At 41.2% G+C, this 72089-nt stretch overlaps 1 protein-coding gene and 1 pseudogene across 10 annotated transcripts; one reads left to right on the forward strand and one right to left on the reverse strand.

Annotated features, from left to right (window-relative positions):
• Positions 1–5520: 5520 nt before the first annotated feature.
• Daw1 (dynein assembly factor with WDR repeat domains 1) lies at positions 5521–56356 on the forward strand. 10 transcript variants are annotated; one of them, XR_373545.3, is made up of 14 exons: positions 5521–5617; positions 25072–25144; positions 26085–26268; positions 28029–28087; positions 29035–29157; positions 33685–33784; positions 37123–37230; positions 38396–38502; positions 43000–43102; positions 43865–43979; positions 51668–51744; positions 54985–55147; positions 55934–56036; positions 56230–56356. XR_373545.3 is itself a non-coding variant. In NM_001372243.1 (13 exons), the coding sequence occupies exons 1-13, from the start codon at positions 5578–5580 to the stop codon at positions 55966–55968; spliced, it is 1287 nt and encodes a 428-aa protein (NP_001359172.1). In that variant the 5' UTR covers positions 5534–5577; the 3' UTR covers positions 55969–56353. The 10 variants fall into 10 exon arrangements, 6 of the variants coding, with proteins under 6 accessions (NP_001359172.1, NP_001359173.1, NP_001359174.1 ...); NR_164165.1 differs by lacking the exon at positions 37123–37230 and having other exon boundaries at positions 5534–5617; positions 56230–56353; NM_001372243.1 differs by having other exon boundaries at positions 5534–5617; positions 55934–56353.
• Gm6244 (predicted gene 6244) lies at positions 57826–58663 on the reverse strand (annotated as a pseudogene).

A 72089-nucleotide genomic window follows, 5' to 3' on the forward strand; every position in this document is an offset into this window, starting at 1 on the left:
GTGGAATGTGTCACATCTCTCTGCACCATGAAAGCTAGCCAGTAGAGAGGCGACCCCTCGGTCAGAAACAGCTTGATGTATCCATGGTCCGGGTCTCAAGTGTGTGGTGTCTTCAGCAATAGGGGATTTGATTGCTATCAGGTTCTGGACGGTAACCAATAATTTTTGTAATAGCCTGTAATGTTCAAGGGTCTATGGTACCTCAGTGGCCAACAACTCTGAAAAAGGTAATCCATTCCTGGCACTAGAGTATGTATGTATATATGTATGTATGTATGTATGTATGTATGTATGTATGTATTTATTTATTTATCTTGTAGTGTCTAGTAGGAGCATCATTGTCCTAATATGGGGGCAACTCCATTTTAACTCTTTTCATCTATGTTTATACATACAGACAATGCAAATTTTAATGGACAAAACTAGTTTGGATCATGATTTTGTAAACTTAAATCCAGAAAAGATTGTTTCTCTTGTGATAGCACAGCACAGTGGGGAGTGTGTGGTAGAGCCAAGTGTTCACTTCATGGCTGATATTCAGAAGAGAGAAAGGAAAGAATTGGACCCTTCTATCTGTGTTCAGAACATACCCCTAACCTAAGTGTGACTCAACCTAAGTGTGACTCATTTCAAATCCACCTGAACACTGATTCCTTGGCAGTGTTGTTCAGAATTAGGTACCAGTAACAGTAACATATCCAGCTTTACCAGATCCTTCATGCATATTGACTGACTGACTCAGTGGATCCTTACTGCCAATTTTCAAGCTCCAGGTAAGATCAGATGTTTCTGAGTTTTGCTTTCGGAGTGCAAGGAAGGACACTTGAGGAAGTGGTAAAATGTAACAAGATATCATGTACTCTGGGACTAAGCGGTCCCTCTACTCTGAGGCCCATTGAGCAAGACCACCTCTAGTTTCTGTGCATAGCTCACCTTCCCTGTGTGGCTTTTAATGTCCAATATTCTCTTCCTCTCCAACAGAAGATGGAGGCTGTCTTTTATCTACTGCTCTCAATGAAGGCCCAGTGGTGCAGACTCTTTGCTGATGCAGGTCTCTCTCAAGAAGGGTCCAAATGGATTCCACAAAACCTAACTGTAGATGAAGCTGTACTCCAACTTGGCTCTGTCTGTCCTCCATCAGTGCTGAGCTAGACCCTTGCTGCCTACCCTGACTTCTTGCCTTTGTCTCCTTGCCTTTCTCTCCCTCTATCACTTTTAGGAATGACCCTCTCCCCCACTTTTACCATCCTGGTGACCTTATCACTCTCCCAGCTTGTGTCCACTGGGAGAGTGTCCAATTTGTCAGTTACTGGGATATCTAGAGCACAGCTATGTAATGAATTCCAATTTTTTCCTATGTATTTTTGGGGGGGGGCTCATTCAGATATGAAGATAAGGTCTCTCTCTCTCTCTCTCTCTCTCTCTCTCTCTCTCTCTCTCTGGTGGTTTGAAGAAGAGATTATACTCCATCATCTACAGCATTTGCACACTTGGTTCCCAGTTGCTGGTGCTGTTTGGGGAGGCCTACCAGGTGTGGCCTTGCTGGCACTGGGGGTGGGGATTGGAGAGTTTAAAGAATCCTAGAGTTTTTAGTTCTCTCTCTCTCCCTCCCTCCCTCCCTCCCTCCCTCTCTCTCTCTCTCTCTCTCTCTCTCTCTCTCTCTCTCTCTCTCTCTCTCCCTCCCTCCCTCCCTATCTCTCTCTCCCTCTCTCTCTCTCTCTCTCTCCTTCCTCTATTTTTCTCTTCATGCTTGTGATTTAAGATGTGAGCTTCTAGCTTGTTGCTTCTGCCACCATGTTTGCCTACTGCCACCCTTTCACACCATGATGGTGAGGGACTCCCTCTGGAATCATAAGCCAAGTGAACCCTTCCTTCTGTAAGTTGCCTTGGTCACAGAAACAGAAAAGTAACTATACTCTGACCTGTTATGAATATAGTACAGAAAAGGGCTGACAGTGGAAGATAGGACCCAGCTTGAATCATTCAGTTTGGGTTACTTCAGTCAAACTTATTAAACCAATGCAATCTCAAACTTCATTCTTTGTGATTATTACCAACAAATTTGCTCAGCAAGTGTAGGAAGATAGGAAATGAGCATAGAACAAAATTTTCTGAAGGATTCCCAGATAATTTTGTTGCTTCTATGCCTGGACTATATTGTGAGAACTGAAGGCCACAGTACCTTCACTTGTCTAGCTTGATTGGTTTAGAGGAGTGAAACTAAGGCTACTGACTGCTCAAGGCTGGTCCCCACAAGAACATCTCAGTTCAGACTGCTGCAATAAAGTGTCACGGACCATAGAAATGGATTCCATATGATTCAGGAGGCAGGAAGTCTGAGGGCAGGGTGACCCTCTAGTCAGTTCTGGTGAGTCTCTCTTGTGGGTTTTAGGTTGTTAACAGCCCACTGTATCCTTACATAGAAAGAGGATTGCAGAGCCCATTGGGGGCATCCTTTATACCAGCCTTACCCTCAGGAACTAAGTAGTTCCCCAAGCCCCATTTCCTATACTATCCCTTTTGGGTAAGAATTTGAACATAGGATATTTGGAGAGAGTGGAACAGATAGTCAGCCCACTGCAGGGGACAGACCTAGAGTCAGACACTACATTCTGTAGAAGTCCTTGCCAATGCCGATTGCTCATCTATTGAGGAATTGCACAAAACCACTGAGGGTTCCATCCATGAAGGGTGGTAATGTCACCCTGTGAGAAAGCCACACTAAGCCACAGACTGTGATGCAGACCATCATCTGGGCAGTGTGTGCACGTGTGTGTGTGTGTGTGTGTGTGTGTGTGTGTGTGTGTGTGTGACTCATAGCTCAACACACTGGAGGTGAAAGAACTCTGCATACTTGCACACTGGTTGAGAGACTGGTCCTGTGGCTTCTGGTAATGAGTAAGCAGTAAGTCAACTTTAACCTCAATTTGAGCCACTGCCAAGAGAGATCTGAGTCCATTTGACACTCTACCTGCTTTTTATTTAATGACCTGTTTGTACACAACTAGAAGACAATAGTTTTCTAGGAAAATGGCATATGAGAACTTAGATTGGACATTTGTCAAGGGTTCTGGTTTGTTGAATTAGGACCCTAATGTCCCTAATATAAGAGGTCCTTGGAAGGACTACTATGGTTTTGGAAACTGAATAGAACTCAGTGTGCCATTTCTGAATAATTGTTCTCATACAGAGACCAAGGTAAAGGCCTGTTGACTTCTTGGGAGGTCTTGGCCCTGAAGAAATTGGGATTCAACTTGAAGGGTATGTTTAGTTTGGGTTTGAAGAGGTATGTATTGAGGGCTTGGGCCCCAAATGTAGTGGTGTTCAGAAACAGGGTCTTTTGGAGGTGACTGGGTGACTCTAACTTCATCAATAGATTGACCATTAAGGGAGTCACAGCTTAATTGTCTATTGGGAATTAGTAGCAGCTAAAGGAATTGGGGCCTACTTGGAAGAAGGAGAACATTTAGGGGTTCCCTTAATTTTCCCGTCCCCTCCCTCTGTTTGCTTCCTGGCCACAATGAGGTGGATAGCCTCCTGTAGAACATGCTGTGATGTTTCAAGGATAGACCCCCAAAGTGACCGAGTCAACCATAGACTCAAACCTCAAAAGCCATAATCCAAAATAAGCCCTTCATCATTTAAGTTGATTCCTTTCAGGTATTTTATTATAGTAACGGAAAGCTGACCCAGAGAGAATGGGGTGGGGGCAGTGCTGCCTTTTGGATTGGGTCAAATAATGCATTGTGGGCAGGACTTTCTGAATTGTATCCTCTCTTGTGGACTATGACAGCAGATACTGAAGTAACTTGCTATAGTTATGAAGGCAATGATGCTGTAAAAGAAGCCCTGAGGGCAGGTTTGAATTGTTCTACAGAAACCATGCCCATCAAGATTAATCTAATAGTTCTGCCCAGGTATGTGATGAAAAGAAGGACACTGGGGATGACATAGTCTCTCTGTCCTCAATCAGGCTATGGCAGTCATCAAAGAGAAGATTGAGGAGAAGAGGGGAGTGTTCACAAGAAACTCAAGAAGAGCGAAGACCAGAGTGTGGATACTTCATTCCTCCTTAGAATAGGGAACAAAACACCCATGGAAGGAGTTACAGTGACAAAGTTTGGAGCTAAGATGAAAGGATGGACCATCCAGAGACTACCCTACCCAGGGATCCATCCCATAATCAGCCACCAAACCCAGACACTATTGCATATGCCAGCAAGATTTTGCAGAAAGGACCCTGATATAGCTGTCTCGAGTGAGGCTATGCCAGTGCCTGGCAAATACAGAAGTGGATGCTCACAGTCATTTATAGGATAGAACACAGGGCTTCCAAAGAAGGAGCTAGAGAAAGTACCCAAGGAGATGAAGGGGTCTGCAACCCTATAGGTGGAACAACAATATGAACTAACTAGTACCCCCAGAGCTCGTGTCTCTAGCTGCATAGTAGCAGAAGTTGGCCTAGTCGGCCATCATTAAGAAGAGAGGCCCCTTGGTCTTGCAAACTTTATATGCCCCAGTACAGGGGAATGCCAGGGCCAAGAAGTGGGAGTGGGTGGGTAGGGGAACAGGGAGCGGGGAAGGTATAAGGAACTTTCAGAATAGCATTTGAAATGTAAATAAAGAAAATATCTAATTAAAAAAAGAGGGAAGTGTTCAGTGTTCAGATGGAGCCCAAAGTGGTCACAGATACAGATGAGACTGAACGTGCAAGGCAGCTGGAACGGCTTGAAAGAGAAGATGCAGAAGTGGATGGAGATGACGATGCAGAAGAAATGGAAGCCAAAGCTGAAGATGACATTTTGGAAAACAGTCCAATTTACAGAGTACGAGGCAGCCCTTCCTGGCTGCAAACCCTAGACTTGAAAGTTTTCCAGTATTGGAAACTTGAAAGCTGAATATTTTTATTTCCAAGTATTTAAGTATTCAACAAGCCAGAATCTAAATGCCCTCCTTCATGTCAGCTGTTTTCACATAGTGGCTCTAACACCTCAAGTATTTTTCTAAGGGAGTGGCTTGATTTGACCAGAGACAAATCTTCAACAGCAGTCCTAATATTGGGCTTACAGTTTCCATTGCTCATGTCTCTGGAATGGCACCCTTATGGTTCAGAGATTTACCAGAGGCTCCAAACACAAACAATCAATCACAATCTTTCTATATAAAATGTATTCAAGCGAACATCAAATAAATTTCTGGGATATTTAAAAAAATTGCATAATTGTATTTGCTCTTTATTGAAAACTGTATGAACATTTTATTTTCCACAACTACTCTTTTTATCACACTCTAAAAGAAGCTAAGATAATCAGTCGATTTGGAGAAAATTTAAACAGTTAAAGAATTAACTCTTTTCTATGTGGTGGACCAATGTCAAAACTGGGACACACTGGCTGCTCCTCAGATAGCTTGCTACAGCAAGCTATGGCTGAGCGGCAAGCTGAGTTTACCCAGCTCTGGGCTGCCGCTGGGCTCCCCTGTACCCGCCCAGAAAAACTTGCGCACGCGCCTTAGCGTCCTACTGCTGTTTGTTAGTTTCCATGGCTACGAAGCCCCTCAGGGTAGGAAAGTAGGAAAATGAAGCTTAAGAGCCTCTTGCTTCGCTATTACCCACCAGGTACGGGGTTCCCACGAGTGGGCCCTGGCTTCCCTTTCTGGGATGGTCTGGGACGAAGGAGGGGGCGGGGACTCGAGGAAGGGCTCTGAGTAGCCGGGTCTCAGTGACCAATTGGGACAGGTAGTTAGAGCTCCCCAGTCTGGGTCACCCACCTTTTCATACGCTGCCGACCACTGTTCCTTAAAGTCCTTTATGTGACTCTTTGAGAAAGTCTTTAAACTTTTAAATGCTTTCTAGTAAATTATGAGTCTGAGGAGGGAGGGGCCGAGGGGTAGTGAACAGTGACACCCTGGGACAGTGTTTTCTGGAACAACAGAGATGAATCTACTGTTATTTTAAAGTCTTAATGATCAAGTTAAAGCGAAGGACACATGAAAAGAAAAACTCATACTCCACTGAGCGCGCCACCTTTGTCACACTCTCCAGTTTGCTGCAGTAGGAAATCAGTTTATGATATGAACGTCCAAGGTAACCTGCTTTGTGCGCCTCGCCATGTGCCTTTAAAGAAGGCCAGAATCCTTGATTCCAACGTGGTGATTGTGAATAAGCCCACGAAATGCTGCTGTTTTAGAGTAGGGTATGCTTTTCTGGTGGTCATAAGTTATGTGTTGGGGAGGGGGGTGGGGTTTGCTCACCATGAGAGAATAACTGAAATACAACTTGTTGAGGACAAAATAGGAGGAGAACTCTCAGCTTCTCGAAACTCAAATTAAAAATAAAAGGGTCAGGGGTGGGGTGGGGAGGGCCGCAGTGAGGAAAGTTATTTTCTGACCTCTGCACACATGTTCTGTGGCTCTCATGTGTGCGTGTGCACATACACATAACATAAATGAATAAATGTAATTGACAACAAAGCCCTTAAAACTTGGCTCAGGGTAACGGCTGACTACAACGGCTCAATGAAACATTTGGGTAAAGAAACTGCAGAGATTTCAGAGTAGAGTAAGTGAATTCACTTTGTCCTGGTTTCAGCATGACAGTTTTAAGGGTGTGAACTTGAGGAATCTCAGGGCACGTGTCTCGTTTGCCTCAGCAAAGCAGCCAACATTTTTTAGCCAAAATGTCTAATAGTCAAGGCTGTTATTTCTTTCTTTGAGGCCATCCTGATTTTGTTCCTTTTGTGCTTTGTCCCCTGTCAGCAGGTCATAGGTTCAGCATTTTGTATTTATTTTCTTCAGAAGCTACACAGACAATCCTTTACTCGCCCTGACACCACTTACTGCTCCTCTCTGCTCAGTCTTTTCCATCTATCAATAAATTATATCAGCTCTACTTCCAAAACATTTGGTGAATCTCTCGGTTCAGCCCTCTTTCCCCTCCCAGTTCGACTCAGCATCCTTTCCGTTTGCTGACACACTCCAGCCCAGTCCGTCTCTTGTTGGGAAACTTCAGGGTCTGCTCAAGTGCTTTCTTGGCTTTGAGTCTCATCTACCGTTTGCCAGTAGAATCTGAACCCAACACCTCCAACAATCGCCTAGTATGCTCCTGTTAGGCTTAGAATAAGATCTACAGTCTGAAAGAAATGGCCCAGGCTGCTCTGTCGACTTCTAGAACTTTACTCTCTGCCATCTCTATAGTTTAGGTCTCTGACCTATTTTTCTAAAACTTACAAGAAGGCCTGTCATGCACTGTCTCCCTTCTGGACAGAGCTTCCCCTAAACCTCACAATGCCTAGCTTCTCTTTACTTTGTTTCAGCCAATGTAACTGACCCAGAGAAACCTACCTTTTCCACATCTCTTACTGACTTCCTGTATAGCATTTTTTTTTTTTTGCTTTTGTTATATTTATCATGACACTGTGATGGTTAGGTTTTTTTTTTTTTCCTCCCTTAACTGGACACAGCTAGAGTCATCTGGTAAGAGGGCATTTCAATTAATAATTGTCCCCCCACACCAGATTGGCCTATAAGCAATTCCATGGTCTTTTTCTTAATTAATGATTGATATGGGAGGACCTAGGCCATTATGGCTGGTGCTAACCCTGGGCAGTTGCTTGGACTGTATAAAAAAGCAGGCTGAGCAAGCCATGCGAAGCAAGCCGGTCAGCAGTGTTCTGCCCTGACTCCTGTCTCTGCTCCTGCTTGAGCTCCTGCCTGGACTCTCTGCACTGACAGACGGTTATAGGGGTGCATAAGCCAGAGAAATCCAACCCCCTCTCCCTCCAAAGTTGCTTCTAGTGATGGTGTTTGTCTAGGAGAGAGTCTGATAAATGATCACCTCACTTCCATCCCTCAGCTGTGGAGCTCAGGCTAGGAATGTAGTCTCTGAAGCCTGAGCAGCCAATTCCCAACACATTAGACATTTTCTTTGGGGTGAGTCGATTGGATACATCAAGTTGTCAGCCAACAGCACTTACCTCACACTTCTGCTGACCTTTCAGTTGCCACCTTTGTTGTCCCTTCCCTTCAGTGCAAGGCTGCTTTGAACTTCGCCAGGTCCTCTGACCTTCTCCTTTCTGTCTTTAGCTCCTTTCCTCTTTTCACTGTTACCGTGCTCTGGAGTCTGTACATTTTAGGATTCCCCACTGACCTCCATGTTTCTGAATCCACTCGTTATGTCTCAGGTTGGGGGACACAGAGGTCCTTGTACTCGAAGAGAAGCACCGAGAGATCCAGAAGTGTTAATCACACCGGGCTGTCTCCTCAGTGGAAGAGATAAAGTCAAATACCTGAACTCCATCCAGAAACCCGAAAGTGGATTTTGTTAACAACTTGGTGGCCTCTTTGCTATCTGTGGAAGCAAACCTCACTCAGAATCCCCTAAATGGTTATTTCAGACTCTCTGCTCCGAAGACCATTACTCATCTTTAGGGGAGACGTCTGTCACTCGCACTTTATGGCCTGCTGACTTCTGTGCTGTTGGTCAGAGACCACACTAGAGTCTAGGCTTTTCAGCTATAGACCTCACCCCCACGGCCACTTACATTTTGTAAGAGTTTTGACACACTCACACCTTAAGCTTTATTGTGCATCTGGAACTGGACTGATTGGTTTGACTGTTGCCTGGAAGTTGTGCTGTGTTTCAAATATGCTGACAACGAGCTGGCACCAGACTCCCCAAGGTCTGATCCAGGTTGATGAAGTCAGCCTGCACAGGGGTTTTCATTCTTTCCTCTTTGTGTGATTCACTTTCCTGTCTGGCGCCCACACGGAGCCCCTCAATCACAGTCATGAGCAGCAGACAGCGGGATGAACATGGCTACTCTTTGGTTTCTAAGATGAGCACTCTGCCACCCTTTCACTTCACTGTTACTCCTTGCTCTGTCCCATTGCCTCCTCTCTCTTAGTTTGGAATGTTCCAGACCTCTGACTTCTAACTTCTCTTACCCATTCACATTCATTTGCTGGACATCTTCACCTATTCTCAAGGCTGAGAAAGCACCCTGAGTGGTCCAGCGCACCTAGCTATCTATCTGACATCTTCATAGGCACGTCCAGTGTAAACATGGGGTAAGTTCCTCATGGTCTCTCCCACCTCAGCTGCAGCTTTGGATCTATACTAGCTCAGGACAAAGACTGGGACTCATTCCTATTTGTCCCCCACCCCACCCTATCATATCTTGTTTGATGAGTAATTCTGTCAGTTTATTTTTTTCTCTCTCTCTCTCTCCATCCATCCATCCATCCATCCATCCATCCATCCATCCATCCATCCATGCATCCATCCATCCATCCATCCATCCATCCATCCATCCATCCATCCATCCATCCATGCATCCATGCATCTATCCATCCCTGTCTCTGTCCCTGTCTTTCTCTCAATATCCATCTGATTTAATATTATCCCAATATTACACCGGTATTAATAGATATCAGAAACCTCATTCATTACATCAGTTTCTCTATTACTATAGCTTCCACCTTGCCCCATGTCAGCAGAGCGACCTGGTGACTGCTGAAGTGTCCATCTGAACAATTTCTTCTGCTGCTCCAGCTCCTCTCACACTTTTGTTTATTTTTAATCTCAAAGGCAAAGGGCCATGCGGTCCAGGCTCCTGCAGGACCTCATCCTTCTGCCTCTCTAGCGACAGCACTCCATTCTGTGTGCCTTGGTCCAGCTGGGCGTGGTCCTACTCAAGCGTCCCTGAGGCTGGTGCTACTTTTTACTGAAATATTTTTTTCTGTGATCATTTGCACAGCAGGTATTCCCAAGCTTTTAGCCCTGTCCTCAAAGGTGTATCAAGTGAAGCTTAAATAGCTTCTTTTTCTACAAAGTTCCATCTTCCCAAGGTAGTTTCCAGACGTTTGATTTTATCACTCACCCTACCACACCCCACCCCACCTCACCCCAGGGCGATATCAATCCAATATACTTACTTTTTACTGTTTTTTTTTTTTTTTTTCCTGCTTATCCTTCCCCACAAGATAAGGATTCCAGTAAGGACTTTGCCTACTCTGTTTATCATCTATTTTCAGCAGCTACATAGAGCTTGACGCATAAAATATCCAGTCACATGTGTGTTGAATAAGCTAGCTTGGTGAGGTGACATGCAAGGATGATGTTGGAACTTTAGCTGAAATGAGACTAGAACAGAGAAGTCTGATCTCTGCTTGACCCAGCTCTGACAGTCAATATTCTAGCAGGAGTCTCAGACTTATCGCAGGCTGCAGAATCTGGCCTGCAATGCTTGACTTAATGATTATTATTATTTTTATTTTTTTTAGTGAGGCCTCATGGTTGAGCACAATTAGATATTTATGACTTTTTAAATTCCAATCCTCGGGGTGGTATTTCATATGCAAGTTTTCCAGACTACTGAATAGCAAGTGGGCGTTTTAATAACATTACCATAAGGGATAAAAATGCGCGACACGGAATGCTTCCTGTACTCCATCAGGTCTATATAGAGAATCGCTTTTGTTTCGCCTTCTGCGGCTCTCGTTTCAGTTCTCCCACTTACAAGTCTGGGATAGCCTTCTGTTAGCATGTACTAAATCAAACCTGTCCCGACCTAAATACCTGATGACCAAGTGCACGCAGCAGGATGTGGCTGAGACGATGTAGATCGTTTCCTGCTGGTGCTAGTCACGTGCATTGGTTCACCAACTGATAAGATTTTGGATTTTTGAAATTTAGGTGCTGACTGAGCCTTCCCACCAATTATCTATCAGCCTTTGTCCCCTTTGTTTTGGTCAGGATTAAATACACAACAGTTAAAGTGGCCAAGGTTCCCATCACCTCCAAAGCTTCGGCTGTTCTGAGTAAAGACTACGACTATTTCTCGATGCATTGGTGATGTATGAGGGTAGAGGCTTCTTTCTGAAGTGTTTTCAGAATTATGCTTATTGCACAGTGACTGGCAACCAGGAGAAGATGAAGGCTACTGAGGTCTGGATACAAATCACTGAGGGGAGGTGTACACTATCAGCATCGTTTTCTGTGTTTTGTTTTTATATTCTCTGTAGCTCCGGTTGGAGCTCAGTAGCTGTGAGAAGGGCAAACACACCTGCCTTGACACTTTACCACGGTGACACAGCCAAATATGCTCATTTTAAATATGCTCATTTTGAAGGACTCAAGATAAGTAGTGAACAGAAATAGAAGCCAAGCAGATCTTTTGAAAAATTCATTTGCTAAGTTTAAAACTTCATTTTCTTAGGACTCTAGGTTGTATAATGTGGGGTGCCAACTTCTATTTTTCCCTAATCTTTAAGGCACAGATTATTGTATTACTTATCTATCCTTATAGCAGTGGTTCTCAACTTAGCTAATGCTGCGACCCTTTAACACAGCCCCACATGTTGTGGTGACCCTTGACCAAAAAATGATTTTTTGTTGCTACTTCATAACTGTACTTTTGCTACTGTTAGACACAGTAATGTAAATATTTGTGTTTTCAGATGGTTTGAGGCAACTTCTCTGAAAGGGTCATTCAACCCCCAAAGGGACTGAGACCCACAGATTGAGAACCTCTGCCTTATAACTCTTACTTGACAATCACCCCCCCTGCGCCCCGAATGCTTGCTTTCCTCAATAAAAATATACAACATACCAATTTATACATAATGTAAATCCTATGGTCACAGTAGAGGAAAATTGTTTTAATGATAGCAGTGCCTTGCATTCAAGTAGGTTTTACATAGTTCAAAATATTGTATCTTTTTTGGGTTTGATAATCAGCTGGAGCCCTCATTCCTTAAGAGTTTACACCTTAACAATGTTAACTTCTATTACCCTTTCACTCTTTTCTTTATTGTTTTTTTATCAGTCTTCTTATTCTTTTTAAAATTTATGGGCATATTTAATTAGACCCAAGTCTTAAAAAACACACTGAAGAAGAACTAAGAGTGCTCTTGTCCTTTGGAGGATGTGTGATCCCCTGATAAAGGCACTTCATACAGTTGTATGAGCCATTTTTAGGCCCATTACCACTGAGTGTCACTAACATCCACAATCTTTATTAATCTCTGAAAATTATATTTTTTATTTTCTCTCATTGATGAAGCAGAGACTTGTATTGTGTATATTCTCATCAATGAGGTAGGGACTCTTATTTTGTATATTTTTCTCATTAATGAGGCAGAGACTCTTATTTTGTATATTTTCCTCATTAATGAGGCAGAGACTCTAACTTTATATATTCTCAATAATGAGGAAGAGACTCTGAGTTTGTTAGTTACTCATCACTGTCTGTTGTATTTTCATTTTTCCAAATTAACCACTCATGCCTTCTTGTTTGCTTTTCTTCTTTATATCAGGCTAAGAGTTCTTCGTACGGAACTCCCTGAGTCTAAATCTTTCCACGGATCATTATTTGTTTTTTAATGTCATCCACTCTTTTACTGTGTGGGAGCTTAAAATTAATTGCAAAAGTCTCTTTCAAAATTTTCATTTTTAGCCCTTGAGTTTCATGTACTTCAAACTCTGGTTACAGATATTGAAATATGTTCCGTTATTCAAACTACTTCATTTTATTACAAACTTAACATCGTTAATCAACTTGCAGCATGTTTTTGTATGTGTGTAGCAGATAAATGTTTTAAAAAATTTAAGACAAGGGTTTTTTAAAATAATTATTTATTTATTTTATGTATATGAGTATACTGTAGCTGTCTTCAGACACACCAGAAGAGGGCACTGGATCCCATTACAGATGGTTGTGAGTCACCATGTGGTTACTAGGACTTGAACTCAGAACCTCTGGAAGAGCAGTCAGTGCTCTTAACTGCTGAGCCATCTCTCCAGACTTATATGTTTTAAAAATCCAGTGAATTTTTGCATCATTACTTGTTAAACAACACATTGTTTGGTTGTTAGTTCTGTATGATTCCTTCACCTTACTTCAACATGTCAATGTGTTGATAATTTCTATCATGGTGATTAATTTTGTATCAGAACAATACTTATTGTGCTGCATAGTAAGACAATATCCAAGTTTCAAACATAAAAATTTCATGGTAGCAGCTTCATACATTCCCTTGGCATCTTTACAATGCTGACGTGTCTTTCAGAATGCCGTCTCTGCATTTGTCACATTTTTCTGGTTTTTGCTAAATGGTTCAGATATATTGTGTGTTTCTCTTTGATTTTTACAGTCAGGCACCACGTAATTTCCTTTGCAATAGTAAATAGCACCTTTCTATTAATTGCATCTTCATTTGTTAATATGAACACATTTCTCATCAAATTTCAACCTTAGATCATTGAATTGTTCTTTTAAACTCCATTCAGTTTATTTCTATATCATAGTGCAATTAACTAAGGTCTTAAAAGATTTTAGAATGTGATGGATTTAATGAAAACCTAAGGATGCAAACTAGAGTGGGTAGGAAGACAAGGAGTGCATCAGGGAGAAGCTGGGAAATGGTGGAAGTATGGTCATAACACATCGTATGCACCTCTCAAAGGACTAATAAAATGAGAAAAATGTCAATATCCACATTTTGCTGAAAAGATTATCATGCCAAAGGCTGTAAGTTTTCACTCTAAACTAGAATTTTCTTTCCTTAGAGCATTTTATGTCTTTAAGTTTATTTTGCAACTATAGAACTAGAGTCAGACTCCAAATCTTTACTATAATTATCTCCTGTTGTGGTGGGAGAATGTCAAAACAAACTATGGTAAATAACCCCTTAACTTCAGTGTTCTCCTGTGCTAGAAGGCTCTGGGAAGTTCTATCAGTCACTGAAAGCATTCCAAATGTTTTATTTTGTTTTTTTTGTTTGTTTGTTTTTATTTTATTCTAAGGTACTTATAAGTTACACAACAGATACTTGGGTGAACTGTGTAGGTTTTGCCAAGTGTTGCAAGACTGTATTGAGACAAATTCCCTCCAAAGTTGTGATACCAAGAAGGAACCTTAAAGGAGGAGCAGGGCTGGGAGAAGAGCCTTGTTTGTTTAGCATGATGGCAAGTCACCTACATGTCTTTAACTTAAGAGGTCTACTTCAGAGAACTGTAATTGTTTATAATTACAAGAAATGGTTAATGTATTGATGACAAAGCCAAGTAGTGCCAATGAAAGATAGACAAATTGATTGATGATAGCTAGACAGACAGATAGATAATAATTAGATAAATAGATAGACAGACAGACAGATAGATAATAGAGTGAGAAAGAAGAAAATGTCCTTGGACAGGGACTCTAACAGCCATTAGTGTTTACCAATAAAAAAGAGTAAAGGAACAAAGTCATTGGAAGAGAAAGAGGGAAAACATTTGCAAAAGCCCAAGGAAGATGTATTTGAGGTAGATGGTGTGAGCTTTGTGACTGGGTACCTCTGAGGTTTGCGAGTAGAAAGGCAAGAAGCACAATTTAAATAAGGTGTCTGAAGGCACATATTCAACCATGTACCACGTTCATGTGTTTAGCAAGTATCATGGTGGTCCTTAGGAAAATATTTGTGGTTGTGAGCTGTAGAATGAGGCACCCCACCTAAATCTTACCCCTTGAAAGTCATTTTTACTTGAAAGACTGACAGTAACTGAAGCTTTTTAGATTTGAGGCATTTGGCAGACATTTTCTTGAAAAATAACAAGCATGAACCTTCAAGTTTCTACTGAAAGCCTACGTATTTCTTGCCAATGACAAGATTTGAGCTTTCAAAGAAAAAAAAAAGAGGTTCAGAAAGCTTGTACCCACCACCATGATCCTGACAGTTTGCCAGCAGAGAGTTTTCTGATGACAGATTGGAGGTGCTGCGAACAGATGTGGTTACTGGAAGCTCGATGTTAGAGTCTGTGAACACTTCGAGGCTATGCATAATCTGAAGAGTGTTTTTACAGGTATGCCTACACAAAAACCCATGAAAAATGTGGATTTTAATGTATCTGTGGAGCAAAGAACTCACCAAAGCATCTGTAACAGCACAGTGCAGCTATCACTTGATAGTTGAATGAACTTTTAACGGTTAAGTTTCAGTATCATACTGATGAGCAGTGAAGAACCACCATCATTCGAAAGTTAAAAAACTGTTACATATCTGCATATGACCATCTTTTTCTTGTATTTCATCCAAAAGAGCATATGTGCAGTAGGAAGTTGAATGCTGAAGTGGGAGTGACATCACATCTGGCTTTAATTAGGCTGCTAGTTGAAGCTGTGTCTAGGACTGCTCTGCTGCTGTTCCCATGAGTTTCTATGGGGAAATACATGGCTAGGTTTTTGTTTTGTTTTGTTTTGCTTTGTTTTGTTTTGTTTTGTTCTTTAAAGTATACTGTCATGCTGGTATGTGACGAATCTGCTATAAAAACCACTGAAATGTTTTAAAGTTCTCAACTCTAACATGAAAACTATTACACACTAAAAGCATATTTATTGCCCCAAGGTGTCTGGAAATTGTAAGTTGCTCTTATGGCCCATGCTTGAGTTTGGAGGCACTGAAGCTCCCAGGGAGGAAGTACAGCCAGGCGGGCAATGCATGTGACCGGGATGTGACGAGGTCTCTGCTCTAGTCTCCTTTCTGTTGGGTGGGTTGAGTATCTTTGATTTCTAGGTGTTCACAAACACAGATAATGCATTTAGTCATCTTTATGACCGAGACAAATCACAAATATATTTTCTTCAAGTTATCACCCTTTTTGTCTTTTAAACTTTTCATTTGATTCATTTTAAGAAGTTCTGTTTAATAAGTCGGAGATTTTTTTCCCCACTTTTTTAGTCTGATATGTTCCTTTATAGTAATGTCTTACCACATTTTCCCCAATAATTATTTATTCACTTTACATCCTGATTGTGGTGCCCCCAGCCCCCCTCATGCAGCCCCTCCCCCACCACACTCTTCTCTTTTCCTCTGAGAAGGGGGAGGTTCCCTCTGAGTACCAACCCACCCTGGCACATTAAGTCACTACAGGACTAGGCACATCCTCTGCCACTGAGGCCAGACAAGGCAGCCCAGTTAGGGGAACAGGATCCACAGGCAGGCATTAGAGTCAGGGACAGCTTCCATTCTAGTTGTTAGGGGGTCTGCATGAAGACCAAGCTGCACATTTGCAACATACATGTGTGTGGAGCTATGTCTCTTTGGTTGGTGGCTCAGTCTTTGGGAGCCTCCAAGGATCCAGCTTAGTTGACTCTGTTGGTCTTCTTGTGGAGTCCATATCCCTTCCAGGTCCCTCAATCCCTCCTCTAAGTCTTCCAGAAGACTAACCTTGCTCCTTCTAATGTCTGACTGTGGGTCTCTGCATCTGTTCCTATGTTGAGAATTCTCTGTTTAGCTCTTTATGCCAGTTTTAAATTGGGTTATTTGGTTTGCTGGTATCTAACTTTTGAGGTCTTTATATATTTTGGATATTAGCCCTCTGTTGGATGTAGCATTGGTGAAGACCTTTTTCCATTTCATAGGCTGTCATTTGTCCTATTGATGGTGTCTTTTGCCTTACAGAAGCTTTTCAGTTTCATGAAGTTCCATTTATTAATTGTTGATTTTAGAATTTGAGCTATAGATGTTTTGTTCAGGAAGTTATCTCCTTTGCCAATGAGTTTAAGGGTATTCCCCACTTTCTGTTCTATTAGATTTAGTGTATCTGGATTTACATTGAGGTCTTTGATCCATTTGGACTTTGAGTTTTGTGCAGGGTAATAAATATGGATCTATTTGCATTCTTCTGCATGCAGACAACCAGTTAGACCAGCACAATTTGTTGAAGATTCTTCCTTCCTTCCTTCCTTCCTTCCTTCCTTCCTTCCTTCCTTCCTTCCTTCCTTCCTTCCTTCCTTTCCTTCCTTCCTTCCTTTCCTTCCTTCCTTCCTTCCTTCCTTCCTTCCTTCCTTCCTTCCTTCCTTCCTTCCTTTCTTTTTTTCTTTCCATTTTATGGTTTTGGCTTCTTTGTAAAAAGTCAAGTGTCTATAGGTGTCTGGGTTTATTTCTTGGTCTTTGGTTTGATTCCATTGATTAACTTGTTTGTTTCTATATCATAGCTTTTATTTCCATTACTTTTTAGTACAGCTTGAGGTCAGGGATGATGATTCCCCTCGAAGTTCTTTTATTGTATAGGAATCTTTTAGCTATCTTGTTTTGTTTTGTTTTGTTTTGTTTTCCATATGAAGTTGAGAGTTAACTCAAGGTCTGTAAAGAATTGTGTTGGAATTTTCATGGGCAATTCACTGAATCTGTAGATTGCTTTTGGTAAGATGGACATTTTTATTGTGCTAATTCTACTGATCCATGCACATAGGAATGCTTTCTGTCTTCTGACATCTTTCTCAATTTCTTTCTTCAGAGACCTGAAGTTCTTGTCATACAGGTCTTTTACTTGCTTGGTTGGAGTTACCACAAGTTATTTTTATATTATTTATGGCTATTGTGAAGGATGTTGTTTTCCTGATTTCCTTTTCTGATAAATATTGTTTGTATAAAGGAGGGCTACTTTTGTTGTTGTTGTTTTTGAGTTAATTTTATATCCATCCACTTTGTTGAATGTGTTTATCAGCTGTATTAGTTGTTGGGTAGAATTTTTTTTCTTAAGACACTTATGTATACTATCATATCATCTGTGAATCTCAATACTTTGACTTCTTTTCCAATTTATATCCCCTTGATCTCCTTTAGTTGTCTTACTGATTTAGCTAGAACTTCAGCTACTATATGAAGAAATAGGGAGAGAGTGGACAGCTTTGTCTTGTACCTGATTTTAGTAGAATTGCTTTAAGTTTCTCTCCATTTAATTTGATGTTGGCTATTGTCTTGCTATATATTGCCTTTAAATGTTTAGGTATGTGCCTTGTATCCCTGATCTTACCAAGATTTCTAACATGAACAGGTGTTAGATATTGTCAAAGGTTTTTTGAATATCTATTGTGGTGATCATGTGGTTTTTTTCCTTCAGTTTGCTTGTATGGTGAGCTACATTGATGGATTTTCACATATTAAACCATGCCTGCTCTTGGATGAGCAATGAGTTTAAGGGTATGACTTGATCATGCTGTATGATGTTTTTGATGTGTTTTTGGATTTGGTTTGTAAGTATTTTATTGAGTATTTTTACATCATTGTTGATAAAAGATACTGGTCTGAAATTCTTTCGTGGTTGAGTCTTTGTGTGGTTTAGTTATCAGGGTGACTGTGGCCTCATAGAACAAGTTTGACAATGTTTGTATTTTGTGGAATAGTTTGAGTATTAGTATTAGCTCTTCTTTGAGAGTCTGGTAGAATTCTGCACTATAAACATCTGGCCCTGGGCTTTTTTTTTTTTCTTGGAGACTTTTAATGACTGCTTCTATTTCCTTAGGGGTTATAGGACTATTTAGCTTGTTTGCCTGATCATGATTTAACTTTGGTAAGTGGAGTCTATCCAGAAAATTGTCCATTTCATTTAGATTTTCCAATTTTGTGGAGTACAAACTTTTGAAGTAAGACCTAATGATTTTATTGGGATTTCCCCTGTCTGTTGTTATGTACCCATTTTTATTTCTGATATTGATAATTTGTATATTGTCTCTCTGACTTTTAGTTACTTTGGCTAAGGGTTTGTCTATGTTGTTTATTTTTTCAAAGAACTAACTCTTGCTTTCATTGATTCTTTGTATTGTTCTCTTCATTTCTAATTTATTGATTTCATCCCTGAGTTTGATTATTCCCTGTCATCTACTCCTCTTGGGAGTGTTTGCTTCTTTTTTTCTCTAGAGCTTTCAAGTGTGCTGTTAAGTTGCTAGTATGAGATCTCTTCAATTTCTTTATGAAGGCACTTAGTGCTATGAGCTTTCCTCTTAGCACTGTTTTCATTGTGTCCCATAAGTTTGGGTATGTATATGTTTTGCCTTTATTTTCATTAAATTTCAGAAAGTAATTTCTTTCTTTATTTTGTCTTTGATCCAGTTGTCACTGAGTAGAAAGTTGTCAAGTTTCCATGAGTTTGTTGGCTTTCTGTTGTTTCAGTCCAACTTTAATCCATGGTGATCTGATAAAATGCAAGGGTTTATTTCAATCATCTTGTATCCGTTGCAGCTTGCTTTGTGACTGAATAGATGCTCAATTTTGGAGAAGGCTCCATGAGGTACTGAGAAGGTATATTCTTTTGTGTTTGGGTGAAATGTTCTGAAGATATTTGTTAGGACCATTTGGTTCATAACATCTGTTAATTTCATTATTTCTTTGTTTAGTTTCTGTTGATGCCCTGTCCACAAGTGAGAGTAGGGTGTTGAAGTCTCCCACTATTAATGTGTGGGGGTCCAATATGTGATTTAAGCTTTAGTAATGTTTCTTTTACAAAGGTGGGTGCCCTTGCATTTGATTCATAGATGTTGAGAATTGAGAAGTCATCTTGGTGGGTTTTTCCATTGATGAGTATGAAATATTCTTCTCCATCTTTTTTGATTACTTTTGGTTGAAACTCAATTTTATTAGATATTAGAGTGGTTACTCCAGCTTGTTTCTTGGGTCCATTTGCTTGGAAAATCCTGTTTCAGCTATTCACTCTGAGATAATGTCTATCTTTGTTGTTGAGGTGTATTTCTTGTATGCAGCAGAATGATGGATCTTGTTTCTGTATCCACTCTGTTAGCCTGTGTCTTTTTATTGGAATAAAATTTTATATTGTGAATTGAGTCTGTTGATGTTGAGAAATAATAAATTGGTTAAAGTCCAATGAGTGAATACACACACACACACACACACACACACACACACACACACACACACACATACATGCACACACACACACACAGACACAGACACACACAGACACAGACACACCTATATATAACTGAGCTGATATCTGTGATCTCTTAGGATGCAAGATATATGTCAAGGCCCTTCTGGCTTTTTTTTTTCCTGAGACAGGGTTTCCAGAGACTGTATTTCACTGGCTGTCCTGGAACTCACTTTGTAGACCAGGCTGGCCTCGAATGCAGAAATCTGCCTGCCTCTGCCTCCCAAGTGCACCACCACGCCCAGCCCCTTCTGGTTTTATAATCTCTGTTGGGAAGTCAGGTGTAACTCTGATAAATCTGCCTTTATATATTATTTGGCCCTTTTACCTTGCAGCTTTTGTATTCTTTCTTTGTTCTGTACATTCAGGATTTTGATTATTTTGTGACAATAGGATTTTCTTTTCTGGTACAATCTGTTTGGTGTTCTGTAAAATTCTTATACACTTATAGGCATATCTTTCTTTTAGGTTAGGGATGTTTTCTATGATTTTTGTTGAAGATATTTTCTGTGTCTTTGAGCTGGGAATGTTTTCTTTCTTCTATTCTTATTATTCTTAGGTTTGGTATTTTCGTAGTGTCACAAATTTTCTGGATGTTTTGTGTCATGAACTTTTTAGATTTAGCATTTTCTTTTTTTTTTTTCTTATTAGGTATTTTCCTCATTTACATTTCCAATGCTATCCCAAAAGTCCCCCATACCCTTCCCCCCACTCCCCTACCCACCCACTCCCACTTTTTGGCCCTGGCGTTCTCCTGTACTGGGGCATATAATGTTTGCAGGTCCAATGGGCCTCTCTTTCCAGTGATGGCCGACTAGGCCATCTTTTGATACATATGCAGCTAGAGTCAAGAGCTCTGGGGTACTGGTTAGTTCATAATGTTTTTCCACCTATAGGGTTGCAGATCCCTTTAGCTCCTTGGGTATTTTCTCTAGCTCCTCCATTGGGGGCCCTGTGATCCATCCAATAGCTGACTGTGAGCATCCACTTATATGTTTGCTAGGCCCTGGCGTTTTCTCACAAGAGACAGCTATATCAGGGTCCTATCAGCAAAGTCTTGCTACTGTATGCAACGGTGTCAGCGTTTGGAGGCTGATTATGGGATGGATCCCTGGATATGGCAGTCTCTAGATTGTCCATCCTTTTGTCTCAGCTCCAAACTTTGTCTCTGTAACTCCTTCCATGGTTGTTTTGATCCAAATTTTAAGAAGGGGCAAAGTGTCCACACTTTGGTCTTCGTTCTTCTTGAGTTTCATGTGTTTTGCAAATTGTAACTTATATCTTTGGTATTCTAAGTTTCTGGGCTAACATCCACTTATCAGTGAGTACATATCATTTGAGTTCTTTTGTGATTGGGTTACCTCACTCAGGATAATGCCCTCCAGGTTCAAGCATTTGCCTAGGAATTTCATAAATTCATTTTTTAAATAGCTGAGTAGTACTCCATTGTGTAAATGTACCACATTTTTTGTATCCATTCCTCTGTTGAGGGGCATCTGGGTTTTTTCCAGCTTCTGGCTATTATAAATAAGGCTGCTATGAACATAGTGGAGCATGTTTCTTTCTTATGAGTTGGAACATCTTCTGGATATATGCCCAGGAGAGGTATTGCGGGATACTCTGGTAGTACCATGTCCAATTTTCTGAGAAACCACCAGACTGATTTCCAGAGTGGTTGTACAAGCTTGCAATCCCACCAACAGTGGAGGAGTGTTCCTCTTTCTCCACATCCTCGCCAGCATCTGCTGTCGCCTGAATTTTTTATCTTAGCCATTCTGACTGGTTAGATTTAGCATTTTCTCTGATCAATGTATCAATTTCTTCTATTGTATCTTCTATGCCTGAGATTCTCTGCTCCACCTCTTGTATTCTGTTGGTGATGTTCTCATCTGTAGTTCTTGTTCTTTTCCCTTGATTTTCATATCTACAGACTTGCCTCAATTTGTGTTTTCTTTATTGCTTCTACTTCTATTTTCAGTGTTGAACAGTATTATTAATTCCCTTCAGTGTATGATTGTATTTTTCTATATTTCTTTATATTTCTTTGTTTCCTCATTAAAGGCCTCTATCATCTTCATAAGATTAGATTTAAGGCCATTTTTTTATGATTCAGGTGTGCTAGTATATTCAGTTCTTGCTATATAGCAGGATAGTTGGGCTCTAGTTGTGCCTTATTGCTCTGGCTTCTGTTGATTGTGTTCTTATGCTGGCCTTTAGCCATCTGGCTGTCTCTGGTGTTGGCTGACCTGGTAGTCCCTGATGGCAGAAGGCCTCTGGAAGTGCAGCTAGAGTTGTCCCAGGTGTCAGCAGGCTTCCAGGGATGTAGGCAGAGCTGGTAGTCCCGGATGGCTTTAGGTCTCTGATTTATCCCAGGTGGCAGCAGGCCTCCTGGGATGCAGGCAGAACTGTGGTCTAGGAAATGGAGTGCAGATCTGTAATTGCAGGTAGAGGTGTGGTCTGGAGGATGGAGCGAAAAGGGTACATCACAGACCTCTTGGCTGCTGGGCTTGCTGGACTACCCAGTGGGCTGGGGTTTGGGGCATGGGGAATCTCACCTGGTTGTCTCAGGTGGCAGCAGGCAGAGCTGTATCGTGGGGAATGGAGTACAGAGAAAACAGGGCAGAACTCATCACAGCTGGATTTGCTTGGAGAGGCTGGCAGACAGGGATCAGAGTGGGAATCTCACTTGGTGGTTCCTGATGGCTGCAGCCCTCCAGAATTGCAGGAAAAGTCATAGACTGGAGGATGAAGTGCAGAGAAGACTGGACAACCTCATGTCTTCCTGGGCTTGTCTGGAGACGTGTCTTGGCAGGGCACTGGGATCTCACATGGTTGTCCTAGGGAGCAGCAGGCCTCTAGGGATATAGGCCGAGCTGTGACCTCTGGAATAGCTTGCAGAGAGGACTGGGTAGAACTTGGATTTTTTCCCATTCTTATAAAACATCACAGGTGGATTTGTGATTAAGTATTAAAACATGCAGTATTTTATTAATTCTTTGAAGATTTAATGCACACATACACTCACCACACACACATATAGTATTTTGATTGCATTCATTTTTCCATGCCTCCTCCAGTGCCTCTCACACTTACCCACCCCTCAACTTCTTGTCTGTTCATGTATCAGAATGAATATGGGGTCATCCACCAAAGCACAGTTTGCCTACCAGGGACCACACCCTTAAAGAAAAACCATTCTCTTTCTGCCAGAGTCATCAACTGTCCCTAGCTCCTCAGGCAGGGTTGGAAATTGTGTTTATTCCCCCCTCAGTGCTGGAACGTTGCCTACCTTGGGAAGTCTTATGCCAGCATATGCAACTGCTGTGAGTTGGTTGAAACATTTTTTTTTTGTTGTTGTTAAGATTTTACTTTTGTTTTTAAGTCTGATTCCTCTGAAGCTGGGTTTGCAGGTGGTTGTGGAAACTGGGGACAGAATCAGTGACCTCTGCACAAGCTGTATGCATGCTGAACTGCTGAGCCATCTTTCCATCCCATGCTGAGACACTCTTTAATGATACTTCCTTTAAAATGTATACCAGACAATTGAAAAGTACCATTCATCTCAGCATTGGCATTTGCTATTGGCCTTTGCAAGTTCTCAGCATGATAAATGACTTTTTAAAAATAATGTATCCTGGATATTGGTATTTGTTGACTGTTGCTTCCTGGTTTTAGCACCAAGGTGTTATTATTAAGATTCTATCTAGAACATTTGTTTTTTTTAAAATATTTTTTATTACGTATTTTCCTCAATTACATTTCCAATGCTATCCCAAAAGTCCCCCATACCCTCCCCTACCCACCCATTCCCACTTTTTGGCCCTGGCGTTTCCCTGTACTGGGGCATATAAAGTTTGCGTGTCCAATTTGTTTTATCGGCTCATCACCTTGTTACTTATAGTAACATCGGCTGGTCCCTAGCTGTGGGGTTTAGTGCTGAGACAGTTTGCTCTCATGACCCTCAACGCTATCTCTGCACTCTGCTTTGCATTTCTGATGCTTTTGCAACTTCAGTGACGGGCTCAAAAGTCCATGTCTGCTGTTTCCAAGTGACCCCTTAGGTTAACTGCAGGAAACTCACACTGCCGCTAGCTGGAGGACAAGGACACAAGGCTTCTTGGGCACTGCTTCAGCGTGTGGTTGTGGACAGGTTTGGCACACGCCGGACTTGACCCTTTCCCTCTTAGGATGGATGCTATGGGTTGTCCTCCAATGATCAGCTTGGAGAACATGCTAGGAGTCCTCCTGGCTGCTGCTGGATTCCAATTCTAGCTTGGGCCCTGTGGTAGGGTGGGAACTGAGGGGCTGGAACTCTGTTGTGGCTGTTTCTGTCCACTGGGATGGAGTGAATGAGGTAGGACAAGGATAGCTTGGGGCTTCCAGTATGGCTGTGCTGTGGATGGTCACAGGAAGCCAAGCAGGAACACGAAGTGGGACCCAGGTATAGCCTCCTCTGTCCTCTCAGGGATGCTCTTCCACCAAGGAGGTTCTGTGTGACCTTCCTAAACTGTACTACCCACTAAGGACCAAGTGTTCATACTTGGGAGCTGATGGGAGACAGTTCATACTCAGATCACAGTGCCACACAAAATTGAAGACCGGATACCAGATCGTCAGCATCCTAGCACTCAGGAGGCAGAGCCTGGCAAACCTCTGATACTCTTTGGCAAGGCATTCTAACAGAATTGATGAGCTTGAGAGACACTGCCTTGAAAAAATACGGTAGAGAATAATAGACCTGACCTTGACCACCCCGCCCTTCGATATATGTGCTTTTGCAAGTGTGTGCACACCTTCTTTTGCATGGGTATTGTCTTAGTCAGGGTTTCTATTCCTGCACAAACATCATGACCAAGAAGCAAGTTGGGGAGGAAAGGGTTTATTCGGCTTACACTTCAATGCTGCTGTTCATCACCAAAGGAAGTCAGGACTGGAACTCAAGCAGGTCAGTGAGCAGGAGCTGATGCAGAGGTCATGGAGGGATGTTCTTTACTGGCTTGCTTCTCCTGGCTTGCTCAGCCTGCTTTCTTATAAAACCCAAGACTACCAGCCCAGAGATGGTCCCAGCCACAAGGGGCCTTTCCCCCTTGATCACTAATTGAGAAGATGCCTTACAGTTGGATCTCATGGAGGCATTTCCTCAACTGAAGCTCCTTTCTCTGTGGTAACTCCAGCTGTGTCAAGTTGACTCAAAACTAGCCAATACAGGTATATAGCCACATGGACATGTGCATATACCACACACAAATATAGACACAAAAAACATTAAAAATCTGAAAAGTAAAGGTGAGAGAGAGAAAAAAAGAACTCTTAATTGCATTAGCCTTTCCTGGGTTTTCTTTCTATCATGCTTGCTTATTTTACAGGAATTATGCTGGAATATGAAAAAGGTGGAGAATTAAAGACGAAATCCATAGATTTACTTGAGCTCAGTCCTAGGTAAGTGAGCCGTGTACTGCAGTGCGTGCTTCATACCAAAATCTTTCAGGCGAACACCCCAGTAAGGATATTGGCTGGGAGGATGCAACTTTATTATTAAAAACATAAAGGTCCTCACTCTGCCCTTGCTTCCCTTTTTTCATTTTTCTGAAGCAAGACTATTTTGAAAGATGATCTGGCTAGTCTAGAATAGCTTTTAGAATATATTGAAGACAGCGCGGCCAGCTTTCCCTATTTGTGTAGAATAGTCACAGCCAGCACACCAGTATTGATACATTGCCATCGACGCATCAAGTCCATTCTGTACTCAGGCTCTCGGAGGTTTGCTCTACTTGCCTTCTGTGTTCCAGGACCACAGCCAGGATCCCGTAGGTCACCCAGTCTTCATGTCTCCGTAGTTCCTGCCATCTGTATGGGTTCCCCAGACTTTCCTATTTGTTGGTAGCCTTAGCACTTCTGAACAGTACTGGCTACTGAGTTTCAAAGATGCAATCTAGCCTGTTGTTTCCTCAGTAAAGAAGGATTTCACAAAGCTGATGGACCATCAGAGAATGGGCAGAGGTTTGAGACCAGAGATCCCCTCCAGCTGAAGCTCTATGTGAGCCCAGAGGAGTTCTCCATAGGTTAAAGTACCCCGGATTCACAGTGTAGGAAACCCTATGCAAACCTCCATTTGCACAGGCGGAGCCAGCATGTCACATGGACCAGTAACATACTGGATCAAAAAAGCTACAAGCTTTGCATGGTCTTGGATTTCATTCTACCAGAAATAAGTCTCCTTGTTGTGTGTTCTGCCTCTTGACAGGAGCCCAGCCATTACTGGCACTTGTACTGTTCTGGGGGTTCACTCTCAGGTCCTCCTGTCTGTACGTGGGCACCTTTACCCACCAAGCCACCTTCCTGGCTCAAAATAACGCAATTCTTCGTGTTGTAAACATAGATGCAAATTTGACATGCAAGTGTTTGGGGTGAATTTCAGTACTGATGTCAACACCCTAGTAGGAGAGATCCAGCAAGCAGAGCCTCTGATCACAGCGTCCCGGACAAAGCAAGTCAGACTCCTAGTGCAGAGGCTTCAGGAGAAACTCAGACAGCATAGCGACCACAACTTCTACCTGTTTAAGGTAAGGTGTGCTTAGGGACATCAGAACCATGGCTGCTACCTTATCTGTTAAAGGCATGTGTATGAATACCAGGAAGGACAAACGGGTGCTTTCTGATTGCTCTTAAAAGTAATATCTTTTCTTAAAATGTAGGGTTTTTGTTTTGTTTTCTTTTCTTTTCTTTTCTTTTTGAGACAGGGTTTCTCTGTGTAGCCCTGGCTGTCCTGGAACTCACTCTGTAGACCAGGCTGGCCTTGAACTTTGAGATCCACCTGCTTCTGTCTCCTGAGTCCTGGGATGAATTGTGTGTGCCACCACCGCCCCAGCTATCTTTACTTTTTTTTTTTTCCTAGAAAAATACTTGTTTGTGGTTTTAGTATTCCACGTGTGTGTATTTTGCCAAGACTAACCCTTCAATAGGTATTGCTGAAAGCATGAGTGACTCTCAGAATCCCGACTCTCGAGAACTTCAGGAAGGACTTAAAGTAAATTGACTTCTCCCTTTTCCAGATTATTAAAATTGTTTTCTTTTTTTTTTTTTAGACTTATTTATTCATTATATGTAGGTACACTGTAGCTGTCTTCAGACACTCCAGAAGAGGGCGTCAGATCTTGTTACAGATGGTTGTGAGCCACCATGTGGTTGCTGGGATTTGAACTCCGGACCTTCGGAAGAGCAGTCGGGTGCTCTTACCCACTGAGCCATCTCACCAGCCCTAAAATTATTTTCTAGTTAGAGTACTTCCAAGAAGTTGTATTTCGTGATATGTCAACATTTTCCATTTTCTGCTTCATTGTGAACTAAACTGCAAGCCAGTGAATTGTTGACCAAATATGGTAGAAGTATGCTTTTTCCTCTTTATGTTTCTGAAAAAACTAGAAATATAACAAATGCATCCATGAAATTACTTAAGAAGAGCTGTTGAAACTAATTTAAGAATGTTCTAAGATTCTTTTCCTGTTATACTGAATTACCATTTTGTTTTAGGTATCGTCATCATCATCATTATGAAAGTCACATTTCTTATTTAGCAATTTAGCATTCATTGGTTCTACCTGACATAAGTATCCAGGTTCTCCTTGGTCTCCATCTAGTCAAGTTCCTAGAATGTGAGGCGCTTCATTCTTCATTTTCTCCAGCGGGTGGCAATGTTTTATCAGAAATATAAGCTGCGTAGCTACAGTGACCTGTAGTTTCTCATTCAAGAGAACATATTTGATAGCAAAAAGGAAGCTATTAGTAGTGTAGTTTAGAAGGAGATCTATCTGATGTTGACCCCAGTTAACCACTCAACAAGTCAGCTATTCAATTACTATATTTATTCAATGGCCATCTAGTTAGCAACCACTAGCTGATAGATATCGGAGGGGTTCAAAGATAAATGAGGCATTTTAGGATTAAAATTAATTAATAGTGCAGTATAAAATATAATTGAAACATATTTAAGGTTTTTTCTTATGTACACTGTTCAAATTTCCGTAGAAAACCATATGTAGTGTGTGTAAAACAGTGTGCCACGTGGAATCCTCTTCAGTAAGCTCAATTCATCTTAATAGTAAATTTGTATTGATAGAATGTGAGTCAGTTACTTCTTGCAATTGTCTGTGGCTACTGAGAATACAGTTTATCTTGATTTCCTAGTTTGTTTGGCTATTGAGGATCTTGTCCATTTACTACATATGACTAAGAATACATCAAAATTCACTGCTTGTTTGAAATTAAAATAGATACACTTAATTTGGTATGAGTCAAAAATAAATGGTGTTTTCTTCTGTTGAAGGTTCTCAGAGCACACATATTGCCATTGACCAACGTGGCACTCAACAAAGCAGGCTCCTGGTAAAGTCCTCTTGTTCATTTTAACTTCTGGCAATTAGGATGAGCATTTCTGAGGGTTTCTCCAATAGTTCAGTTTGTTACAGGCCTAATGGGACCAGCCCTTGGATATCCTGATTCTGCTAACTGCGGAGGAGAAATGCAAGCACTTGTTCCCACTTGTCCGACCCAAGTTTTCTATGTGTTTATCTACTATTGTGTGACAGGCACCCAGAGTGCTACAGTCCAGGAGACCTGAGCAGACTATGTGGGTGCCGGGCTCGTTGCCTGGCTACAGGAGCTGTCAATCAGAGGCAGCACCATGGCTACCTGGGATGGGTTGGTTCAAAAAGGGCCTTTTCTATCTAGCTTTGTGGTTTGGTGTACAATGCCTAGAATCACCAATGCTGTGTTCAGAGAATGCTCTGCTCAGCTTCGGATCTGAAGGTCTGGTTAGGAAAGTTGAGAAAAAAGGATGGTTCTCAAATACGGGCATTCAAGTATGCGTTATCAGTTCACTGGGATTGCTATAATAAAATAGCCCAGGCCAAACAGCTGTCAAGCAGACATGCATTTTTATACTGCAGAATGTAATTACAGAGAGTGTAGAGTGTAGGGGAAGAGGGTGAACAATAGAGTCTGAAGTTATGATCCAACAACTGGAAGTATTGTCCTAATCACATTGCAGAATTTGAAGTTTCACAGAAGTCATTATAATGTACACTTTAATTGTATAAGAATATAATAGGAATAGATTTATGGTTTTTTTAGTAGGTTTTTAAGTCAAAGAATTTGAAACTGTTCATTGTACTGAATGTATGATTTCCAATATTAAAAGGAATATCAGGGGATAATAAAGGAGTTATCTTGTAGGAAAACAATAACAAACAGAAAACCAAAACCAAGGTATCTACGAGCACAATGCCTGCCATGCTCACCACGCCCTGCAATGTTGATGTTCCCCGTGTTAGCTTTATCACCGGAAGCTATGATCGGACCTGCAAGGTGTGGGACACGGCGTCTGGAGAGGAGCTGCACACCCTGGAGGGCCACAAGAATGTGGTGTATGCCATAGCCTTCAACAATCCTTACGGGTATGTCCATCCATCCCTTCATCTGCTCACCCCTCCATCACTCATTCCCCCCACCTACTGGTTGATTAAGGGAAAAAGGAGGATTGTAATTTACTGCTCTTCTGCAGTGGGAAGTGGTTCTTACTGAAGAGCGAACTGTTCTGGCTCTGGGGAGAGTGACACTCATCTGCCATGTAACTTGGCTTCTTTCATTTATAGATGAATATTTTGTTTTTCGGGGCAGAGGAAAAATATGCAAATAGTAATATGCTAAACAACAGTGCCAAGAAGAGTGGAGGCCCCCTTTAGGCCAACCTCTGGGTACCCGGCTCCGCACACTAACAGGGTCCTCTTGTCTTACTCACCACCCATTTCAGATGCCCATGACACCATGGGTGTCTGCAGTCACCAGGCACCCCATCACTGTGCCTGCCTCTTCTGTGGTGAGATTCTGAGCTCATCAACAGGTCCACAAGTCTGTGCTTTCAACAATCATGCTTGTGGAAATTACCAGTGAATTCAACTACACAAAGTATCTTTAGTAATTTAAAAAAAAAAGAAGTATTGCCTACACCAATGAGGTGCAAAAATGAGAAGAGAGGTCCTGTCTTCTAGGAAAGCAGATAAGGAAAGTGTTTGAGAAGTTCCCTCCCAAGTAAGGTTGTGGGTAAGACTCAGCGGATTCTGTCCTTCCAGTGGATTTAAATCCTTTAAGTTTCTCGTACTATTTAAAAATTTAAAATATATGTTCAATTTAGCTTTTTAATTTCAGTTTTTAAACCACACACAGACATAGACAGAGATAGACAGAGAGAGACAGAGAGAGTGGGGGAGGGGAGGGAAGAGGGAGGGAGGAAGGGAAGAGGAGAGAGAGGAAGAGAGGGAGGGAGGGAGGGAGGGAGGGAGAAGCCAAGGTGCTCATGTGTAGTTCAGAGGACATTTCCCGGGATTCACTTATCTTACCACGTGGGGGCCCAGAGACCAATCTCAGGCCATTGTGCTAGGCAGAAGGTCCCTTCACTCACATAAGACCCATCTCTCCAATTTTTCTCATCCCATTTCAAAGAAAACAAAGCTAAAGAGTGTGGGAATTCAGTCAGGTTTTCAGCACAGGTGATTAATTTACTGACCCAGGGTCAGTTTAATGACTTCAGAGTCCTTGGCTCTCTGTCACAAGAGTGCCACACTAGTGTATATATTTGAGAAAAATTTGAAGATTGTGGCTGTTGTTGTTGTTTTTGTTTCACAACTGATCCCTCCAAATTATTTTTTGCACTAATGAAGACAGTTTGAGGAATCTGGCTCAAACTTCAAATCTCAAATCTCTCTCTCATGTGTGTGTTATGTGTGCTTTAGAAATTGAAATAAAAAAAAGTAAGTTTGAGAAATCTACTATGTCTCTTTCTGGCAACTAGAACACAGCAGTAAGTACTTGAAGGCTAAGGGGAGGGGACCAGGGAGATTTCCCCTGGCTTGGGTGTCTTTAAAGGTAACTCACAGGATGCCTAGCCCTGCCTTCAGAAGCCTGATGACCATACCAGGATGAGGGAGCAGCACCAGCTTTGGCTTTTAAGCTGGTGATTCGCCCGCTTCCCCATAGCCAGTGTGTGTCTGCAGTGACTTTTTCCCCCAGCAGGGCGCAGGAATGGGGTCAGCAATGCTGTGGGGTCACACTCTCTCCTGCAGGACTGGACTGCTCACAGAGGCTTGTGAACACGAGAGTGGGACAGTGAATGTGCCTTCCACAAGGCTTGCTTTGGCAAACTGAAATGAGTCAGAAGCCCACCGAGGAGGCAGGGGACCCTTAGTCCTCACAAGGCATGGAGCCTTCTTTGACAGAGTGGCAGAGGGTGGCAATGGAGTCTGTGACATTGTTTGCACTTAGAGTTTTACATCCTAGTTAAAACAATAGATGTGGGTTTCTTCTGTCATTGTGTCTTTTGAATCACTCCCCAAACACCTTAAGTATGATATGATAGTACACTCAGCGTAAGTGGGCACGGTGAACACATTAACTAGTATAATTAAATAGCAGAGAATTGACTGTGATGCATACATTTTATAGTATAATGAAATTTTTATAGTACTTAATTAAACTAACTTGTAGAAATGAAAAAGTATTGAAATCACAAGTGATACTGTTTTAATACTGTGTAATGTCTCATTTTACCGCATGTTCTTACTGTCTATTTAACTGGCATGATAGTCTTGTGTTTGTGAACAACATTTTGTAGAGACAGGCATATATTCTGGTGGTTCTATTGAATTTTACCTATGCCTTGATGAAAATCCACATGTCAAATTATAAAAAGAGTTGTCTCTGCCTGATGATTTATTTATGAGCTAAAGTACGGTTTTCCTTAGCACATCATTACATTTGGGGTTCAGAGAATGCACCTGAGATATCTATCAAAGAATAAGGCGGAGTGTGTATGTGTTTGTACCCACACATTCGTGTCTAAGTTGGTGCAGTGTATGTGTGTGTGTGTGTGTGTGTGTGTGTGTGTGTGTGCATGAGTTATGTGTGTGTGTGCTCACTTAGTGTTTGTGTGCTTTATAAGGTTGAGGGTAATTTTTGACTCAATACTGTAATTCTTCAATCACTGAGCTATTATAACATAATTATCTTTTATGATATGATGTCGTAAAGATATATAGAACAGTTTGTCACTGAATACAAATTGGCCAGGAGATAAGGCACCTTGAGATTGGTGCATTTGAAGGGCAGAAAGGCTGGCAAAATGGACTGAGATACCTCTCAAGGCTTCGAGCTCATGTTGAGTGAGAGTTAAAAAGCAGCAGGAAGTGGAGGCAAAGTGTCTTGATGCCCTGGAGCCTGATTGGCCTAGAGTGCCAGGAAGCTATTGGGCATCCTGTGGCTGCTCACCAGGATGAGCCGCCATTGTGCACCTACAGAAAGGTCCTTGCTTCACCCTGTCAGAGTGATTGCAGATGCGGTGACTGGGTGGCCTGGGACCAGAGGAAAAAGGCAAGACATCAGCGTTAGTCTGGACAAATGTAAGTTCTGTGCCTGTCGTCCCGAACACTTATGACTTTCTTTAGTATGTGTGATTTGGGACCTATGACCTGGCCCTTACACTTTAAAAAGTGAGCTTATAGCAGGATAACGTGTGATGACAATGTAGGGCTGAGGATGTCATTCAGTGGTCGGACACTTGCTCAGCATAGGCGAGAGCCCAAGCTCGGAAAAGAAAAGTGAAAACACTGGAGAAAGAACAGAAAACAAATATTTAAGATTATAAAATAAAATGAAATAGAATGTCAAGCACAGTGGTGCATGTCTAGAGTCTCAACACTCTGGAGGCTGAGGCAAGAGAGTCCTGAGATTAAAGCCAGCCTAGACTGGCTTTACTCAAGTTACGTAGTTATGTCATGAGATTCTGTTTGAAGCAAACCAAAGCAAAGCAAACCAAAGAACCACAACAGATAATCCAACTAGTGGATTTTATGAAAGAGGTAAATGTGGATGGGGGTAAAATGAAAGATTTCAGTACCAAGATTAAGTGCTAAGATAATCAGGCTAACCTCTTTGTGGCCTTTGAGTAAGGGCAATACGGTACTAAAGTCAACACAATCTTTTGTTTGAAAGGGACTCAGGTCTTTGAGTGTGTATCCAAGATGTGTATTTCAGGTATGTTTTTTCATATAAAGTCTCTCATTAGCCTGGAGTTTGCTGAGTAGACTGGGCAGACTGGCCCAAAGCCCTAGGGATTGGCCCGTTCTTACCCCCTCAGAAACACCTCTTCCACCATGCCTGGATGTTTCTAAATTTTTTTTATTAGGTATTTTCCTCTGTTTCTAATTTTTTTTAATTTTAATTTTTAAATTATGGGTATAAGTTCGTGTGTGTGTGTGTGTATGTGTGTGTGTGTGTGTGTGTGTGTGTGTATCCACACACGCACATGTGGACATAGTATTTCTGGAAACCAGAAGAGTGCAGTGCATCTCCTAGAACTGAAGTTGTAGGCAGTTGTGAGCCACCTGGTGGTAGTGCTGGGAATTGAACTCAGGTCCTTTTCAAGAACAGGGCACACTCACTCTTAATTCCTGAGTCAACTCTCAAGCCCTAATATGTGACTTTCTCTTATGGGTTCTGGGCCTTGAACTTGGGCCTTCAAGTTAAATCTTATCAATCAGCTGCTTACCTAGGTTTATCTGTGTGACATTTCTCCCTTTTGTACACCAATAGCAGAGTTTATGTTTATGTCCATACAGCTAAGACTAGATATTATTGGTGTTCATGTAGCTAATTTTCTGAAGTTACATTGTTATTACATTAATTCAACAATTGAAATAATTACAAAGTATATCCATACCTATAATGCAACATGTTTAACATCCATACTTATTGACACCATTAATTATTAGACCTTGATTTTGTTACTTATTGGAGCAAACATGAAATTTCTTAATTGTTTTAACAGTGTAGTGTATGCCTAAGTAGGTTGGTAGCTGGGTATGTCTGGTCTGAGTTCATTGTGTCATGCAAGGTGGCTGAATTTGTTTCTAAACTTTGAAAATTTTCAGTGATAAAATTGCCACGGGGTCTTTTGACAAGACCTGTAAACTCTGGAGTGCTGAGACAGGAAAGTGTTACCATACCTTCAGGGGCCACACAGCAGAGATTGTGAGTACATTTGACATCCCAAAGCCTACTTCATGATGCTTTTCCTTTAAGGATCCCACCTCATATGAACTAACCAGTACCCCCAGAGCTCCTTGAGACTAAACCACCAATGAAAGAAAACACATGGTGGGACTTGTGGCTCTAGCTGCATATGTAGTGTAGGATGGCCTAGTCGGTCATCCATGGGAGGAGAGGCCCTTGTGAAGATTCTATGTTCCAGTATAGGAGAATGTCAGGGAATGGGAGTGGGTGGGCTGGGGAGCACGGGGAGAAGGGAGGGGATGGGGATTTTCGGAAGGGAACTAGGAAAGGGGATAACATTTGGAATAATTTGTTACAAATAAAAGTGATAAGTACCTGTAAAAAAAAGAGTGGAGGTCATTTTTATGTTGAATATTGAAGCTTTGACTCAGTACTTTGGGTCTGCATGCATCATCCATAGCAGAACAGATGTAATTCTCAGTACTGAAGATATGGTTACAGTAGAGCGTTCATTGACTCAGTAGCCATGCAACACGTGATTGGGATATAAGCTTGACGGGCAGCCATGCTCTCTGATTTTCATTAGTTTATTGTTAGAGAATTGTCTGAATGAGAGTTGATGAGGTCATCACAGTAGCACGGGGAATGTGTACGCTGATCATTTCGTGCATTTTGAGAGGATTCAGACTTGTACACATTGTCTAAAACTCAAAATAAGTATTTCTTCGTACGGGGATGCCCTTGTCTCCCGTCATCTGTATCCACCCTTATGACAGTGAGATAATGACACCTGTGGAACACATGATGACCCTGGAGAATAAACAGGCTGCTTGGATTAGGAACAAACTTGGTTGTCACCCTCCTTCAACTTCACAACACATTCATTCAACGAGAGCCTGCTGCGGGGTTTAAGGTTCTGTGTAGACTCTGGATGCTGTGGCTACTCCTCTGCAGTGCCTCTTCCTGATGCTCTCAAGCCCTTGATGTGTATTAGCTTACATTTGGTCCTAAAGAGCAAATTTGGTCTTGAGGCACAGCTAGGGAAAGTAAGTTGGCCAAAGTTGAAGAAAGACGCGATCTTTTCCTTTAGAGAACAGCTGTGTCACCACAGTCCCTTAGAATTTGGAAACCATTTTCTTTTGCATATGGTTTCTATTACGACAGTAATACAATTTCATACTCAACAACATCTATCAAATAGATACCGTTAACCTCATATGGAGAGCTAGTGAAATGGCTCAGTTGGTAAAGTGCTTGCTCAGCAGCATCACAATGGGTTGATTCTGAGCACTGCATAAGCTAGAAGTGGTAGGGCATCCCGTAATCCCAGAGCCTTGGAGATGGAGGCAGGAGAATCAGATCAAGGTCGTTCTTGGCTACACAGGGAGTTCTAAGCTAACTTGGGCTCAAAAGAAACAAAACCAAAACCAAAACCAAACATCTGTATACATCATCTGCTTGCCTGATAGAAGTGGATACATGGTTTTGTCATTCAGGACGTTTCAGTTCAGCAGAAGGAGGAGACTCATCATCAGATACATTCAAAGATGCATGGTTATTGTACCTGAAGTGTGTGTGGGACCTTACGTTATAGGAGTGGGGATGGTCAAGTATCCTTGGTCAGGGAAGGTGTCCAGAAAGAATGACAGCGAAGTGGCTCGTGCTTTCCAGACATAGGGATCAACATTCCTCTGCACCCGGAGCTGCACACCCAGGGTTCATTTCCTAGTATTCAGGTAGCTCTTTGTGACCAGAGACCTGACCCTACCTCTGAGATGACATGCATAGAATATGCAATATGGATGTACCACACACTGGCTGAGTTGCCTGCTACACCTGGTCCAGGGTGAAGGGCAATGGGCTCTTGGAATCCACAGCTTCCCCAGTTAATGACACCACGTCTCTGTACCAAAGCCAGAATATTAAGTGGAAGCGAAGGAGCAGAAGAGGCAGGCAAAAGTCATGTGGTGGATCTAAGGGGACTTACATGACATACTAGGGTCTCTGGACTTTATCTTGTGAATAATGAATGCTATGTCTTTGAGGCTTTCTAGCTGAGAGAGTTATGCCAGACTTGGTTCTTTGAGGTTATTATTATTATTGTAGTATTGTTATTTTAGAATTCTAAAGGAGAATTGGGAGACAGGTAAGACCTGAAGTAGTTGGGGATCTTACTGCTATCAAGTGATCCAATGATGAAGGCTGTCCTAAGGCAGATGGGGCAGGGAGAAGTGTTAATGAAGCAGAGAGAGAGGTACTTGGTTACCACATAGATTTGAGTAATGAAGAAGGGGGACTCCAAGGTGATTCCTTGTTTGGGAATTTATGTCATTGCCAGTGCCCTTCCTTAATTCTGTGCCTAAGAGGAGGTCACATGACTTTTGAGCATTAGAGAGACCGAGGAAAGGTACCGTGTAATAAGCATCTGCTTGTCACTGTTCTACCACATCACAAGGACAGGAAGGTGGTACATTAATAACATGGGTCCCCCAACTTAAGAAAGAAGGCCCTTAGAGTAACTTCGCCAGTCTCTAATAGACTGTTCCACAGGAGTGTGGTTGGTTGATGAGGCAGAGAGGGTAGATGACCGAAAGCTCTTGCTGGATAGAGTTAACATCTGCATGGAGAGTGCACTTGATAGATCAAGAGTAACAGTGTTGAACATACTGAAGGTGTTGATGCTTCCAGCACGATCAGTTGAATGGTAACGATAGACCAGGAGACAAGGCAGAGGATCAGGGAAATGGATGGTATACCTGGGTCAAGGAAGGGACGGCAATGGAGGAAGCCAATGAAAGTACTCAGGCATTTTAACTAGAGATGGACTACTTGGTGATGAAGATGTAGCCATAGGCACAGTTGCTAATGGGAAGATCAAGGGCATGAATCTGGAGGTACTGGAAGGACTGCCTCCAGGAAGGCCATCCAGAATACGAAATTGACAAGGTAAGCCAGAAGCCACAGAAAACTACCAGAAAGCATTCTCAGAAGGACCGTGATCACAGCTGCAAGGACACAGAGAGCTTGAGACCTGCAGGAGATGGGCTGTGCTTCGGCTCTCATTCTGTGTTCTCCAAACTGTGAAGGGAGCCCGTGTCAGAGCAGGTAGCACAGGAAGAATATGCCCCCCCCCCCCTTAGGAGGAGATTGCCCAGGCATCTACCTGGAGATAACAGGTTTCTCACAGTTGATGGCTTAGTGTGGTCGCACAGAACGTACTAAACCTGAATCTGCTAAATCTGCTACGGGAATCTCAAGAGTCTTCATGTATAATTAAGTGTCCAAAGAGTCAGGATTCCAAAGTTCCCTGTTTTGCTTGCTTGTTTGTTTGTTTTTGTTTTTGTTTTGTGTTGTAGGTATGTTTATCATTCAACCCCCAAAGTACAGTGGTTGCTACTGGAAGTATGGATACTACAGCCAAATTATGGGACATTCAGAATGGAGAGGAAGTGGTCACTCTAACCGTATGTCTGTATCACTGATAAGCCCATCGTTTGTGCTAATTATTAGTTAAGTTTTGCTATGAAATGAAGGCTGTGTGAGAAGAGGTTTTTGAGCCACTGGCTTTTAAACTGTGGGAGATGTTACTGCTGGCTTGCTGAACACTGGGACAAGAATCAGGTGAAAGTGCTGGAGAAACCAAAGAGGTTTTTGTATTTTTTAGTTATGCAAATCACATAATCTTAGCACCCCTCCTCTATCCGGCTGAAAGAGAATGGGTAGGAGCTGTGTTTGGAAGACGCAGAATTGCAAAGCCATTCCAGAAGATTCTTTCTGAGATTATCCATTCTCTTCCTTCCCTTTCATGCTCAGCTTAGAATTCTGGGCTACATTGAATAAGCAGGGTAAGGAACTGGGAGCACAAAGGCCACAGGGCATGACCCACAAAGAGGATGCTCGTGGGTTTCAGTCTTGCTTGTTACCATGATTTGTGAAGAGGGAGAGGCAGATCACTGACAGTCATGGTCACCGCCTACCATTGACCAGTTCCACATCGCACCATCACAGGAGTCTCTTCTTTTTTAAAGTCACTAGATTGTCCCATCTACTCTTGTCTCTTGCCCACCACTTATTATCATGTCTGTATGAAAATGGCTGTTTAACTCTTTCCAAGACAATGTAAAAGGCCCCTTCTAGTTTCCCCAAACCTGTTCTTTTTGTTTATAAAACAACCCAGTCCTGCCCTACATCTTTGTTCATTGTTCTGCAATGAACCTGATGGAAGTGTGCAAGGCAACGAGCTTTGCTGATTTACTCTGCAAATGTCACAGAATTCTGTTCTCTCAAACTTTCTTGTCACCTTGCAGAGAAAGTGGTGCATGTGTGCAGTCCCTCCCAACCCAGCCCCAGCCCCAGCCCCAGCCCCAGCTCCAGCTCCAGCTCGCTCCAGCTCCAGCTCCAGCTCCAGCTCCAGCTCCAGCTCCAGCTCCAGCTCCAGCTCCAGCTCCAGCTCCAGCTCCAGCTGAGCCAAGCCCAGCCGAGCCGAGCCGGATTTCCTGTTGCTCTCTGTAGCTCTCTCTTCTCTACCATCTTTTAGATGATACTATACTCTTATCTACTACATAAGTACTCTTCATTTATGTGCTCTTATCTACACATGTAGATGACTGTATCTGCTCTTTTTTCCAGGGTCATTTGGCAGAAATCATTTCCTTGTCGTTTGACACCTCAGGAGACAGAATCATCACAGGGTCCTTTGACCACACAGTTGTAGTATGGGATGCTAGTACTGGAAGGTAATTTTCTAGATACTTTCGACCTGTGACAGTGGTTAGGAAGGTTTTGTGTTATGTATTAGCTTATCCTTGCTCAAGCTGGTCATGGTTGAAATTCTGAAGGAGTATAACTCATGGTTTATTATTACTTCTTTAATGTGTTTTAGTAATTTGCCTGCATGTATGTATGAGCACCACAATTTGTCTGGTACTGTCATGGTTGAAAGCCAGCATGTAGGTCTGAGGAACCGAACTTGGGTTCTTGGCAAGAGCAGCAAGTGCTCTTACCCATGAACAATCTCTCCAGTTCCCATTGTTTGATTCTTTAGTGTATTTCTGATAAACAAAATAAGTGATTTCCCAATACAAGGCAGCAACATAGAGGAGAATGTTATAGAGATTATGGTTATGTAGCTGTTATTAGTCCCATGTATTTTATAATCAAGTTTCAGTGACATCTTATTATGCTAAGGCTGAATATCATGAATTTAAACTCATAGCTAATTTCCCAAACTTAATTTAGCCCAAGAACTTCAATTTCCTTTCTAATGTTTGTTGGCCTTACTTTGTTGACAAGTTAGCTAAATTAGCATATTTGCATTGGAAAACTTGCCTCTTGGACTCCGAATTTTGATAGAGGGATTCATTACCAGTGCTACCATCCAAGAGATATTGCACAAGGCATGAGGGGAGGATGGGGTTTTCAACCATTTGATGCACAGCTCCTGAGTGCCCATGGGCCTCTGGGACCCACTCATGTGTTTTCCTTCATCCATGGATTAGTTAGCTAATTAATTCCTTTTGGAGTCAGAGTCTCAAATAGCTCAGGCTGGCCTCCAAACCAACTCTCTCTGAGGCTGCAGGTGACCTTGAACGTCTGATCCTCCTTCCTCCACCTCCTGAGTGTTGGGAATCTAGTCTTGTGCTGCTGCACCTGACTCCAGCCTCTGGGGGTTAATCCTGGAGTGTTCTTCACACTATGGAAACCAGCACTCTGCCATTTGAGTTGCTTTCCTAGCTGTAATCATCGATTTTATGACCATTTCAAGAGTTTTAGAATGCCTTTATGAATCATTACCCATTCCTTTATAAAATGTTATTTTAAGTTATAGTTTCAATTTTTTATTTTTATTTTTTGAATTTTAAAATCTTTTTAAATTTTAAGTTTTTAGTTTTACCCTCCATATTTTATCACTGTTACATATCACATACCTCCTACTCATTCCCATGTCTCCACGTGGATGTTCCCACCCCCACCCTACCTGACCTCTAAATTCCCTGGGGCCTCCAGTCTCTTGAGGGTTAGGTGTATCATCTCTGAATAAACACAAACCTGGAAGTCCTCTACTGTATGTGTTTTGGGGGCCTCATATCAGCTGGTGTATGCTGCCTGTTTGGTGGTCCAGTGTTTGAGAGATCTTGGGGGTCCAGATTGAGGCTGCTGGCCCTCCTACAGAAAATCTCTTCTCAGCTTCTTTCAGCCTTCCATAATTCATCAATAGGGGTCAGCTGCTTCTGTCCATTGGTTTGGTAGAAATATCTGCATCTAGCTCTTTCAGCGGATTGTTGGGTGTTTTGGAGGGCAGTCATCATAGGTTTTTTTTGGTTGTTGTTGTTGTTTTTTTTTTTTTTTTTTGTGAGTGCTCCATAGCCTCAGAAATAGTGTCAGGCCTTGGGACCTCCCTTGAGCTGGATCTCACTTTGGGCTCACTGGACCTTCTTTTCCTCAGGCTTCTCTTCATTTCGATCCCTATAATTCTTTCAGACAGGAAAAATTATGGGTCAGAGTGACTATGGGATGGCAACCTCATCCCTCACTTGATGTCCTGTCTTCTTGCTGGAGGTGAGGTCTATAAGTTTCCTCTCCCTACTGTCAGGCATTTCATCTAAGATCCCTCCATTTGAGTCTTGAGAATCTCTCACCTCCCAGGTCTCTGATGCATTCTGGAGGATCAAGGACCTCAACATAAAACCAGATACACGGAATCTAATAGAAGAAAAAGTGGGAAAGAGCTTTGAACTCATTGGCACAGGGGGAAATTTCCTAAACAGAATTCCAGTGGCTCAGGCTCTAAGGTCAATAACTGATAAATGGGACTTCATGAAACTGGAAAGCTTCTCTAAGGCAAAAGACTTAGCCAATAAGACAAATCGGTAACCTACAGATTGGGGAAAAAAATCTTCACTAACCCCACATCCAATACAGGGCTAATATCCAAAATATATAAAGAACTCAAGAAGTGAATCACCAAAAAAAAAAAAAAAACCAAAACAAACAAACAAAAAAACAAAAACAAAACAAACAAACAAACAAAAAAAACCCAAACAACTCAATCAAAAAATGGGGTATAGAATTAAACTGAGAATCACAACTGAGGAATCTTGAATGGCTGAGAAGCACCTAAAGAATGTTCAAAGTCCTTAGTGCTCAGAGAAATGCAAATCAAAATGACCCTGAGATTCCACCTTACACCAATGAGAATGGCTAAGATCAAAACACATGTTGGAGAGGATGTGGAGAAAGAGGAACACTCTTCCACTGCTGGTGGGATTGCAAACTGGTACAACCACTCTGGAAATCAATCTGGAGATTCCTCAGAAAATTGGCAATAAATCTACCTGAAGACCCAGCTATACCACTCTTGGTAATATACTCAAAAGATGCCCCACCATGCCATAGGAGCACGTGTTCCACTATGTTCATAGCGGCCTTATTTGTGATAGCTAGAAGCTGGAAACAAGCTAGATGTCTTACAACAGAAGAATGGATACAGAAAATGTGGTTCATTTACACAATGGAATACTACTCAGCTATTAAGAATGAGGACATCCTGACGTTTGCAGGCAAATGGATGGAACTAGAAAATACTGCCCTGAGTGAGGTAACTCAGACCCAAAAAGACATGCATGGTATGTACTCACTAATAAGTGGATATTAGCCAAAAAAGGTACATAATTCTCAAGATACAGTCCACACAACTAAAAAAGGTCAACAAGCTGAAGTGCCCAAGTGAGGATACCTCTCTCTCCAAGTCCCACTTGGGAGAGAGAAGAAAGTAATCACAGATGGGGAGTGGGGGAGGGACCTTGGAAAGAAAGTGGATGGGGGGGATTGGGGGTAAAAGGGGAATCTGATCTTGTATTGTGTGTGGGAAAAGGACTGAAGCCCTGAAGGTCAGCAGAAAGAATGGAAACAGGCAACTTCGGGAAATAGGAGGTTGGGGCAACCCTCCAGAACGCATCAAATTTTTAACAGTACATATTTATATGTATAATGAGATAGTACAAAGCATAATAAACCGTTAAATGATGAAAACAGACTAGTTCACATCTCCATCTCCTTAAACACTGTTTTTCAAAGTTATATGTGATATGTGATAATTGTACAATTTTATGGGGTACACTGTAATGTGTGTACCCCATATGAACACATGATACAATATGTTACAGATCAAACCAGAAACTGTCTGGGACTGAATTAAGTCAGGCATAGTCATATTACCTCTTAAAGCAAAGCTTTATGTATATGGGTTTCTTTTGCATTCATAACATGTGCAGCCAGCCCATGCCTGTCTGGGCCCAGGAAGTCCTGAGAGGACATGAGATCTCCTGGAACTGGTTGCAGGTGGTTGTTAGTTGACATGGTTGCTGGAAACCCAGCATGGATCTTCTGGAGACAGTGAGTGCTCTTAAGTGTTGAGCCATCTCTCCAGCCTCAGTCACAATATCTTTGATGGCTTAAAACTTTTGTATAGCTTTATGGAAATTAGTGTTCTCCTTTTGAGTAATAGCAGAGCTGTTTTCGCTTCATTACCAAAAATGTAATTTTGTAAATACTAAAATTTAGTTCACACAACTGGGCTTGACCATATGTGCATATGCTGTAGTAAAAGCACCCGTGGTAGTTTTTATTGTTAACCTGACCTAGAGCAGTGCTTCTCAACCTTCTCAATGCTATGACACTTTAATACAGTTCCTTGATTTGTGGTGACCCCAAGCATAAAATTATTTTCATGGTTACTTTGTAACTATAATTTGCTACTGTTATGAATTGTACCATAAATATTTTTGGAGGTAGAAGATTACCAAAAGGCTCGATATCCACAAGTTGAGAACCCCTGACCTAGAGTCACCTGGGAAGGGAGATTCTGAGGAATTATTCAGATAAGGGTGGCCTGTGTGCACTCCTGTGGGAGATGATGTTGATTGTTAATTAAGGTGGGAAGATCCACCCTGCATGTGAGCAGCATCCTTTCCTGGGGTGGTCCCTAGCTGGTTTAAGAATGAAGAAAGCATCTGAGCTGAAGCAGAATCAAGTGGGTATCATCGGGTGTGCTTGCTTCTCTTAGAGAGGTGGCCAGCTCTTTGAGTCCTTGGCTTCCCTGAGATAACAGGCTATCACCTGGAATGAGTGAATAAAGCCCTTCTCTTATAGTGTTTTCTTCAGGGTGGTTTGTCACAGCAGAAGTGAAACCAGGACGATATCTTTTACCAGTGGTGACGATTTCTGTCTTGCAGGAAGGTGCACACTTTAATTGGTCACTGTGCTGAGATCAGCAGCGCCTTGTTCAATTGGGATTGCTCTCTAATACTAACAGGCTCCATGGACAAGACCTGCATGGTGAGCTCAGAGTCAGCCTTGCTTTGTAAGGTGTCTCTATCCTCTATATTGTGTCAGGTATTCATCAAAATAACTAACAGACTTCCAAGAGGGCATACGGTTAAACATTAATTTATAAATAATAATTTCTAACTTTTATTTTAAGTTTCCAGTTTCCATAGTTTGAAGGAAACATGAAGTGTTAAAATGATTTTAATTGCATGAAAAGCAGTGACGGTCTTGTTTGAAAAACCACATTAATTTTACCCAGTGTCCCAGTGTTTATTTTGTATGCATATTTCATATGGGCAGAGCCCTCAAGAAACCACAAATAAGTTTCTTCCTGTTATTGAGCCTCTTAACTTCAAAAGTAATTACTGAGAGGCCGAAACCACCTGCCACTCAATTTTATACATAAAACCTTCAATCTCATGGCATATTTTTAATTTTCTGTCCTCATAGTTTTGGATCAAGGCCCTCATCATATTTGTTATAAAAAAGATTCCATCATGCTGGTACCTGAAGCAATATCACTTGGGATGTTTTTTTATTTCCTTAATATTGTAGAAAAATCTAAATGTCTGCTATGATTTTTCTGTGACCAGATGGTTATCTGTGGTCTTAGGTCATACAGTGGAATGAACTGATTAGAAAGAATTGTGTGTCTTTTACAACACAGTTGTTTGGCAAGACTCACTTGTATTGAAGATCACTGTGTGTCTCTCCCACTCTGCAGAGGAGTTCAGTTGCTTAGTTGGTGATTTCTATTTTTCCTAATTTCAGTTGTGGGATGCTACAAGTGGGAAATATGTAGCAACCTTAACAGGCCATGACGATGAGATCCTAGACAGCTGCTTTGATTATACTGGAAAACTTATCGCAACAGCTTCTGCCGATGGTAAGTCATTTGACACATTAAAGCTATGGAGGAGTTATGTTTCCTTGGAAATGTGCCTAACTCTATACCATGCTCCATCTGCCCAAGAGCCTGCTGTGGCTGAAACATGTGCCTTAACTTCATGTATGTAACCACAGTGTGTCCATGATGCATTGTTTTCCTATGTGTGTTATTGGGATATTGAATATAGAGTTTAGTGTGAGGTCAACAACATTTTCCCACAGAGTTATATCCCATCAGTTTTATTTTAAGCTAGGATCTTTGTAACTCGTCCAGATTGGACTTGAACTTACTCTGTATCCCCGATGGCCTGACCTTGTGATCTTCCTGCCTTGGTCTCTGCATAGTGGGCATTGCTGACTGTGTCACAAATCCTGGATCCATGTTGAGTTCTTGATAGTCACATGTAATGTTTTGCATTGACTGTGTCACCTCCTTGATGGAGTCACACATGTCTGTGCAGACCTTGATGTTTTCCATACATAATAGTGCCATGTTCACAATCATCTCTTTGTGCACAAGATTGTGTACAATACTTGATTCTGTTGGAATTATCAACTTGGCCACTATTGATATTATTATATTAAACTGTATTATTTCCTTATAAATAATATGTTGTTCCACCATGCATGTCAAATTCTTGTGAAAAACATATTCTATAGCATACTTTCGTTACCTTGTTCATAGGCAAATAGAAATCATATGATGACCATTCATGTTTTTGAAACCCCAAGTTCTCATTTTGATTTTGTACCATTGATCTGGTCACCATGTAATGCCACTTGTTAACTACAAATGGTGCTATAGGATTGAGTGCTTTACACTGAACAGTTACACAAATGCCTACATGTGGTATCACTCTGTGTTTTGTCTTCTTGAACACCACCCATAGTCCTCAGACTGTATGAATGACATCTAAGAACATTACATGTGAATTCATGCCCCTTCTGTTCTAGCCACAAATGATAGGACATTGTCATCTCACTGATAATCAGTCACAAGAATCCACAATGTCAGCCACATTTTCTGGGTGAGCATGTCTATGCCACAGTATGTCAAGAGTCATGTGTTAAAAAAACACCTCTGACACTACAGTAAAATTTTAAAATTCTTGAAATTTATGTAAGGTTACTTGCCATATTTATCTACCTTATGATGCTTGCAATACACACATGCACACATATATACATATACACATGAGGTCTACTGGCAATTTCTTACTCTATATGATTTATTTATTCTATGTAAGTGCACTGTAGCTGTCTTCAGACAGCTTTCTCCAGCCCGTTCACTCTGGTCTCACTGGCTCCAGTCCCACTTGCTCTAGCCCCACTCACTCTGGCCCAAAGATTTATTTATTTAAGTACACTACAGTTGTCTTCAGACACCCCAGAAGAGGGCATCAGATCTCATTATGGATGGTTGTGAACCACGAAAGAAAAGCTTTTGGAAGCTCAAAGAAACCTGGGTGTGACTAAAGCCCAGTGACCCTGTCTGTTCCTTACTCCTGTCTTAGGGTTTCTGTTCCTGCACAAACATCATGACCAAGAAGCAAGTTGGGGAGGAAAGGGTTTATTCGGCTTACACTTCCATACTGCTGTTCATCACCAAGGAAGTCAGGACTGGAACTCAGGCAGGTCAGGAATCAGGAGCTGATGCAGAGGCCATGGAGGGATGTTCTTTACTGGCTTGCTCAGCCTGCTCTCTTATAGAACCAAGACTACCAGCCCAGAGATGGTCCCACCCACAAGGGGCCTTTGCCCCTTGATCGCTAATTGAGAAAATGCCTTACAGTTGGATTTCATGGAGGCATTTCCTCAACTGAAGCTCCTTTCTCTGTGATAACTCCAGCTGTGTCAAGTTGATACAAAACTAGCCAGTACAACTCCCAACTTGTTTTCCTTTTGTATGTTTTTATACTCTTTCTCTACTTCAGTCAAAAGCTCTTTTCTATCATAACTTTTGGTCATAATTTGTGTAGTGTCTCTTCTGTGCTATATCTGAGAATATATTATCATCTTAAAGTTCATAACTAAAGTAGTTTTCATCTAATGTCCTATACAACTCCAATTTTTAAAAGACTTGTCCTCATGATTCTTAACAGAGGTTTTTCATGTCAAGGTCCTGATAGTTCTGAGGGAGATGACCTGTACCCTTTTCTGCACAAGCTGTAGCAGACTCTTAGCATGAGAAAATAAGATATCATTCATAGGAAAAGGGAGGCTAGAAGGCCACAGTTTTGTTCAGTAGCCTGGAAAATCTATTAGTCTTACTGAAATCTTAATTTATCAAGGTAAAAAGTTTTAGCTTATAAGAGCCTTGTTCTGACATTGCATGTATTTGCCAAATGTCACTCATCATAATCCTAAACTAGAAAACCTCCACTCTGTCTACTTGTTAAATAAAAGGCATAGGGCAAAGGGTGTGCCTTAGTTGTACAGCACTCATCTATCACACACCTGTTCCTGAATTATACCACGAAAACCAAAGCTGAGAATTGCTCCTCTAAGAATTACCTTCATAGGCAGACTTAAATCTTTTTTTTGTTTGTTTCGTTTTGTTTGGTTTTTCGAGACAGGGTTTCTCTGGCTGTCCTGGCTGTCCTGGAACTCACTTTGTAGACCAGGCTGGCCTTGAACTCAGAAATCCACCTGCCTCTGCCTCCTGAGTGCTGGGATTAAAGGCATGCACCACCACGCCCGGCTGGCAGACTTAAATCTTACAAGCAGTAAAGAGAGAGGAAAGATATAGGGCCTTGATTGGAAATCTGTCTTAGTCTCATTATTCCTCTCGCTGTTCTCTCCCATACAGCTCCTGCCTCCCACTCAGGAACCCAGTTAGTGTGGCTGCAGGCAGCTACAGGAACCACCATGTGGTTGCTGGGATTTGAATTCAGGACCTTTGGAAGAGCAGTCAGTGCTCTTAACTGCTGAGCCATCTTTCCATCCCTGATGCATATGTATATATATACACATACACACACACACACACACACACACACACACACACACACACACACACACACACACATATATATATAAAACTACATGATGCTTACTGATAATATCTTATTCTATATGTTCCTGCCAAAAATCATACTCTATATATGGCTACATATATAGGGATTGCTATATAGATATATTATCTATATTGACAATGTCTTACTCTGTGCTTAGTATAGATAATCTCAATGTCACACTATCCATTGAATAATGGTAATATACTATATATGTATCATCTCTTTTGCACCTGGGTTTATTATTGCACTGACTGTATCAGCTATGCACAATGCTTGTGTAATCTTTAATATCATACACAATGCTGTATTAATAATATGTCATCTACTTCCCAATTATATGACATTGTATATCTTCATAATCATTTATAATTATGCATGATTCCATTCTGTAGGTAACATGTATGACAACTCTGCATGATGTCACACTGTAGTTATACACGTTAAAATACTAGACGTGGCACTGAAGTCTGACTATCTTTCCTCTTTGATAGCCATGTGTAAATTTGCTACGTATGGTTAAAACTCCCTGGTGTCACAGAATAATGTCTATCCATATACATGACAAAACATATGATAAAACACGGTGTGCCTTATATTTATATTTCATGTTATGGCATGGTCTTACTATGACCTATTGTGACAAATCTGTAATGCCTTGCCATTCACATCTCCAAAAGCTTTGCAGGCCTGGAAACTCTACTTTCACCCTTTTTGATAATGATGTATGATGACATTATATGATTTTCAATATCCATATATTCTACCCTATGTATTAATCATGAACTTAAACATCATATGTGATGTCACTATGTACTTGCTTCTTCTTTTGGGTAACCATAAAAATCATATTTCAGTTGGGCATGGTGGCACACTGTTTTAATCTGAGCAAAAAACAAACAAACAAACAAAACAAAACAAAACAAAAACCCCTTACCTAGCAAAGCTCCTCTCCTGAGTTCTTCATACAGTAACTATTAAGTAATAAAAACATCTTTAACTCCACAAACCTTGGGGAACTTGTTATGTGCAGCAAGATGTAATATATAGTAATATATTTTGTGATTTGTAACATATTTTCTAGCTTTTGCTTTTAAATTTTACTGCAGTAGCTTCCATATATGGAGTAAGCAGAAGTGTGAGCTCATTGCTTCCCATACCCATATCAATGTGACATTTCATTTCTCCAGTTGGAATGGGGTGGGAGCCACATGAGTGAGCCTCTCCTGAACTCTATTTGTGATCTATCTCTATTATTTTTGGCTAAGACTTCACAGTCCTCTATACTGTGGTATAAAGAAAATATTGTTAACAGGAAAGAAAAGTTAATCAATTGCTATCTTTTGAAATGATTTTAGTTCTTTACCTGCTTCTCTGTCCTCCTTTGTTGGTGGTCATATTCCTTCCTTAGTTAATAATAAAGTCTTAAGTCTCACAGGACCCATCTTCACTTAATACTACCATACTGTGTAAGTTTAGAAATCTGAATGAATAAAATCAATATCATAAAATCACCCATTGAAATATTACTTTTCATAATATAGTTCTATAACTTTGAACAAAGGTTGTGAGCAGGAGGTAGAGAAAGAGCTCAGAGGCTGGCAGATTGCTGTGAGTTCCAGGCCAGCCTGGTTTACATAGTGACTTCCAGAATAGCTATGACTACATAGTGAGACCCTATCTCAAAAAGCCAGTCAACCAACCAACCAACCAACCAACCAACCAACCAACCAACCAATCAGACAAACAAACAAAACCATTAGTATTTACTGGGCCAATATCATCTTTCTGATGCTTGGTATACTAAGATGAATCATTCCTTATGCTTATGTACTGTGCTTTTGACATTCCTTTTATAGCCAGGCCTCATATTATATTGTGTTATATCCTTTATCAGCACACAGACATCTTTACTGTATGTGCCTGATATTCAGAAAGTGGGTGTCATGCACTGTCTCTGTTATCTTTTTGATGGCCACATATGGTACTAGGTTGTGTCTCCATATCCCAAATTATTATCTGGTGATTCTTTGTGTCTGTCTGATCTTCCTATGTTCCAGGAATTATGATATCTTATGTTAGATCCAATGCCTTGAATATGACTTGAGATACTATCTTATCATCTCCTTGGAAAACACATTGGTGGAATGTCATATGTTACATATCCTTGATATCTACTTACGATAAAAGTATTATACCTGTATCTTCTATGACACCGTATTAAAATGTATCATATCTATGCCATCTGCTGATTAACGAGTAACATATATAAGCATGTATGTGTCATGTGTGGTACCTTGCTATGTATGTATAGTATATATATGTGTGTATACACACACACACATATATGCTATGTATAATATATGATCATGTATAGTATATACTATGAGTTTTTGGCCTTCTTGGATAAATGCAATATGATACTATGTGTGTTTTATCTATTTATCTAGGTACCATGCTTTCTCTTTTCTGTATTATACCTTTAATACCTTTATATATTATATAAATTCCATATCCCTAGGGTTCCCATATTACATCATACTGTTTCTTCTTCTCTCCTAAAGCCCATTTCTGGCATTACACCATATTTAGACAGTCTCACTGACTATACCAGTTTCTGTAGTTTGAACTTTGAAAGTAGTGGGGTGAAACATCCCACAGCTTTTTACTGAGTTTATTCCGATGCTCTGTATGCTGACACCATATATCTCTTTACCATCTCATGAAGGTGACGTCTGAGCACCACATCCAACTTTGATTCTTCAATAAGTCATGGCATTTCTTTCAAGCATATGTAATGCTATGGATATGAGTGACACTTTCCTTCATGCATTCTGTCATACAATACAATGCATAACCACACATGTGGATATGTTATTTCAGTGACAGCTTCTGGTACCATATATTATGCAACAAAATGTCTGTTTTTTTCCTCCCTGGGGATCATATGTAACACTGTACTAACTATGCCATGTCCTTGAAGCCTCAGTGAGGCTACACTTTCTATGTATATTGTGTTTCACATCTTGTCTGCTACCTCACTATGCTGCACTAGTTAGTGATGTTACATGTGGCTCAGTAGCATATCCTTTTTATCACTTTAGAATCTGCATAAGATGGGCTGCTGAGATGGCTTAGTGTCTAAGAGTGCTTGCTGCTCTCATGGATCTAAATTTGGTTCCCAGCAATCATGTTGGGTGACCGACAACTGACCACGCACCTTCAATTCCATTCGATACAATATACTCTTCCATTTTTCACTTACCCGTGGTACCTATCTACACAGAAACACACAAATATATATAATTAAAAATAAAATAAGCGCTTAAACAATCTTCTTAAGCTACCATAGAGAATGAATAGCATATCCTTGAGAATGTGTGACTCTATACATATGGCATACCCCCATAGTAAACATTGGTGGGCTAGGCTGGGTCCTGTCCTTGGTGACATTTTATAAAGTTGTATGATACTTCACCCCACTACTGCATTAGCTTGTATTTCAGTATAGCTGCCTCTGTCTACACGCATGATGACAAGCTCTATCCTGGGTCACAGTTTTTAGAATCATGTGAAATGCTACATAATTTTCCTCTTTCCTGATAAGCACACATAATGTACACTGGCACCTACATCATGCCCTTGAAACCTCTCTCTCTCTCTGATTTTATGTTGTATCTTATCTTACTATGGATAATTCAACATAGTTCCCCTGAAGTTAAGTTATGGGAAGCAATACAGGACATAATCCTTCATACATATTTATTCTATAAAATGTTAGATTGCTTAGAATATTGGAAGTCATGCAGCCACTGGGGACAGGGCTGGTGGATCAGCAGGCTGGGAGTGAGTGTGTGTGAAGAGTTTCCTAACGTTCAATTCTAGTTTTTATTTCCTTGTTACCTGCTGTTTATTCTACTATCAATTCTGTTCTTTCATTGTTCTAGAAAGCATTGTTTCAGAATAATCTCTCCTTCTTTTGGAGTATTCTATAAACCTCTTCTGATTCCTAAAAAGCATTAAGATGATATTTATTTATCTCATGTATGTATCTCCGAATAGTTAGTTTGTTGCACAGCAAAAGGTAATTAACAGAGGCTGGAATAATTGCTGTCCCCACTTCAGAGCTGAGAGAGACTAAAGTAGCTACTTTTGTGTCAGGTACAGCCTTAGGAAGTTATGGAGGTGGGATGTGGACTTAGCAATCTGGTTTCTAAGTTCACTCTCATCCTGTCTTGTACATAGCTATGATATCATGGGGAATCTGGGTATCACATACTTAATTTCAGGTTCTAGCCTTGCTTTTTAAGTTGTCCCACATTTCTGGGGAAACTGGTGTTACTGGGTTTTGAACCATCCTACCTGTATGTTTTATGTTTGTAATCATACCAATTTGAAGATGGCATTTAAAATCGTTTTATCTACTTCATCTTCTTTTCTTATTTCATATATCACCCCTTCTTATATTTGGGAGCCCATGATCTCTTCCAACAATGTAAGAGACAGATAGCAAGTCATGTCCAGCCTCTTCTGCATTTAGAGGGTTGGGTATGGCTTTTGACATAAGAAGAACAAACAGTCCAGAGCTCATTTGTTAGAGGATAGACTTTTAGGTATCACGAAGTTCTGCAATTCAGATCTACTAATGTATATTCCCATCTCTCTCCAAAAGGAACGGCAAGAGTTTACAATGCAACCACAAGAAAGTGTGTAACCAAACTGGAAGGCCATGAAGGAGAAATCTCAAAGGTGACTTAACATCTCATTTGAAGCAGAGTGTTTACTATAAAAAAATTATGATAGTAGAGATTACAAATTAACCCTCTGAGCTAACATATCACAGTGTACCTTCAAAATATCCAACATATTAATATGGGTCAGGCAATGAAGTAATGTTTCTGACAGTTAAATGGATTGAGGTAGAGAGAACTCAAATAAAGCCAAGTGAAGTGGACAGAATGATATGCAGATGAGCCCTTGTTGAGTTGAAAATGGTATTATGTGAAAGTGAAGTGGACAGAATGATATGCAGATGAGCCCTTGTTGAGTTGAAAATGGTATTCAGTGTGAATGGCCAAGAAGGCACATCATTGCAGAATTTTTATATCATGTCTCTATCATCATTTTAAGATGAATTTCCACTTAAAGTGTTATGCCAGGGAGCATTCATGAACTCCAAAAGACCACCCAGGAGCTGATTCTGATACAATCACATTAGTGTCTCTTTATTTACAAGTTTGAGCCTGGGCCACACCATTGTCACTGACACAACAGGACAGGAGGGTGTAGCCCCATGTCTAATTTTAAGCAGGTATTTATAGAGGCAAGAAGGAGGTATCTAGCCTGGTACACATCTGATTGGGCTAGTCATTATGGCCTTTAACACAATTGGCTGGTACTGGGAGCCAAACCATAAACTCAACTTCTGCATTTCTACTGATTGGTGGTTGTTAGGTAGTGAAGTGCTAGGGGCAGGCTTGTAACCTGGAGGTGCAGATTTGTTGGGGAGTATCCTGAAAACTGGTCTTGGTGGGTAAACTAGAAACTTATGTTAGATACAGGTCTTCTTCAGGGGTAACCTGGAAACTGGTGCTAGGGACTGCTCTATTAGTTAACTTGAGGACAACCATAGGCCAGGTTCTCTAAGATGGAGTCTGAACCCAAAAGAGCTGATCTCTCAAAAGTAGCATTAAATGCCTACCATTACATAAATTCCTATCTGCTCACTGTCTTTCCTCCATCTGTTTCCAATCGTGGGCTTCCTGTTGGACAGCAAAGCTGTGAATGAATCAGGTTAGACTTCACCTATGCACAGTTGACTTATGAATCCAGGAATTTCAGTTAATCTTCCTTTAGAGCTACACCTAGTGGTGGTGACATAGAACCTAGAATCTTTACATCTGAGAGGTGTTAGCTGGATCTGGTGACATATGCTTGTGATTGCAGCCCCTTGGAGGTAGAGACAGAAGGAGCAGGAGTTCATCCTTGGCTCAAAATGGTTCCCTGACTCAAGCAACCTTACCCCCCTCCCCACTCCCCAAGCAGATGTATTGGGACCAAGATACTAAATCTCTTTAATTGTATTATCCTGCTCTAAAACTCAACCATCTAAGCCTTTATTTTTAAGCATGTCCTGTCTGACTCAGCAAAAATAAAAAAAAATTGTCTAAACACTTTAAAAAGCATAAAACAGTATTCTTTTCAAAATCAGCAAATATTTAATTAGCTGAAAATACCCAACTCAGCAATTTAAGGAGTTTGTAAAGTGCTTTTCTGTAGCTCTAGTAAACATTCAAGTTTGTATTATGCAAAAGAGCATATGGTGCCTCCGGGGATCTGTGCATTAGATATAATGGAGGGAGTGATGTTTCGAAATATTTAACAAAGTATAAAATAACCCATTTTGAAACTCCAAGGCTTTATCTTAGGGTTTTATTGAACAGGTTTTAGAATCCTCACAGAACATGATGTTTGTTTATGTCCCCAGAACATAGCAGAGTATGCTGGGACAGGGGGCTCTTGCTTCCCAGATCAGCCCAAATAGTTTTATAGGTGAGCTCTTATCTGTCCCTTCTTTATGAAATAACAACGTGACTACTTCTGAACTCCAAAGGTTATAGTCAGACTTCAACATTGCCCATGTGTCTTCCCATCCCTCCATCTTTTGTCCCTGTTGCTGCTGGCCCTTGCCCCATGGTAAGGGCTGGTATCTATGCCATTGGGTGCTACTGACCACTTCATGGACTGAGAGATAAGGGGGTGGCAGGAGGATGTGGGAGGTAGGGCATGGAAGGGGAGCCTGGGCCATATCCCTGAGTGTCTAGCTAAGGAGCCACCATCATGATGGATATTCTCCCCAGTGAGTACATGCTTGTTTTGTGACCATGTGTCAATAAGGAAAATTGGAATAGATTGCTCATTAAATTACTGTATGGCAATATTTATAAGGAGCACAAACTTAAAACATTTAGTATTTCATTTATTAATTCATGGAACACTTAAAACATCAGGTCAGGTTATATTCAGTATGTGCAATAGTAGATTTATCGTGACATCTTCTTACATGTGTATAATGTATTGCAACCATATCTATCCCCACTCCACTCTCCTGTCCTGCTTCCTCTTGTGGGTCCCCTTCCTATTTACAATCAGTCCTATTCTGATTTTGTGTATGTCTCAGTGAGTTTCAACGGGATAACTTTTGAGAGATTCTCCTGTGCTACACATTTGGTAGACACAGCTCTACCCTCCTCATACCTTCATCTCCAGTGGAAGCCGCTCCACTCATTGTCTAGTGATAAATATAGAGGGTCTCTAACTGGGACTTACCAGAGGAATACAAGGGCCAGCAGCAGGTCCCTCTGCCACTTGGATACTGAAGAAGAACGCCTGGCCCTCAGAAAGTATCCAAATGTATTATCTGAAAGTGATGCATTTTGAGTGTTAAAGGATGAAAATCCTCTTGCAGTCCTGCCCTGGGAATCTGCTCTTTCTGTGGCAGAGATGGAGGACAGAGTGACAGAACATTGTGTTGCAGAGGTGACATTAGATATTACAGATCTAGTCTGCTTTCTCTTCATCTACCAACTGGTTTTGCCTGTGTCATGGCTGAGGAGAAAACCAGTGAGTCTTTGGGGAAAAACTGTTGAGGAATACTCAAAGTATACAGATGCTTTGGTCTTTTATGGTTAGGAGTATGTGTGAGTGTGTGTGTGTGTGTGTGTGTGTGTGTGTGTGTGTGTGTGAGAGAGAGAGAGAGAGAGAGAGAGAGAGAGAGGGAGAGACAGAGAGACAGAGAGAAAGTGAAACATTAGTATCTAAGTTTCAACTTTCAGACACTAGTCCCTATGTTTTTCCCACCAGGAAGAAATCGTTCTAAAAATAAATTCTAGCTCAGATTGAAGGTGTGTGCTCAGCCCTCCTTCTGATGATGGAACTCTATTGTTAACCCAGACTCAACCTGTTATCACCTCTTTTGCTACTTTGCAGATCTCCTTCAATCCCCAAGGAAACCGGCTCCTGACGGGCAGCTCTGATAAGACAGCCAGAATCTGGGATGTTCAGACTGGCCAGTGCCTCCAGGTCCTTGAGGGGCACACTGATGAAATATTTTCATGTGCTTTCAACTATAAAGGGAATATAGTCATTACAGGTATGGGAGGAATACACATCAAGCACCTACCTGGTTTTCCTTTAAAGGTAGCTAGTAGAATTTTAGAAGGATGCTAAAAGGAGTTCACAGTTGACCTCGGCTCAGTTTTCCATGGTGCTTGGTTTATATTGGAATTTCATTTTACTATCATTACTGAATTAATTTTTTTGTTTGGCATTATTAAAAATGCGTTTTGAGACAAGAGTCTTGATAGGTACCCCTGGATGGCCTTAGCTTGCTATGCAGTGCAGACTGGCCGCAGACTTGCAGGAATCCTTCTTCAATAGCCTCCCAGTGGTAGGATTGGAGGTATTAGCCACTGTGCCAGGTCCCCCTAGTTGCACCAGGATTCACAAGAGTGTGTTCTGCCACTGACAGTAAGCTTTTTTGACTTTTAATTCTGTTGCTCTAGGTAAGGTAGCCTTTTAGAAACCTGCCTAGCTAGTTACTCTAGCCATCCATGGACCTAATGGTTACTGCCCAGCTGATGGTAGTGTATGCCAATAACCAAAATAATTCAGGACCATCATTTTCCACAGATGGTTTTATAGTCCTGAAGATATGTATTATTAATTTGATTTTTTTTCTTGGATTTTTTTTTGTTTGTTTGCTAAAGTGCTAACATGTAGGGAAAAGAATATGGATTGAATGTTTTCAGCAATTCAGCAATTGCATGACTTCCTGGTCATCATTTGGAAAGCCTCACATTTCACACTTGGCTGCATGACCAGGAGAAAGTCCACCTGTTAGATAAGGAAAAAATGATCATGCAATTTGTTTCCTCAGGCAGCAAGGACAACTCCTGCAGGATATGGCGTTGACCCAAGGGCTCTGCTATGGAGCAGGGCTGTTGGCAACAGTGATCAAGAACTTGAACTCCAGAGAGCAAGTGAGCCTATGTCCTCTGCCTCTTTTCATGCAACTTATCCATGGAACAGCCTGTCCTTCACCTTACAGACATGACCATGAAAACCAATGAGCCTTCACCATTTTCTGACATTATCTAAAGGTTATTGGCAGGAGCAGGCATAATATGTGTTAAATATCACTAATTGTTTCTGTTGTGTTTTGTGTTTCAATAGCGCCAGGATACTGACAAATGACGTCAGAGTGCCTTAACAGCACTTCTTCTAGATTCTAGAATCTTCTAGATTGTACCTGAAGGCTGATGTTACAGTTTTTCTTCAATAAAGTTTTTAGACAAAATTTCTTATGACTATGTGTTTCATCATATTTGGATGGTAAGAGAACAAAGAATAAAATGGTTCTCACCAGTAAAAATATTCTTCATTGAAAGTGGAATAGAATACATGCAGGTAGCATTTTTTTGTCTCTAAGGATGTGTTAAACAGAGCAGATAATCAGATTGGTAAATTAACAAAATCCTGAAGTATAAGAGAACATATTTGTTAAAATATTAAAATTATCTTGGGGTGCTGGCAAGATGGCTCAGCAGTTAAGAACAGTTGGAAGACCCAGGTTTATTTTCCAGCACCCACATTAGGCAGCTCACAATGGACTGTGACTCTAGTTCCAGGGAACCTGATCCCTTCTTCTGTAGTAACTTGCATGTATGTGGCATACATATACATAGGCAGATGCATGCACACACTCATAATACATATATACATACACATACCTTTAAAGATCAGTTTTAATTATTGCATGCAGATACTCTTTCTCTAATACTTTGATCACTTTGATAAAGGGACTTTTTTCCTCCATTGTGGCAGCTACTTTTAAGACCTTAAAGAAGTGGACACATACTTATGATTCTATCTTGCCTTTAGACCATGAGTTATAGTTAGCTCTAACTGTCAAGTTGACACATTTGGGAAGGGAGAACCCCATATGGGGAATTGCTTCTGTTGGATTGGTTTATGGGCATGTCTGTGTAGCATCTGAGTTGTTAATTCATGTAGAAGGATCCAGTCCACTGTTGGTCATGTCATCACCAGGCATCAGGTTCTCAGTTCTATAAAGGCAGCTGAGCAAGCTAGAGGGAGCAAGCATTCCTCTGTTGATTGCTGCTCCACTTTTCTGCCTTGAGTTTCTGCCCTGACAATTCCTCAGCGACAGCCAATGATGTGGAAGTATAAGTCAAATAGACTCTAATCTCCCTGACATTGGTTGGGTCATTGTTTTATTACAAAAACAGAAAAAGTGAACTAGGGCAGTCATATGATGATATTATTTTGTTACGCTATTCAAAAGAGTCAGCCAATGTGTAGTTAGTAGATGTTCAATGTCTTATAAACCTGTAGAGAAATTTTAACCTGGCAACATGGCTCCTCTAGCAAAGGATCACATCCAAAGATGGGATCTGGCTAGAATATAGACACACTTTTTTTTTTAAAAGACATTTATTCAGCATCATGATCAGACGATTACATTTAACAATCAACAGCATGGGTGAAAAGGGTCTAAGGTAAGACATTTTGTTGGAATGCTTTACTCTTTCCACAGTACAGAAACTAAAATAACCTGTTATACAATTAGTCATAAATACAGTCGTGGAGGTTTTTCCCACACACATGAGTATTGTCTAAAACATATCTTCTTTGTAGCCCTGCCACCACTGTGCTTGGCTGAGTTCACAAATCTGTTGTAACCTCTAGCTTCCCTGTCACTTCTCTGGATCTTCTCTCCTGCTAAGCTTTGTTTCTTGGCTGTAATTAGAACCTCCTGCCACTTCCATAGCTACTGCTGCTGCTGGAACCTCCATAGCCATCTTGGTTTCATGGTTTAGCAAAGTACTGGCCTCCACCAATATAAGGGTCAGAGCTCCTGCCTCCAAAGTTTTCTCCCTTCATCAGTCCAAAATTTGAAGACTGATTGTTATAATTGCCAAAATCATTGTAGCTTCCACCACCTCCAAAATTGCTTCCATCAATGGCAAATCCATTACAGCCATCCCCACTGCCACCATATCCACCACCACCATAGCTGCCACCAAAGCCACCACGACCACTGAACTTTCCTCCTCAACCAAAATTTTCATTGCCACCAAAACTGCCTCCACGACCACCACCAAAGTTTCCAGATCCACTGCGACCTCTCTGGCTGGATGAAGCACTAGCCATCTCTTGCTTCGACAGAGCCTTTCTTACTTTACAGTTGTGGCCAATCACAGTATGGTATTTCTGAGTAACAATCTTATCCACAGAGTCATGGTCTTCAAAGGTGACAAAAGCAAAGCCCCTCTTTTTTCCACTGCCTCTGTCAGACATAATTTCTATCACTTCAATCTTCCCATACTGCTCAAAATATTCCCATAGGTGATGTTCTTCAGTGTCTTCTTTAATACTGCCAACAAAGATCTTTTTCACAGTGGTGTCTGTGACAAAACCAAAGCCCCTGGATCTCTTGCTGTTCTCTTATTACAACACAGTCGGTTAGTGTTCCTCATTGCTCAAAAAGGCTCCTCAGACTCTCATTGGTTGTTTTGAAGCTCAGCCATCCGATGAAGAGTTTCCATAGCTGTTCCCACTCCTTGGGAGACTCTAACTTAGACATGATGGCAGGGTTATGAGAGTCTTTGTTAGCAATACCTTTGTTCTCACTCCAGATGGAAAAGCTTAGCCACATCCGAGGGGGCCCAAAGCTGGAGCCGACATAAGGGCAGTCTTAATGGCATCAAAGGCTTGTTGTTCTTTATTTCCCCATATGAAGGGCTGTTTATCTCTTGTGAGGGGATAAAGTGGGGCCGATAAATCAGCAAAACCTGGAATCCACAATCTGCAAAAGTCCACAGTGCCCAGGAACTCTCTAACTTGTCTTGAACTGCTCTGTGGGGGAATATGAAACACAGTCTCTTCTAGCTTCAGAGAGCCACCGTTTCCCCTCTTCTTCTTGGGGCAGTCTCTTGCCCAGTGCCCTTTTTCTTTACAGTCAACACATTGATCTTTGGCCAAAGGTTATCTTCTGTTGCTAGGTTCTATCTTACTAGATTCTCTAGTTTCCCTGACTACTGTGGCCAGTATTTTATGCAAGTTTTCTCTTGTCTCTTATCCCTTTTTAGTTCCCTGGCTTCCTGTTTCTTCTGCTTATTATTCCTAAGTGCTAGCATTACCAGCATGCGCCACCTTGCTCGGTTCTAGTCTAATTCCCTGGCTTCCTTTGGATGTTATCCAATTATCACATCTCCATCCTGTCGCTCATCCTCTCCCATAATTTACCTCTGCTCTGGTTTATCCTTTTATCTCACTGCACATCTCTGATTCTAAATCTGGTCGCTATTTTTGTCAGCCTGTCCATGAGTCTTACCACTTGTGCTTTGTCCTTCTTCCTATTTCTATATAGCAACCCTTCCTTTTGCCTGTCTAGACCTCTCTCTAATCCCCTTCATCTCTATTTCTACTTCTCCTCACTGTTAATCTCTTCATCTGTCACTGTCATCTATCTCTCCTGAGTCTCCTTCTAGTATTATCTCACGTCTTTCCAGATCTCTGTCTGTACACACCTGTCTTCCTCATCCTCTCTTCCATTCTTTGTTTCTCCTCCTCCGTACTTTTTTTTTTTATCAACTTACACAATTCTTTCACCAACTTACCCTGTCCTTTCTTCTAACTTTCTTTTACCTTGGTCAGATTGTTGGAGCACTTTCTAGCCCTATGGAGATGAGACCCATCATTAGCCTGGCAATCAGACTTTCACATGCTCCCTACCTTGGGCAGGAGAAGCCCCGAGTGGGCAGATGCCACCCTCACCGGAGCTTGGAACAGACTCATGGCTACCTGAGAAGACACAGCCACCAGAGAAGACACACGGGGCTGGGGGAGGGAGCACAGCACTCACAGCAGGCTGTGCTCCACCTACTCCCTGGAGTTGGAGAGTGGGAGGCAGGGCAGCTGAGGATCTGAAAGGAAGAGGTCAGCATCGGGGTCTGACAGGATTCTTAGGCTTTTACCAGAGGGCATAACTCAAAAACAGTCAGTCCAAGTCTGAACACAAAGAGACACAGAACACACACACCTAAAAACCTTCCTGATAAAGTGTCACAGTAATTCCACAGAAACAGAAAGTAACCAAACAAACATGACCAATACAGGGTGTTCTATGACCTGCTTCCCACAGAAACCTGAACCAGGCAGTAGCTGTCTCTCAGCTATCGCTGGGTTGAGAAGGACCACCTCCGATACAACCTCCCAGGGAGAATTCTGGAGCATCCTCCAGTTCCCTGGGGCCCTTGATGTCTAGGCACGTCTGCTGCGCTACACTGACCACCCAGATGGGGGTCTCTCATGAGAACCCCGGATCTCCGGAACCTGAATACTAGTCAGTCAACCCTCCAGAACCTGAAACCAGTCGTCCCCTCCCGGGACCTAACAGACACAGACAATTGACACTGGCAATACAGACAGACAGACAGACAGACAGACAGACTTTACCTCTGATGCATGGTGTCTGTGTCCCCCTGAGGAGAGTCTTCCCAGCCAATGCACCAAATGTTGGAGTTCGTCAAAGGACCCCCGACTCACAAAGACCACAGTGATGGCCATCGCTGCAAACAGCAAGAAGATTTTTATTATTCCAACATGGTGGGGGCCCCCCTCTCAGCACTCAGGCCAAAGGAGAGACCCAGAACAAAGAAAGAACACACTTTTTATATCTTTGTAAGGGGCAGATTTAGGCAACAAGGTAGCTGGCTTGTTCTCATTGGTGTAGCAAGTAACCCTTTCAGGCATTGGTTGGTTTGCATAGCATGACTAAGTAACCCTTTGGCCTAGTCTCTCATTCTGCCTGCCCTTGTGGATTTTTTTTTGAAGCAAAGCAACAGTATGTTTTATATTTTGAACTTATGAGTCACCTATTAATGTCACAGGGAATTCTAGCAAGATCAGGGCAGTTTGTGGTCTTTCTCAGAATTCAGTGTGGGGTGTGGTAGGGGATTTCTCTGGGCGCTGCTATCTCGTTATAGTTATTCTTCTGAGAACAGCTCATTTTGTTTTGGCAGCTGTAGACTCAGCCATTTTGACCATTATGTTTCTGAAAGTTCCTCAGAGGGGAAGGGGCTAGGTGGTCTTGAACTTATTTTGGATATTACACCTTCAGCGATGCTTCCTTCGCAGCATCAAAGAGCAAAAAGCTAGACACACACCTTTAATCCCTCTGGCTGAAACACATACACACCCTTATTATACACCTTTAATCCCAAACAATGACATCTAATTGAAGGACAAAGTGATCAGAGAAAGATTTGACAGAATGAGTCAAAAGATAGAATATGCCTAACTCTAAAAGGACAGGAAGAGAAGCTACTTAAAGGGCAGTAAGGGAGAGAGAGAGTTGTGCTCAGTTCACTTTGAAGTAATTCAATTCAGTGCTGTTTAGTTCAGTTTGGGGAGTTCAGAGCCAGTCTTTCCAAACAAAGCAATCTAGTCAGAAGCCAAGAGAAGCCAAATCCAATCAGTCAGCTTGGAGCAAAGTTTGAGCCAGAACAGCTGAGTTGAATCAGCCAGCCAGAGAGGAGAAAGAACCAGCAAAGATGAGCTTATTCAGCAGTAAGTCTCTGAGGCTGAAACATTCTAGGCTTATGTTAGTAGACAGTCTGGAAACTGAAGCCTCCAAGGTCTGGGCTTGAAGATTAGATTGTGTGGAGGCTAGAAGTTTCCAGATGTAGGCCTAGGAATAGATAGAAATGCTGTGGGCTCAGCCCAAGTCATATATTCACAAACCTTGTGTATATTTTCATCTCATCCCTTCATCTGAGGAAATTAAAGCAACATTTACATTCACATTAATCAACTAAGGTGTGGGAAGCTTTGGTCAGGTAATGGTTTATTCCTCTTGTCTTTAAGTGACCAATGGAGTCTTACTTTTTATCCCCTCTGCTACCAGTATTTGAAATCAAACCTTGGGCTAGCATATGCAAAGCAATCATTCTAGCACTGAACTCTACTCTTATCCTTATTTATTTTTCTATCTATCTATCTATCTATCTATCTATCTATCTATCTGTCTGTCTGTCTGTCTGTCTGTCTGTCTGTCTGTCTGTCTGTCTGTCTATCTGAGACTATGTGTTGCCAAGTTTCCCAGACTGCACTTGAATTTCTTCTGTAGCTCAATCTGGCCTTGAATGTGTGGTCCTCTTACCTATCCTCTTGAGGAGTTGGGATTATAAGCCTGTGATTCCAGTACTGGAAGTCTTTCTTAAAAGAATATTTACTAAGAGTTTTAGACACTGCAACTGGCTTAAAGATAAGTGCCTAAATAATGAAGAGTATATGGAAAATGATGGCATCAACCAATTTATTTTCATTTGAATAAAGGCAGCATAGCTAGTATTATCATAAAACTTGTGAATTATATATTCAGGTTGCCTAGACACATATTCCCCAACCCAGGCACAAACCAGTCCCAGCCCTGCTTAGTTTAAGAGATCAGATGAGATCAAGCATACCCAGAGGGTATGCCCATAAACATCTAGATACAACCCTTAATTGGAAATTTCCCTCACCACTCTGATTCTCAGTCTCCTGTTTTCAATATTTACAATAATATGTTCTACTTTGAGGATTATGCATGTCAAGTACACAATTGTGTGATAAATATTAGTTACAATTTGTATGATTAATACTTTTGTGACTATAGAAACATTTTTTTGAGAAAAGAACACTATTTTTTCAGAACTCAGTAAAGATCTGAAATATTTTGATGTTTTATAGTATCTTAGGAAGACACATTTAGATAATCATTTTTACCAAATAAAATTTAACATTCCTGGGGAAATTATCTTTTTATTAATATATTTTGATTATATTCATCATCTTTTCTAATAAATTCCTCCCAGATCTGACCCTCCCAATTTCATATCTATTTTCTTTAAAAAAAGATAAACAGAACACTGTCTAATTTTTGCTGGCCATGTACTTAGGGATATAGGGCAATCGGGTGGAACATTTGTACCAGAGCTGCACCAGATTCTCCTCCCTTTACAGCCATCAACTGCTAAATTAATTAAATGAGCTGAATATGAGCTCAGCCTACAGTGAGGGCTGGTAAGCCCCTTCCCACTCCAGGCTGGGGTATTAGTATATTACTAGACTGATTTCGTGCATGCCTTGTCCATGTAACTAGTATCTTTTAAGGTTCTGTATTGAACCAGAAGTACTAAGAAGTGAGGAGATTGCCAGCTTAGATGATTAGGGTGTGGTCCATATTCCTCACATAAATATGGTTTCCAAAACCAGTTTTGATTCAGATTTGGTTGACTCTATGATTAAAGTACTCCATGGTTACAGAGGGGTGGCTATAGTTTTTCCCTCTCTGTCCTTTACATTTGATGCTACCACAGAAGCTCCATTCCAGCCAACAGGGGATTGCACACTTTCCTCCTTTTCCCCTCTAGCCAGCAAATCATAAGCACTGACCTCAATATATTGTAGCTTCTGGTTTTACTGCATCCAGTTTATAAGTTACCATTGTATTACCACTCAGGTGCCAGGAACAGAGATTGAAAAAAATTGTAAATGACTCCAGCTTCCTCTCACCTTTTAAGATTCTTTATAAAATAAATAGTAAAATTATAAGTTGTACTCTTTTGTGTTTATAAGACTTCCTCATAAATCAGTATGTTTACTAAGAGGGAAGGAATAGGAGCGGTGAGATGTGGTAGGTAACACATGCTCAGAAGTTGGAATGATTTTGTCTCTATTGCCCATCTTTACCTCTCTACCTTCTTCACTTTCTCCCCTTCTCTGGAAGTGCTAAATTGGTTTGCATATGATTTGTGAACCTTTAGAGATGTAAATTCCAGAAATGTTCTGTGGAAGCAGAAGATAAAATAATGGAGAGGATTGGCATTTACTTTGCCTGTAAAGAAAGGTTGGATTCATTGCTTTGGACAAAGCCACCTTTAATGCTCTTTTATTGAAAATATGGCATGTTGCTTAATTAAATATGTGCTCACACATGTCACGTGTCCATTGGGGAGAGCAAGGATGCATTGGGTCCCTTTGATGAAGCCTGGAAGATGTTGCTGTTTCCCAGGGCTTATTGGCTTACATGCTTTGGTTTCTTCTCTCCTCTCAGCAGGTGGCAGTGTTTATCTTTCTGCAGTTTTTGCTTTTCTTGACAAACAGAGACTGTACAGTGCAATGTTTTAAATTCCAGGACCCTTACAGATAAGGGTTATGTGGGGATACAGTTACTGAGAATGTGGTACAGTTTAAAGCTTGGGACTATCTTGACAGATCTGGGACAAGTGACATAACTCATTAATCTTGACATTCTGCAGGGACATTTCCCCATCTATTTGAAGGACAGAGACCATTAAATTGAATAATAGATAGCTCCAATATTTCCTTTAAGGTCTCCTGTGGGGAACCATGTGGGAACGTTTATTTTATAATAACTTCTATCAAAGCCTGCAACTCTGAAGTCTTTTCACAACATTATCTTACCAGAGCAAATATGGGTTGTTTTCTAAGCTAATGAAGGTTTTCTGAAATTACAGTGGATTGAGAGCATAAATACTTTATCTATTTTCTCATTACATAATTGTGAACTTCATGGCCAAATAATTTTGGTTTTGGTTGGCAAAGACAAAAGTATGAGATCAGGGACTGGAGAGATCACTCAGCAGTTAAAAGCACTGACTGCTCTTCCAGAAGATGCAGGTTCAAGTCCCACCACCCACATGACAGCTGAAAACTGCCTTAACTCCAGTTTTAGAGCATTTGACATCCTCACATAGACATACATGCTGGCAGAATACAAATGCACATAAAAATTTTCTTTAAAACAGGAACATTTGCTTTAAAAACCTATGAGACCAAACTGAGGAAGTCTGCTACTCATGAGCAGGTGGCAAGGGGGTCCAGCTGCTGTACCTTCCTTTTAGGACATGAGAGGTAACCAAGGATCTGCTTTATAGAACAAAAGAAGAAACACTAGATGGCCTCTAGACTGAACTCTGAGGCCTGTTTAAATATTCTGCACGTCTGCTTCTGGTCACTGAGATCTTAGTGCCATCAAACATTCTGTAATTCAGTTTTCTTATCTTTAAAATAGAATTGTACATGGGAACTTTTCTTAGATTAAAATAAATTAATAAATACATAAAGGTTTTGATATAGTGTAAGCACTCCATTAGTATTAGCTGATAATTGTGGACACTGGTCCAGTAACTTGAATTTGATAGATTTAAGACCCATGAAAGAATCTGTCCATTCAGGGCAAGCTTTATCATAAATACACTATTCACTATTCAAGTCCCTTTGTCATAGGAGATAAAGGGGGTTAAAGAAATACAATGACTATTTTCCATTCCCATCTCTCAGGAGCTCTCATGTATTTGGGAATGTGAGTACTACTTTGGTTTAATTTAATAACCTGGTGGTCCTCTGAGTCATCCTCAGTTCTTTATCTTTTTTACTTGCAAAGTGCTATGTTTCTAATTCATTTAAGGCACCTCTACCTGCCTCCATCTCAATAGAAATTCATTTGTGGGCAAGGAGACAGATACGATGTAAATATCATTAATTATGATTTCATAATGCTCCTAGAGCCCTTAACAATACTGGAGAAAAAAGTAAAAAGTATAAAGTATTTAGACTATTCAAAGGCAGAACCATTCCCTAAGGTTTTCTGATGTGTCGTATTTCATACGTACTGGAGACACTGGTAAACGCTCCAGAACTTTAAGTGGATTTGCTGCAAGTTAGTAAAGAATCCAGTATCCTTCAGAACAAGTGGCTGCAGATGTGGATCACATGGGCTTTTCTGGTATATGGAGTATCAACATTCCTGCTTTGCTTTACCCTCAATGTTTAAGGATCTTTGGGGAAGGATCCCTTTTAGAATTGCTTTTGGTTTAGTATTTTATTTTTCATCCCCACACTCCACTGGTATTTCTAGGGCATGTTCATATTTAATTATGGAAATAACAATTGCAGGAGGAATGCCTGAATTTCTGTTTAATTCAAGTGCAGCCTTCCTTTCTTTACAGCTTGTGTGTGGAAGGTGATGGAAGCTTCTGGAAGATAATTTTGGCCTTCTTTCCCCAGGCAGTATAAGACTTATTTCCTAGGTGTGCCTGAGGCAAAAGGACTGTGCAGTAGACACTCTCCAAGGAGAAGTAGATGAATAGTTAGAGTGCTTTGGGTTATTGCCATGAATACGAAATTAGTGTAAATCATATACAATTGCCAATTTTGACAAATGTTGAGCTGTAATAATTGCATAGGGGTTGACTTCATATGTTGCTTATTCAGTGCAGGGTGAGAGATTTGCTGTCTTTGAGATTTCAGCTCAGACTTGTCCTTAAGCAAACCCTCAGTAGTGGTCCACTCTCCAATACTGCAGCCTGGCCAAGAGGGCAGACAGCAGACCACAGAATGCAAACCAAACGCTGAAGACAGTGAGATACTTCATCAGGGAGAGAAAACCCACTACATATGGCCTTGGAGTAAGACCAGACTCCACCCATTGCTCCAGTCTGATGCGAACACTCCCATTATCAAATTTATTTCCTTCTTTATAACATGAAATTATGGCAATAGAATGAACACATGGATACTCTAGTTCGAGTATCCTTCAATACTGTTGTTGATTGTTGTGTGTTTGATCTTCCCTATCTCCCTGGAGAACGTCTATTTGAAGGTTGGTATCAGTACTGACTTGTGCCCAAGGAAAGGTGCTTATGTTAACTGCCTGCTTTCGTCCAAGGGCTCAGGGGAGCATCTTTGTTTCCCAGAAGGCTCCTTGCTGAAGCTGCAGTATGGAGACGTCCTTCCTCCAATGCTCTTCTCTACCACCCTCAGGCACAGCGGTAGTCTATATTTAGAAGAGCATCAGCTCTTTTCTTGAGCATTTGGGCTAATGTTTATAAGCACTAATCCACCCTTCCCCCCTTTTGATAAGATCAGACACGTTTGGAGTGGTATGGCCATAGACAAACTTATGACTTAGCATTGCTTGTTTAGCAATCCTGTTTAATATCTAGAGCATCTTGCTGTTAGATCTGGTATAGAGGAAGAATTGAAACAGAAAAATATGAATATCTATTTACCAGAAAGCAAGACCTTTTTAGCACAAAGTCTTAGTTGCTACAAATTACATATACCATAACTTGCCTAGGTAATTTGTTTTGAGTAAATTTAACCAATTTTTAGAAATATAATGACATAAGACCCGTTGTTCCAAGTGGTCTAATAGTCCACCATACAAAGTAGAAAACCAGAGAAAGAGACCCACTCATTTGTGCTCAAAGAAAAGATCACATGAGACAAAATGAAGAATCCATTTTTCAGCCAGAGAAAGAGAGACTCACAGAGAGAGAGACAGAGAGAGACAGACACACACACAGAAGACAGAAAGAGACAGAGAGAGACAGAAAGAGATCAGAAGAAATATATGCTTATGCACCTTGAACTCGGGCTTCAAACCTCTAGAACTCTTAAAAGTGAGTTTAAGTTGTTTAAGTTGTCCAGTATGAACATTTTGTTACAGCATCCTTAACAAGCTCATATTTCACAGAAGTACTCATTAGATCTTACTGTTGTCTTAAGGTGCTTCACACTTCTGTAGCTTTGATTTTACTGTCTGTCTCTGAAGCTCTTTTTTCCCCTAAATCTATAACTGGGGAATACAGGTCCCTTTCCATGTGTCTTAATTACTATTTCGTCTCTGTGAGGAGTTGTGATGACCAAGGCAACTTACAAAATAAAGCATTTCATTACAGACTGAACTACAGTTTCAGACGGTCAGTTGATTATCATCATGGTGGGGAGCATGGCAGCAGGCAGATGCCATGGTGTTGGAGCAGTAGCTAAGAGCTCACATCTGATCCATAAGTTGCAGACAGAGAGACAGAGAGATTTGGCCTGCTTGGACTGGGGTTTTTGAAACCTCAAAGCCCAATCCCACTGACACATTCCTCCAATAAGGCCACACCTCTAAATCCTTCCTCAACAGTTCCACTAACTAGGAACCAAGAATCCATATATATGAACCTATGGGACCATTCTTATTCAAACCACCACACCATGCTTTATGGTTTACCCCAAACAGAAAATTTTCTTTAAGTCTTTTCTTTTTGAGTTTGACCTACTTACACAGACATTGCTTGGTGGAAAAAAACAAAAACAAAAACCAAAACTACAGTCATCACAAACTTCCTTCCTTCATACCCGTTAGCTTCAGAGGTGTGCCCAGAAGGTTTTCTCCCAGGTGAGTCTAGAAGAGCTGTGCAGGATTTCCTTGAGTATGTTGATTGTGTTGATTGTTGTAGGAAGATTTGCCTTAGAGTGGGCGCAGTTCCCTAGGCTGAGGCCCTGGGCTGTATAAAATGCATAAAGTAAGCAGAGGATGCATTCATTGCTCTCTTCTTCCTGACAGTGTATGAGCAACTGCATCAAATTCCTCTCATTGTGACTTCTCTGCCATGGTGGTGTGTGCCTTTGAACTGTGAGCCAGAATAAACCCTTTCTCAAGCTTCTTTTCACAGTCCTTTATCAAAACAACAAGGAAAAGTAACTACGAAAAAATCATAACAAGTGTGATAAAATAACAACAACAACAACAACAACAACAACAACAGTAATATTCCTTATTCTTCTTGTCTACCAGACAAAAAATACCTTGGAACAAATCAAGTTCACTACTTCCTGGAGAGAGATGTTCTGCCATGGGGACCTATGGGGCATCTCAGACACAGATCGATAGAAACGATTTATAAGATGTGGTTTGCTTTATTTTCAGAAGAGGTTGGACACTTTGTCTTTTGCAAAGATTGGATGCTGTTGGAATGTGAGGCTAAGTCTATGATTGAGCATCTTCATACATTTTATGATTAGGGAAGGCCAGCTATGAAGCAAGACTAAAGTTGTGATTGGGAAAGGAGCAGCTGTCACTCATATCAGCCAGGAGAGGGAGGTGTTGAGTTATTTCTGTATCTTTGACATGTTTAATGCTCTGTTCAGATGTGACTAGAAAGCAGAGCTGTTTTTCTGTCTTGTCCATCACAGTCATAGGGTGACCTTCTTCGTGTTAATATTCTGTGGGCTTGTTATGTACAGAAGGAGAATTTCATGGTTTGGCTTTGATTTTCAGGTCAGTGGCAGCAAGTCCTGGCCATTTAAACTCATGACCTTGGTTTCTGTGGGGCCATTTTCTATGGGTGAAGCACTTGAGGGCTGAGATGTATATTGGCAGTTTTTTTTGGATAGGGAGAGCCATAGATGATCTCACAGAGTGATGATGGGTGGCCCAGCCAAACTGGAGAGATTTCTTGTAAACATTGACTCTATGTTTATGTGATTGTCTGCCATGATGTTTACAGTGCAGCTGTGACAAAACCAAAGGTCTACACTGGAAGACAGACTAAGCAGGTGAACCTAGTGGTGCATGCTTTCAATCTCATCAACTTGACCGGAGGAGGATCATGAGTTCAAGGCCAGCGTGGGTAACTTAGTGATACCCCATACCAAAATAAAAAGTAAAACAAAGGCCAGGGCTGGGGATATTCTCAGTGGTAGAGTGTCCTAGTGTATTAGTCAGGGTTCTCTAGAGTCACAGAACTTATGAATAGTCTCTAGATAGTAAAGGAATTTATTGATGACTTATAGTCGGCAGCCCAATTCCCAACAATGATTCAGTCGCAGCTGTGAATGGAAGTCCAAGGATCTAGCAGTTACTCAGTCTCACGCAGCAAGCAGGTGAAGGAGCAAGAGCAAGAGCTAGACTCCCTTCTTCCAATGTCCTTATATTGTCTCCAGCAGAAGGTGTAGCCCAGATTAAAGGTGTGTTCCACCACACCTTTAATCCCAGATGAAAGGAGTAGCCCAGATTAAAGGTGTGTTCCTTAAACTCGGAGATTCAATCTTCTGGAATCCATAGCCACTATGGCTCAAGATCTTCAAACCAAGATCCAGATAAGGATCTCCAAGCCTCCAGATAAGGGTCACTGGTGAGCCTTCCAATTCTGGATTGTAGTTCATTCCAAATATTGTCAAGTTGACAACCAGGAATAGCCACTACACCTAGTATCATGAATATGGGCCACACAGTCAGGACTTGAATTGTCCCTAGACCACTTTTTGTCAGACACATGGTTTCTAGGACAGATGTAGGCACTGTGACAAGTAGTCCCTCTTCTGACTTCCTTGGCCCTCTTATTTTCTTCTTCTGATAGAGGACATGCCCTCATATTCTATTTTTAGAATTTACTTCATCTCAAGTGGCTTTTGGCACTGCCACTGTGTTGCTGTGTGGCTCTGGAGCATCTTAGCTGTTCCCTTGTACACCACAGAGATGTTTTATGATGGAACACATTTATTTTTTTCATCCTCTCCCCAGGAGCCTGGCACAACCTCATAGAGGAGAGATGAGGTCAGAGAAAAATCTGGCAAGCCTACATCCAGTTTTCACAAAAGTCAACATCCTATATCAGATATTCCTTGTCTTTGCAATAAGCCCCAAGGCTTTAGAAAATATGCAAAGCCCCCAGGCATGTGCAGGGAGACCTACAACTATGGGGGGTAATCAACACTTTTTAACCTGGCCTCACTACCAGGAGACATATCTTCTCTTTTTGTTTTGAGTTGGTACTGGATTTGGCTTACTGTTGAGACCCAGTAGTGAGCATTGAACTGACTGACTGAGAAAACCTGTGAGTAACTGTGCACTCAATTAATTTAGAATCAATTTTCAGTCTATGCCTCTGTGGGAATAACTGATGGGTCAAACACACAGAACTTGACAATTCAGAGGTTATATTAACTAGAGAAGATAAAAATGTACATGTAGTTTCCTGTTCACGAACTATCTAATCCGACCTTGCCTAGTTTCTGTGATCAGATGATCCATCTTTATCTATCTATCTATCTATCTATCTATCTATCTATCTATCTACCTACCTACCTACCTACCTACCTACCTATCTATCTATCTATCTTCATCATCATCATCATATCATCTTTTTGTCATTTATTTATGTACATACACACGGAGAGTTAGAGAGAGAGGAGACACACACACACACACACACACACACACACACACACACATCATAGAGATAGAGTCAGAGACAGAAACAGAGATAGAGACAGAAAAGACAGAGACAGAGCTATTCCTGGCTAAAAGCATAGCATTTTGCATCCAAGTGTGTAAAATCTGCTCACTGTCTATTTTCTGTATACTGCTTCCATACTATTCACCCTGCGCTCTCAGCTGTACTGCAGTTCTTCCATGGTCTCTATGACTAGATATATTTGCTCCTTTAAAAAGTGAATTCTAATAGCACTGACTTCCCCCCATTATTTCTCATTTTTGATACATGCTTTTACCTCAGCAACCAGATGTTTCATCTGGTTATTCATCTGGTTTATTCATTCACTCCCTTATTTATCCAGTATATATTTAATAGGTGACAGTTAAGTGCCCAACATGTTGCTAGGTACCAGGAATTCATAATGAATAAGACAGATATCTCTGTTCCACAGTTTACAAGTTAATGAGGGTGAGAAATGTATTAGTCAAGCTTCACTGAGAGGAACTGAGTGAGAAGAGGAGGTGAGGTGCTTTGCTGTAAGCAAATGGGTGATGTACATTTGGGGATGAGCAGAGCAGTGACCATCAGAATGTCGGTGCCCAAGCTTAGACGCTAAAGCTGCTGTTCACAGGAGGAATTACTTGTTTTGTCTGAGGGAGCTCTATTGCAAAGGACTGTCAGTTGATCTAAGCCCCTTTGCAGTGTGTAGGTTAACCTCTCAAGTCAGCCATTTATGGGTGTGTATCTCTCTGCAAACTATCCTCACAGCACCACCTACATTAATGTTTGTTGGAATAGTCAGGGAGTTAAACTGTAGCCTAGCTTCGTGACAAATGAAACTCATAGCCACAGGGAGGAACATTAAAGATGTGATTAAAATACCATAGATTTCCAGAAATAGAAATTCCATTTTCTTTTCTTAGAAATAACCTTAGCGTTGGACTCAGT

Source organism: Mus musculus, chromosome 1 (genome assembly GCF_000001635.26).
Source record: "Mus musculus strain C57BL/6J chromosome 1, GRCm38.p6 C57BL/6J".
Taxonomy (NCBI): domain Eukaryota; kingdom Metazoa; phylum Chordata; class Mammalia; order Rodentia; family Muridae; genus Mus; species Mus musculus.

Excerpts from the sequence above, each read along its gene's own strand:
- Daw1 (NM_001372243.1), top strand. The coding sequence starts at position 5,578 with ATGAAGCTTAAGAGCCTCTTGCTTCGCTATTACCCACCAG. Across the intron at positions 28,088-29,034 it reads CTCAACAAAGCAGGCTCCTG|CTTTATCACCGGAAGCTATG; the intron begins GTAAAGTCCTCT and ends TCCCCGTGTTAG. Across the intron at positions 29,158-33,684 it reads GCCTTCAACAATCCTTACGG|TGATAAAATTGCCACGGGGT; the intron begins GTATGTCCATCC and ends GAAAATTTTCAG.